Below are 59,908 nucleotides of genomic sequence, written 5' to 3' on the forward strand. Positions count from 1 at the left end.
TTGCAAAATGCACTTTCTCAGGGATGCCACCAGCCAAGACGCCAACATCAAACTGGCATCAGTCACTGCACGGGGCCTCCATAACATTTTGGATTTCATTTACTCTAACAAGCTTGAGCTGACCCTCCAGAATGTCGAGGAGACCTTCAAGGCTGCAGAAGCGCTGCTGGTCCGGGAGGTGATCCTGCTGTGCTTTCGGTTTTTGGAGGAAGGCTTGAATCAACACACCTGCCTGGAGATCCTCAACATTGCAAAAAGGCTTGGCCCAGAAGGCCTGAAGCAGAAAGCCAGAAGCTGCGTGGGCCAGCACTGCTGTCAGATCCTGACAGATCCACTGCAGCTGAAAAAGCTCGATGGGGATACTCTACGGGAGATCTTGGAGGGAGCAGACACCGAGGCCCTCAGTGAACTGGAACTCTTCCATGCAGCTGTGTGCTGGATACACCATAGCAGTACGCACCTGAGAGATGCAGCCGACATAATAAGGCACATACGCCTTCCCCTTATCCCTCTGCACGATCTGCAGAAAGTCATCTGGGAAACGCCCATCATGAAGACTGACCCTACATGCCGCCGGTACCTTCAGGAAGCCCTGGCCTATCACTCCCGGCCATACGCACAGCCTGCCCTCCAGACAGAGCATACAAAGGTCCGAGCTAGCACAGATACGCTGCTTGTCCTTGGAGGCAGAACGGCAGACAATGCAGTCTGTGGAGACGTATGGGCTGCCAATCAGAGTTGTCATTTGTGGGGAAAGGTAGCGGACCTCCGGAGCCCTGTCTACAACCACTGTGTTGCAGTGATCCAAAACTTTGTCTTTGTGATGGGGGGACAGAGGACATTTGACCCTACAGGACAACGTCCATCAAATGAGGTAAGTGCAGAGCTTTATTGAAAAGGAATTCTGCACCAGCTAATTCCTGCGTAGCATAGCCTGAATGTACAAACAGGCCACAATTTCATCCCACAACCAGCCTCAGCATTCATGCTTCTGAGTTACTTAATGGTGAAAGTTAGATTCCCCCTAAAGCAGGCAACTTCTCACTGTAGTTTCCTATCTTTATATGGGTGCATATTGTTTAATGATCCTTCAGTCACTGTCCCACGTCTTTTCTTTCATTCTCAAAGCTTCTCAAAGACAATACTTAAGAAAACTATCTATTCACAGTCACCCACTCACCATCACCAATCCCCTGTTCCACTTAACACTCCCACTCGTCTAATTTTATGCTCGTTTGGGATCTCTTTGTACTCCCCAGCTGCTTCACAATCTGACAAGCTAAACAGTCATCACACTGTATGCTTCCAAGGCTTGCAGGAGCGCACAGGTGTTTGCTCAAATGCGCAGCATGATTAAGGGATGGAAAGAGTCCACACAAATGGGAAATGCGTGTGTGACTGTGGGATATGCCCACAGTAGCAGTCCTTGTGTATCAAGACACAGAGGCAGAACGATCCATCCTACAACAATGGGGCACCAGTGCAGACCCCTTGTAACCCAGAGGCACAAGTGACTGAGCAAATGGAGGCCAGCCACATCAGTGAGCCTCATCCAGCTTTTAATTCTGGGTTTCTAAGGCAATGACTCTCAGTCTGCAAAGTGGGCCTCCCCAAAGGAAGGACAGGTGACATCTACGGCACAAGAAGCTCCCTTTCTGTGTGCTGCTCAGGCCAAGAAACTTAGCGCTGCTTTACCTCCTCCCCACCCGTCATGTAAGCAAGCTGCATGAGTTTCGTGATCCACACCTCTGTTGATGTGTCCCAGTCCCCCAGCAGCAGCAGCTGCCACCTCTTCCCTGGGCCACTAGGATTTTTGCAAATGTGTTCTAAAAAAAGCCAACTCTAGAATATTGTTATATGGATATAACATTACTAGGAATAAGGCCCGTTGTGGAAATGAATACAACAACCTCTAGAAAAAGGCTCTGGACGAGTGCCCCAGCCTTGGGCTCTCAGCATCGATTTTCTGTGGCAACCTCAGCAGGGTATAATGACACAGAGTCCACCCTTTTCTCCAGGGGAATTGATCTCTGCCATCTGGTGAACAGTTGTAATTCTGAGTGATCTCCAGTGCTCCCCTGGATATTGGCAACAATGGTTCCCCAGGAGGGGACCAAAGCAGCTTACGTCATTCTCCTCTCCCCCTTTTGGCTTGCACAACAACCCTGTGAGGTAGGTTAGGCTGAAAGTCTGTGACTGGTCCGAAATCACTCAGCTTCCACAGCAAAAACCTGAGTCTGGCAGACCCTGCTCTGAAGCACTAACTGCTATGTCACACTGGCTGTGGTATCGCCTGGTATCACAACTGAACTCCAGACAACAGATCTCTCTCTCCCCCTGGAGGCTGTGGAAGGTCAGTAGTTCAGCAGTTCGAGACCAGAGTTGTCGCATGATGGAGTGAGCTCCTGTCCCTAGTTCCAGCTCCTGCCAACCTAGCAGTTCGAAAGCAAGAAATTGCAAGTAGATAAAAAGGTACCACTTTGGTGGGAAGGTAACAACGTTCTGTGTGCGTTGGTGTTTAGCTATGCCGGCCACATGACCACGGAAACGTCTTTGGGCAGCGCTGGCTCTTCGGCTTTGAAACGGAGATGAGCACCGCAACCCTAGAGTCGAACTCGACTGGCTTTCAAGCAAGGGAACCTTTACCTTTACCTTTTTTAGGCCCCTCCATATGCCTTTTCTTTTATCTTGAGCAACAGAAGGCGTTATAGACTTACTTTTTAAACGGAAAAAAAATGAAACCTGGGAATACAGAGAAACTGCTAAACATATTCTTATAAAGTTATAACATTCTAGTGCTATTTTTTTAAAGAATAAAAATAAAAAGCCCTCCTGCAAATAGCCCAGGGGAAGAAATGGTCACCATGGGGACAGGGAAAATGGCTGCTGTGTGTGTGGGAAAACCCAAATTTTCCCAACTACACAGCAACCATCCAGGCTTTACTGCAATGCTTCCAAAAACTTAACAGCAAAGCTGGCTTGAGAAAGACTGGAGAAAAGCAACAGAAACCCTGAGAGGTGTAAGAATGCACCACAATACTGTGGGGAAGCAGGGGGGGGAAATACTTCCTGAAGTATTGAACCGGGGGCAGAGAACAAGTGTGGAATGCACCTCTGACTCTGTTTCACATACGTACTGGAATTCACCACCACCCCTGAGTTGTGCAGTCTTGGAGAGGGTTGCAAACGTCCAAGCATTTCATTCCTTCTTCCCTTCTTCCACTATCCTTATGTCAATAATGGTTTGGAACATGTTTCATTCAGCTGCTGCCTAAAAACAGCCTGTTGCTGAGTGCTGTAGTCTTCTTTTCCTAAGTTTAGGGGGCAGGGTCTGGAGGCATAACAACCAACAGAGTGGTCTACAGCTGAACTCAAGGCAGGTATTTCAGACCCATGTAGCATGATAATCATAATGGAACTGTCTGTAAACAAGGCTGTTGGGTTTCACAGAGACTGTCAGAAATGGAATGTACTATCCCGAAATTACTAGGGTGGAAGTTTTTTACTCTCTCCCAAGCCACTATAGTGCAGTCCCCCAAAACTGTCCCTGCCAGTTTGTAGCTCAGAATGGGATGAGCTCAGTATTAACGGTTGCAGAGTGACATAATATCAGAACATGGGAAAACAGTAGTCATTGCTTTGAAGAGACTCCTCTGCTTCCAACCCAGCTAACGTTCAGCAGTTGTTGGGGTGGGGTGTATCTGATGCAATCCTACAAAAGCACTCCTCTTCTGGTTCTAGGTGTTCAGGTTTGACCCCCGTCATAATTCCTGGCTCCAAGTGGCAAGCATGTTGGATCGACGGACTCGCTTCCACGCAGATGTGCTGAATGACCGTCTTGTGGTCATCGGGGGAGGAGCATTGCTGGGGACGCTCACCAATGCGACAGAGGAGTACTGGCCTGCTGAGAATGAGTGGCGGCCCATCACACCCTTCCCAATGCCTGTGGCTGACCACGCGGGAACAACCCACAAGGGGATCCTCTACATTTCAGGTGAGAGGCAGCAGCTGCTTTGACAAGGGATTGTGTTGTTATCAGCAGTCACATCTCATGAAAAGGCTAGGTACAGGCAATTCCAGAATGGGAAGAGCTCAGCTGCCAGGAAGTATCCCTCCTTCCCTTCTAGGATAATACTCTTACCCAGCCAACAGATCTTGAGAGACCTTAGCCTAACTACAGAGCACATGTTCTGCACGGATGCTTGAGTCCTGATCATCTTGGGGAGCAGGGCATGAAAAGATTCAAAGGAATGCAGGTGGTTCCACCTACACCCCACAAAAGCAGCTATGGAAGGGTCACTTTCACCCTTTTCCACTAGGTGGCTTCTCTGCTGGCAAAACCTCCCGTGACACATACAGCTACCTTTCCCGCCTGCGTCGCTGGATTAGGAACCGACCGATGACGTTTGCCCGGTGTGACCATGGAATGGCAACAGTTGAAAACAGAATCTTTTGTATTGGAGGAAGGACACTGAACAATGTAGGTTGACTCTTCAGTCAGTGCAAAGGCCGAAATGTGACAGTCTCCATTCTTGTTGCCAGCCATGCTCTTGGTTCCATGCCTACTGGCTCACTGTCATGATTCCTTTATTTGTAAGGGGAAGGGGACCTCTTTTCAGTGTAATTTCATTCATTTTTAATGGCTCTAGAGGAAGAAGGAGTTATCTCCACTCTAGCACTTGGCCAGACCTTAATATTAAAGAGCCAGCCCCACTCAGTCAGAACAGAGAGTATGGGGGTTGTCTGGAGGACCTACAGGTCAAAGGAAAACTTGCAGATAAACCAAAACTCACCATGCTCAAACTAGCAGCCATTCACACAATAATCTAATCTTCTTAAGACAACTAGCACAGAAGCATTCCAGACCCTAAAATATGACAATCCTCCAGAATTCACAAGTTCTTTAGAAACTCTGCCACCATTTGACTACAGGTTAGGATATTCTGGTGCTTGTGATCAATGAAACACCTAAATGGTGCACCATCATCCACTCACTAGCATGGGCTAATTAGGAGAGAAGAACACTCTCCTGTAGAAGCTCCCTGCAAAAAAAAGTTATGCCAAGGCTCAGGCAGTATGCCCAGAGGGGGGAGATACACTGTGAACCCTAAAAGGACTTTGGGGTCAAGCTGGGTCACCATTCAGAGCAACTAGAATATTGCCCTTTATGGGCTAGAGATGGCCTGTGCCTCCTCCCACCTTTCTGCATCACAGAGCCTGACACACAGTGAAATTCAATGGCCTTTTGGTCCTTTACAGGAGGAGGACTGGATTCCCATCAACGAGGCGGAGTCTTACTGCCCAGTCACTGATCAGTGGACCCTACTCAATCTCTCACCCTTTGATCGTTGCCAGTTTGGCCTGGCGGTGCAGCAGTCTCAACTCTACATCACAGGTGGTGGGTCCCTGCGGCACAGGAAAAAAGATGATGGTGTCTTTGTCTGCAGCCCTGGCAGAAAAGTGTGGGAGAAGGCCGGTTCCTTGCCCCAGGCACTGGTGGATCACGCCTGTTGCTTTGTTCAGTTGCCTCATCAGCCCGAGGCCAAGCAGCAGCAGAAGGCAGTGGAGCCTGCAGCCACCAGCAAGAAGAAATCCACCCTCAGCCTTTTCCTCGCCAACAAGTATGTTCCTTAGGGAGGAAGACTTTTTAGGGAAAATCCAGCAGGAAGTTCTCCTCCTGAAATGAGCAGTAGCAGCAACATTCATTCCAAATATGGGCCGCCACCTCTATTTTTCTGGATCTGGCACAACCTGGGGAAAATTCAGCATTCACATAGGCTTTGGAAGGGATGTCTGACTGAAACTCACCAATAAGAGCTGCCAAGCCTCTGAGCCGGTCCTGGCTTGCCAGAATCAGTTCACAGCCAACCTGGTTTGACACATACAGACACTATGTTAGGTTTTATCTTGCCTCTCCTCTAAGGAATTGAGGACAGCATACACAACCCAGCCCCTACACAGACTCTCTATCCTCACATAGCAGACCACCCAAGCTTTTTCAATAGCAGGACACAAAATCTATGCGACTCTGCGTTGTGTATCCATCCCCCCTGTTAGCTGCTCAAGAACTCTGATGTGGCAACATCGTCACTGAATGTCGAAGTCAAGAGGGGCTACACTTGGCATACAGGTATTGGATATGACTTAAATGTGAGTTAAGTGGATCTGAGGCTTTAATTATTATTTGCCTTGTGTCAGTAATACTTCATAAAGCTCCATTTCATGACGTAATTGTAGTGGAATTAAATATGCACTGTTCAGAAACTTCCTTGCTAACCATCTCAGGCAGGCCACACTTGCCCTGTAGGCTACAGACTGGATACCCATGTAACAGGTACATACCAAAGGTCACTGGGGAGCTCTGTGCCTGAGTTGGGATATGAACCTGAGTTTCCACAGTCCTAGTCTGACATTCCAACCACTACACTAAACTATCTTTCAAGCAGCTAAACTGAAACCAACAGACAGCTTCTACTGCCTTAGCTTCAACAAAGTGGTGCGGTGGCACAGGGGATTTATCCTCTGGTTAAACATCTGAGCTGAACAGGACTGCTGTCAGTTCCAGCCCCACGCTGGTGTGAGCAACCAGCCTTGTCCACAGCTCGCCGTCCACCCAGCGGTTCGAAAGCTTCAGCGAGTAGATAAAATGGGTACCACTCCTTAGAGAGAGTGGGCACACTAAACCCCTGGTGGCGGTGGTGTTAGCCGACGAGCGGAAGGTTCGCGCGTAAGATCGAAAGCCGAGAGAGATCTACGCAGCATCAAAAAAGTAGCATGTAATGGGCCATTCTGGCCAGACGGTGGCAGTGCTGCGCTGCGACTGAGAAAAAACGCTGACGACATCAAGCAACGCCGAGTGAGAATGCTGCCGGAACACGTCTGAAGCTTACAGATGACCAAACTCCTCGTCGGCTACAAAAATGTGTGTGAATTAAAAAGATATATGTTGTCCTCCCTTACCCCTATCATTGTTAGTCCCGTGTGAATTCATGAGTAACTGTAAATCGCTCAGAGCCGGCAGCTCTGCAAGGATTGAGCGATCAATAAATTGAAAGATTATTATTATTATTATTTCCAAAAACGGAAGGAAAACGGGGACTAGCAGAGGCTGCAGGGTAGAGCCAAGAAGATGGAAGAGTGACTTTAAAAACAAAACAAAATAATTATACCTAGAGCCAACAAAGGGCAGTTTTGATGTAACATTTTAGGGTTTCACCCCAGCAGAAAGCTCCAAGTGATGCTGTAATTCCCTATAGTGTACACCCTAGAGGGAAAAGCCAATTCTCACATCACCAGCAAAAAAAATACTTCACTCCTAACCTTTACCCTCTGCTTCTATATTATCTGGTCCAGAATTGAGGTACTTCACTGCTAGTAAAGTGAATTAGTTGTGTTTGAAAGTGTAGCTGCAAAATGTGTTCCATCTCTCCTAGGGTTTCCAGGGAAAATGGACCAGCTGTTAAGCCCAGGTTAGCTCACCCGCAGAAATTGTGAATTGCATTCTGAGCAGGAAAGCAGCCTTTACACAAACAGAATATGTGGGGGGGGGGGTTTTGCATACAAAGCATAGAAATGATTAATGTTGATATATGTTAGTTAATCCTGTGTTTTTGCAGGCTACTAATTTTTGCGGATTTACACAGCTGGTTAATCCAGTTGAAGTCTGTAGTGCTGATACTCCCTAAAAAGGGTTTAGCACAGCCCAGTGGAGGTCTGGTAGTGGAGGTGAAGCCACAGTAATGCTGGGACAGCAGCTTTCTGAAGCAAGCAAAACACGCCTGAGCCATACATCCTAGAGGCGCTCACCTTGACTGGATTTGCTGGCAAGTGGCCCATGAAGTCAGTCTTGTAAGGGTAGTCCATCATAGCCATCATGGTGAAGGCATTCCGGGCAAATTCAAACAACTGGTAGACATCTTCCTTAGAAGAAAGCTTCTCACAAATGGACATCTTACTGCTGATTGTATCATACGCTGTAGGCAGCAGGGTAATAATAACAGTAATCGCATGGCAGCATGCGTTTTATAGCCAGGAGATCCGAGGATTGTCTGGCAGCCAAAGTTCTAACTCTTTAGCGTTAGGCATCACTAGATGGCAATCGAGACTTGTTGGTGGGCTGAAAGAGCTCTGAGAGCTGTGACTGACCCAAAGTCACCCAGCTGGCTTCATGTAGAGGAGTGGGAAATCAAAGCTGGTTCTCTGGATTAGAGTCCTGCCGCTCTTGACCACGCCACCAAACTGAATCTCATGTGTAATGCAGTAAGTGCAGAAAACTGATGTATCGCTTAGATGTCTAAGATTTCTTCTGTCTCTTAACAGCAAAATGAAGTTTAAACATATTTAAGGAAACATTCACCCTGACCTGAATAGCCTCGGCTAGCCTGATCTCTTCAGATCTCAAAAGCAAAGCAGGGTTGGCCTCGGCTAGTATATGTACGGGAGACCTCCAAGGAATACCAGGGTCATGACGCAGAGGCAGGCAATGGCAAACTACCTCTGAACATCTCCAGGGCTATTTGGGGAGCCCAAGTCAGCTGGAGGGCCCTTGAAGTCAGCGTCATGCTGCATTCAGCCAAACATCTTTCCATTATTTTTTTAATGAGGTTCTGGCTGCAGCTACTAGGAACGCAGGGAAGTCTGAGCACAGTAAAAGGCATTCTAACTATTGGCCAGATTTCCCTTTCTCCGAGACTGAAGCAAACTTGCCTAACAGAACACAATAAGCCCATCAACCAAGCCAGCACTGTCATGGCTGCTACAGTAACTGCCAGTTCCTGCTATATTCATGAGCTCCTGCTATATTCCTGTCCCTATACATACTCTCTGTATATAACCAAACCATTTTTGCCAACTTAAACAGGACAATTTTACATTTTTGCAAAAATAAAACATGCAAACCAGCTGAGCAGCTCTGTCTAAGGAGAAAGCAAATTTGAGGAAATGTTAACTGATTTGAGCTGCAGTTGAGGAAATAGCTTGCCCAGTCTGGGAAGGAACTGTTTGCACCTTGCAAAATAGTCTTTCCTCATTCTTTGAAATCCAGTGTGATGGTGATTCTGAGCAGTAGGGCTTCTTTATGGTGATAACCACCATACACTCAGGGAAACAGCTTTCCCAAACCTCTCTGAAAACTTCACTTTGTCTGTATGCTCCTGGAGTTCACAGTACTGAAAAATTATCAAGAAAGAAACTGCTCACTGCTCAACAGGTTATCTTATCTTACCTCCAGCTAGATAGGAGTCTTTGATTTGCCAGAATGCTTCTTGCACAGTCTTGACGCAATATGGACTGTAGTTCTGAAAATCCTATCAGAATGAAAGAGACAATGCGTAGTTCGATGTTAGCAGTTTAGTTTGAAACTGACATTACTTATTCCATTCATTTTTATGGAGAAATTAGATGGCATCATTGGCAACTTATCACATACTAGTGATTTCTGAGTTTTCTGGGGGTTATTTAGCCCTGATATGTGCTGATTTCATTTATAACTTAAAATGACATTACAGATCTAGGTTGTCTTACCAGTCAAATCACAATAGTAGGTTTTCCAAGGCTACTACCCCCTTAAATTATACTCCTTTCTACATCCAGCTCTGGCTCTCCCTGGCAATTTAATCACCTGTGAATTTTCAGATTCAGAAGGTTGGGGCGAGGGGCTTTAGTACTGCTTTTCAATTGGTAGCTGGCAAAATTACCTCTTTTTCAGTTATGAATATTATTTTGTAATTATGTTATTGTAATCGTATTTTTTTAAGTATGAGCAATCACTTATGCTGACCACAAAAAGAAAAGTGGTGCTTACGGCCTGACTTCTTCAGGAGAACAGGAACCAGTAATTAACAACTGATTCATGAGTGCTGCAACAGAATAGGAAGCAACTTGGTAGGCTGAAAATGGATGGATGAAAGGAAAACTGGGGGCACAGATGGAATTCTTGTTGAATGGAACCTACCAGTTGGGACATATATTTGCAGAGAATATAATGCTATGTTAAGTGATGTGCCTCTATTTCAATGTTGATTTTGGCTGACAGTAGGAGAGTCAGACTTCAGCAACACAAAACAACCCTTGTCTGGACAGTCTCAGTATCTCAGACTCACGAACGTGGCACAAGGCAGGTTCATCAAAATAACTGGATATTTTTTCACTCCTCCTTGCACATTCATACAAATCAATTTCTAATGGAGAGAAGACTGGCAAGGCCCGGTTTACGGGGATGAAGTTAAACCTAATCAAATCTCCTGCCATTTACCGCTGTGACATCCCTGAAGAACTGGTTGGCATCTCCAAGCCCAGCCACAGACAGCACGGGGGCACTGGCAGCAAGCGCCCCGGCCACTACGTGAGGATATTTCATTCTCATGTATGCACTGAGCATCCCTCCGTAACTGCAGAAATGAAAAGAGAGAGAGAGAAAAGCTACAAGGTCAAGAGTACAGCACAACTGCCTTCTCTGTGATGGTTCTGAACCAAGGGATCCCCAAGGGGAGGCAAAATATTACTGCTAATGGAAAAATCAGAATAGGTGGATGATGCAGGGGTCATCTCTCAATGGGAACTAGTCTGATGGCATAACTGGTTCGGCTCTTCCTGAAATGATTTCAGAAGCTGAGTCAAACTTTATTGCTCAATGTGTTGTCAAAGGCTTATTGCTCAAGCCTATGGCCATTATTATGCAACAGGCTGTCAGGCCTAAGGAAGGTATTCCCCCAGACAAATGTACTGCAGCAACAGTAGAAAAGAGAAAGGAAGAGCACTCACCTGCCTCCAAAAGCAATGACAGGAGAGTCCCTTGCTCCACACTGCTTCTTCAGCTCCATTATGAGCACTGCGTAGTCGGCAAGGGCTTGCTCCATGCTCAACAGACCAATTTGCTCCTTCTGTAGAGACGCTGCCCCAAATGGAAGTGACTTCCCATAATATCTCTGAAAGACGGTTACAGAGGCTGATGAAAACCGGCAATAAACACGTTAGCCTTTAGAGTGCCACAAGACTCTGTGTTTTGGGTGCCGCAGTCTGAAGCAGCTCCACCTCTGAGATGTTTCTAAACATTAAGAAGACTCATCTGACGCCATGATCTCTCCACCAGGTAGGAAGTTGTTGACTTCACTGGCAAATTAAACACACAACAACAGCGTTTGGCTCAGACACTGGCGCAGCAATCACTTGGGCACATTTTCCTGCTCCTACCTGCAAAATGTTGGCAAGACACTCACATGCTCCGCAAAGACCACCAAGGCGTTCTGCTGCTCTGCCAGCTCCAGGATGAAGCCACTATTCTGAGCAAAGTCCCAGATGTCTCCTTCATTCCCCGTGTAGAAAAAGATGGGGCCCACTCCCCTTTTCCAGAATTTATCTGTGTGAGATCAGCAACAGAAATACAATAGAGGAAATGGTAAAGACTTTTCACGACTCACAACCCAACTTTTCTGCTGACAAAGCTCCTGGGCTGTAGCAGCTGCCTTGCAAGCAGAAACCTACTGCATAATAATGACCATGGTTTTTAGCAACAAGTTTGACTCAGCTTCCAGAGAAGGTGTTACTAGCATACTAGTTGAATTCTCGCTTCTCAGGAAAAATTATCCAGCAACCAAACTGCAATTCCACATTGTACAGGGAGAAGGGTAATTACCCTATGTGCCTAAGGTCTGGACTTTTAACTTGGCCCTGAAGACCAGCATACATGAATATATGAAGCTGCATCATACCAAGTCAAACCATGACTCCCTCTTGCTCAGGATTGTCTACTCTGGTTCTCTAAGACCTAGAAAAGGTCTTTCACAGCATCTGCTCTATGAGTTTCTTTAACTGGAGAGTGTAAAGTAAAGACGATGACAACAACAACTGGAGAAAGACCTGGAGAATTCAAAACAGATGCTCTCCCCAGTGTCTCACAGATATTCCCCTTTCTTTCAATGGTGTTTCTGGAGCAATTTACTCTGATGTGCCAGGGAGAGACAAGTGCTCTCCAGAAAAATTGGAGGAGAAGCTCTATATGAATTGCTTTTTTGACAAATTATAAATCCTTTATTATACAGTTCTTATTATTCCCAAGTAGCATATGCATGTAATGAAATATAGCCAGCAAACTCCCCCCCCCCTTCCAACAGCCATGGTACATACCTGTGATGAGGTATCTCTGTGCAAAGGTTCTGTTGCCATATGATTCAAAATTGAAGTGATCCAGCCACTGCTCAAAATATTTCTCTTCAAAGTCAGGCTGGGGTGTTCTGTAAACTACAATGAAGTGCTGCTGTTAAGAGTTTGACTTCAAACAGCAGTTAGTCCACACACAAAGACAAGAAGCATATACCAAATCTTCCCAGTGATTGACAGGGACCAGGAAAGGGGGGCAGCTGGAGGGTCTACTGTACAGAACAGGCTGTGCACTAGAAACTGGAGGGGGGGGGGGAACGAGGCAGGTTTGAGAACTGAGGAACTGAGAAGGGCTAAACATTTGACCACAGCTCCCCCATCCGGTAATTTGCTGGGTTCAAAAGTAAACAGCCCACAAGTGTCCTGGTTAATCTTGTCTGAATTTACATCTGTTTGTTTCACACACAGTGCCACGTTAACTGCTGAGTACATATTACATATACTGCTTGAAATTGCCTATTTCTTGTTACTGATTAAACAGTACAAACATCAAAGAACAACTGCTGACAAATATAATTTTATATATTTAGTCTAGAGTTAGGAGGTCAAATTAGGACCAGCCAAGAAAATGTAAATTATACTGCATGCATCAAGGCCAGATTTCATCAATACATATCATCCATTGATGCTAATCCAGCCCTTCTTTCAAGCAGTTCAGGGCAGGCATCAGAATACATAACTTTCACTTCCCCATTTTACCCTTAAGAAGAGAAGAGATTGGATTCATACCTTGCCCCTCACTTGGAGTCTCAGAGCGGCTTGCAGTCTCCTTTCCCCTCCCCTCCCCACAACAGACACCCTGTGAGGTAGGTGGGGCTGAGCGACCTCTTTCGAGAACTGCTCTTGAGAAAACAGCTGAGAGAGAACTTGAGAGTGACCCAAGGTCACACCAGCAGCTGCTTGTGGAGGAGTGGGAAATCAAACCCAGCTCTCCCATCTTAGAGTCCGCACTCCTAACTACTGCACCAAACAACAGCTTCCTGTAGATTAGGCTGAGAAAGACAAATTGGGCCAAGGCCTGGCAGGAAAATTCATGACTGAAGTTTCTGTACCGGGGTCTCCCCCGTTCTCGCGCGGCACACCAACCACTGCACCATGCTGACCTTCAGGCTTCCAGAGCCAAGGCTTAGCCTTGGCCCGTGTGACTTAAGCTAGAACCTCGAAGCCCGTGCAGAGCGCCCATCCGTCCGACACGCAAAGTGACCGCTACCACCTATGATGTTAGTTGCAAGGGTGCCCCCGAGCATGTGCAGAATAGCCGTACCCCCGCCCGCTCTCACCGGTTCGCGCCTTCCCAGCCAGGCTCAGCAGCAGCAGAGCAAACCAGACTGCGAGCCGCGTCTCCATGGCAACCGCCGGCGGAGTACGAGGGGCTCCTTTTCGGGGGACTGGTCATGCGCGCCGCACCGGCTGAGAAAGGAGAGTCACATGCATGACAGCTGACGGAGACGTCACCGCGTAATTCCGTTCCGGGGAGGGGCTAATGAGGGCGCCGTAGTTACCGAGGCGCTGCCATCTTGAATTATGCGGGAAAGGTCGTGTAGCCAGATTGGCGGATGCGCTCGTCTCCCAGCCTCCCCATGAAAAGAACCGTGCCGCCGGGGTTCAAGCCTTTTGGCCTGCTTTCAAAGCACGCCGTGTGACCCCTGGCCAGTAGCACTTTGCTCGTGCTCAGAAACAACCATTCGCAAATCTCAGATGCGTGCCGTAGTTCAGGGGGAGAGAAAGTACGGAAGTGGCCCTTTATTGTTTACTCACACATTTCTGAGCGGGTGCAAATGTGTGTGTGTGTGTGTTTTTTAAACACAAACAGGTTCCCGCTCAAACTGAAGAAGAATTCACGTGAGATAGCCTCTTAATCCCTTCCCCTCCTGCAACTAAGCCTGAACGCCTATAATGGCGACAAATAGGGTTTCTCGCTGTTTATCCTGCCCTCCCCTCCTTTCGTTGTCTCTCTTGCGCTAAATTTTAGCCTGTAAACTCGTCAGGGGAAAGACCTTGTAAAGCACCATGCCCATTGATGGTACTTAATAATAACAGTGAAAAGCCTTGGAAAAGTCCAAGTCCGGTGCTTCCCTTTCTTCTCTTTTCCCCCTCTGCTGCTAAGGTTTTGAGGTTAGAACACCAAAACAAAGTTATGCTGTGCAGGCTGTGGTGCTTGTGTTCACAGGCATCTTCTTGCTTAGTTGAGCAAATATTTCAGGGATCACTGCTGGAGTTCAGAAAGGGCTCTGGGATTGGCCATGGTCTGGGCAAATCCCTTTCAAAGAGGGCTTTAGGAGGGATGATGTTGGTGTAAAACAGACTTCAGAATTCTTCCCAAATCTTTCTCTTTTTTACCAGCCACTCCAGTGCCATCTAATCCCTCCTCTATCACTATTTTCTGTTCTGTCTTTGTCTCTCCTCTTCCCCCCCCCCCTCTTTTCTGGGGTTTATTGTTACCAGTCTCTTCTCTCAGTGGACAGCACCTTGCACAGGATTAAACAGCTGAAACTGAACCAAGGGCTGGTGGGTAGTCAGTCCCCCTGTATTGCTAACCACACAATCCTAAAAACACTCTCCTGGGAGTACACCCTGTTGAATATTGATTTCATTTATATACTGCCTTTCTCCCCAGTGGGGGACAAAAAGCAGCTTACTGTACAGTTCTGTTCATTCCACCTCAAAATCTATATTGTAGAGCTAGAAAAGGTACAGAAAAGAGCAAGGGTCAAGTGGGTGGAGGTGCAGCATCTTCAGTATGAAGCAAGGCTTAGCAGTCGGAGGACTTTTTAGTTTGAAGAAAAGACAACTATGGCTGCGGTCACACGGAGCATTCGCTGCGCTGACGATACGGATGGTAGGCGGATTTTCCGGGCGCGATCACTCACACCGCAACATCTGGGAAGCGTAGAGCTCCCGTGGCTAACCCGAGGCTTCCCGCCAAAGATGCGGAGTTAAAAACCGCGGGGCAAGGGCGGGCGCCTGATCGCGTTTCCGCTGGAATCCTGTGGCATCCGGCGCCCGCCGATGTTCGTTGCAAACAAGGGTGTTTTTTTCTCTCCCAAGTCTCCAAAAGCGCCCAACAGCACATGCGCACAAAGAGCGGTCGCTAGTGTGATCGCACCGCGCGGCTTCTTTGAGTTCGAGAGAGGGCCACGGGAGGCTGCGATGGGGGTGAGCGGCAGAGGCCAGGCTGAGAGCGGGCCACGTGTCCCAGGGAGGGAGGGCTGCTGGCAGGGAGGGGGGGATCTGGCGGGTTAATCTCCCCCTCCCCTCCTTGCAAGCAGAACACGGACTCCACCCGGAGTGGGCCGCGCGAGACCCTCCCAGAGGCCGCGGCTCTTTCCTTTCCCTTTCTCATCAGCCTGGCTGCTCTCAGTGGAGGTGCAGGATACTCGTGTGATCGGCATCTCCCCCCTGACCACAGGACCTCGACCGGGACGTGTGATCGGGCGGCCGCGCGTTATTTTCCTCTGGGGCAAACAGTTACACTTCCCCCTGCATTTTCCAGCCCGTGTGACCACCGCCTATAGCCATTTGCTATATTAGATTTATTTGTTTATATGCTGCTTTTCTTCCCAATGGGGACTGAAAGTGGCTTACAAATTCCCCCTTTCTCCATTTTATCCTCATAACCATGCTGTGAGGCAAGTTAGGCTGAAAGTGTGTGACTGGCCCTAGGTCATCCAGCAAGCTTCCATGGCAGAATGGGGATTCAGACTTGGGTCTCCCAGATCCTATTCTAACACTTTAAGCAGTACACCTAAGTAGGATTATGAGTAATCCTTCTTAGGGCTGCTCTCTAAGGAGGCAATCCTAAATAGGTCTTCTTGGAAGTAAGCCCCATTTTTTTCAATGGGGCTTACTTCCCGGAAAATGTTCTTAGAACTGCATCCTAAATGGTCTTTCTGCACCCTTTATAGGGTTCTGCCGAAGGTGTTTTGTATGCCAATAATTTTAAAGGGAACCTCATGATCCAACAGTTATACACAGCATTTTCTGATTGTAGGATGTTCCCCTTCGAATCATATGCTGCTGCTGCACATGTCTCAAATGAGTTGCTCACTAAATAAACATAAATGTGCAGTGAGGCGAGTGGTTAATGTCTCTCCAAACACCCTCCAGTAATTATTTTAAGGAGATGGCTTGATTTCTGTAATGCACTTGGAAAGTCAATATTTTTTCCCATGTGTTCTTGAAAACACGGATAACCAGGGGCTATTCCATTAAACTGAGTTGAGTCTCCACTTTGAGGTCTAAAAATAGCTCTTTGTAATCAGTTCAGGGGCAAGTTCTGTCTGTAAATCATATTCTTGTGCAAAGAATAAAGGGCCAGTTTCATGGTCATGGTGGGTAATATTCAGTGATCAAGAGCCCCTCCCTTAAGGGATAACATTAGGAGACCTGTCCTGAACACCAGCAATATGGAACAAGTTGGAAGCCACCACAGAGATTTTTGGGTTTGTTTCTTTATTTTGCCGTCAAGTCACAGCTGACTTATGGTGCCCCCATTGGGGTTTCAAGGCAAGAGATGTCCAGAGGTGGTTTGCCATTGCCTGCCTCTGTTGCATGACCCTGCATTTCTTGGTGGTCTTCCATCCAAATATTCACCAGGGCTGAACCTGCTTAGCTTCCGAGATCTGATGAGATTGAGCTAGCCTGTGCTATCCAGGTGAGGGCACCTCACAGTTATCAGCATTTAAAGTTATCAACATTTAAAAACTCTGTGTCTGGAGAGATGGACACTGTTCTGCTGCCTTTCATAAGGAATAGCAACAAACACACAGGGAACACGGCAAAGTTAGACAAACATAAAGAAACACCGTGTTAGAACAAAACACACTCCACTAATATGCACTTGTGTCTTCATATATTGATTTACATACAATAGAGACCCTAGTATATCTTATACACATTCATTATAGTACAAAAACCTAAAGTACATTAGTTGATATATAATGTTTTGTTCTAACACGGTGTTTCTTTATGTTTGCCTTTCATAAGGAGGCAACCACCATGTTAGGTGTAAGCAGAGTCCTTTTTCTTCTGTTTTGGGTTCGAAGGGTTTCAGAACAAAATGAAGCTGTGACTTTCGGGCATGGTGAGTCTTTGCATCTCAGTTTAGGAATTAAACACCTTATCCATTCCTCCGTATTCCAGAGGCTGAGGCTTTTAGAGGTAGTAGGGCTGCCAACTGCAAAGCTTCTGTGCCTTTAGCGTGACAGCAGGGAAGAAAAAAAGCAACGAAGCAAACAGTAGGACCAACATGACTATTATAGTTTCAGGTGGGTTGCAATAGTAGAACAAAATTCCAGTCCAGTAGCTCTAGTAAAGGTAAAGGTTCCCTTGCTCGAAAGCCAGTCGAGTCCGACTCTAGGGTTGCGGTGCTCATCTCCGTTTCAAAGCCGAAGAGCCAGCGAAATTTTAAAGACTTGCAAAATCTTTGTGGGTCAAAGCTCACTTTTTCAGATAACCAGCTGTCACAGTGTTATGCTACTAGTGTTTTTTTATTTGTTCTTCTGGATTAACGTGATTGTCTACAATTTTTAGCATGAGAAATTGTCCCCGTCATTAAGAAGAACTGCTTAAGAACATGAGCCTTGCTGGATCAGACCCATGGTCCCTCTAGTCCAGCACCCTGTCTCACATAGTGGCCAATTAGTTATTCTGGAGGGCCAAGAACGGGGCATACAGCCCAAGGCATTTACCCCAATGTTGCCTCTTAGCACTGGTATTCAGAGGTTTACGTCCTCTGAATGTGGAAGTTCCCTTTAGTCACAGTAGCTAGTAGCCACTGGTAGATGTAAGCTCCATGAATTTGTTTTATCCCCTTTAAAAGCCATCTGTGCCAATGCCTGTGGTCTGTGCGTACTCTAACCTGGGAGAACCGGGTTTGATTCCCCACTCCTCCACTTGCAGCTGCTGGATGACCTCAGGCAAGCCATAGTTCTGACAAGAGCTGTCCTTGAAAGGGCAGTTCTTGAAAGAGCTCTCTCAGCCCCACCTACCTCACAGGGTGTCTGTTGTGGGGAGGGAAAGGAGTTCGTAAGCTGCTCTGAGACTCCAAGTGAAGGGCGGGGTATAAATCCAATCTCCTCTCTTCTTCTTCTTTGGCAGTGAATTCCACATTTTAATCTTTTGCAGAGTAAAAAAAAGTACTTTGTCCATTTTGAATCTATGGCCCATCAACTTCTTTGGGTGCTCCCAAGTTCAAGTATTTTGGGAGAGGAAGCAATGGTTCTTTGTATCCACTATTTTATCCCATGCATGATTTTATAAACCTCTATCATAATTGCTCCATCAGTCATCTAAACTGAACGCATGGAATGCGAAACCCCTGACATGGCTCGACAGAATAGCAATAGTGAGATCCTTCATACTCCCGAAGTACCTCTATCTGTTTAGAACAATGCCAATAGGCATTCCGGCACAAATGGTGAAAACGTGGCAAAAAGATCTCAACTCCTTTGTATGGAGCAAGAAACCAGCAAGGATAACCTATCGCACCATGATAACGCCAAGACGGGATGGAGGTCTGGCGACTCCAGACCTAGAAAGTTATAGAAAGGCAGCAATTTTGGCATCCACTGTGCGCCATTACCACGATACTGACACCCTAGATTGGAGAAGCATCGAAGAATCCAGCTTCTCAGGAGAGTCCTTACAGGAACTAATGTGGCACAAGAACTACAAAGTAATCGAGAGCAAATTGAAGAACATTTTTTCAAAAGCAGCCCTCAGAACGTGGTATGAGGTCAAACCTAAATTAATCTCTAAAAACTCCGTACTTAGTACCTTCACGAGACAATCCTGGTTTAAACCTGCGGAGCAACCACTCACCTTTGAAACTTGGAGAGCTAATAAAATAAACAAAATACATGATGTGGTCTATAACGGGGTAATGAGACTGAAATGTGAGCTAGAGGCAAAGCATCGAACGTCGCTCAACTGGTTTGAATATCTACAGGTGCAGAATTTGATTTTCTCAACAGAGTTCTATGCGAAGAGTAAAGGGCAACTCACGGGCTTAGAAAAGCTTCTGGAATCACCACCTCCAAAAAAAGGACTTCTAGCAAAACTATACAAAATTGTCGTGTCCACTCAAACCCACAAGCAACATAATTACCAAAGAGCTTGGAATGCGGATCTGAGGAACCCATTATCGGAGGATCAGTGGGAGGAAATTTGGCGAACCCAGAGAACCATGTCAAGTTCTCTCGGATTACAAGAATCGAATTTGAAAATCCTTACTAGGTGGCACTTAACTCCAGCAAAACTAACTCACATCTACTCATCGACATCACCATACTGCTGGAAGAAATGCGGTCAGAAGGCGGACTTCTATCATAATTGGTGGTCCTGCAAAGTAATACAGAAGTTTTGGTCGCAAGTATGTAACAGTATCAACAAATTACTAAATACAGACTTACCTTTATCACCGGAGTTGATGCTTCTCCATCTCTGGCCTCAAGTTCGCCCACCTGAAGACACAAATAAATTAGTCAACCTGTTGATAGTAGCAGCAAAAATAACTATAGCTAAAAACTGGAAAAGCAAAAACGCACCGACTTTAGCTCAATGGATTAATAAAATTTGGGATATGTTTATGTTAGAAAACATTTCAATATACGACACGGAAATAAAAACTGAGTGTGAGTTCTATAACCCTTTAAATATTTGGTATCCTATTTTAGGGAAGATTGTCCTAGACAACTTCGACTGGGAAAGTTTAGTCGAAGCGAAATATAAGATAATGATTTACAACTGATATGGCTGAAGTTATTACAACTGGCTCCTATAAGAAGGGGAAGGTTAATAGGTATTCATTGTTTAACCACTGTTTGTTACATGTGTTGAATGAATATTGGATATAGTGTATTGTCCTCTGAATTGGACGCTTGTTAATGTTACGTATTGTATTTTATGGTTTTGAAAAGTTTTAAATAAAAATATTCAAAATAAAAAAAATAAATCTAAACTGAAAAGTCCCAGTCTCTTCAGCCTTTTCTCAAAGGAAAGGTGCTTCTATCCCCTAATCATCTTTGGTTGCTCTGTTCTGTACTTTTACCAGCTCTGCAATATCCTTTTTAGATAAGGTAACCTAGGATAGTCTAGGTTGCAGTGTAGGATAGGATAGGCATAGTGGTGGTACATAAACACCTAGTTTCTTTAAATGAAATTAAGTCTTCAGGGCCAGATGGATTGCATCTGAGGTCACCAAAGGAACTTGCTGTTCCTGTTAGATAGATTTGTAACTGTTTGACAGATCACACCCAAAGGGTGCTTGTTAATGGTTCCTCATCCTCTTGGAGAAGAGTGACAAGTTGAGTGCCTCAGGGATCTGTCCTTGGCCCTATGTTGTTCAACATCTTTATAAATGACTTGGACGATGAAATAGAGGGGATGCTCAAATCTGCAGATAATACTAAATTGGGAGGAGCAAAATACAGTAGAAGATAGAATTGATACAGGATGATCTTGACAGGCTGGAAAACTGGGCAAAAACAGACAAAATGTTCAACAGAAATAAATGTAAAGTTCTGCATCTAGGCAGGAAAAATCAAATGCATAATTATAGGATGAGGGAGGCTTGTCTTGGCAGTAGGACATGCTAAAAGGATCTAGGAGTCTTACTAGACCATACACTGAAGATGAGTCAGCAGTGTGCTGCGGTAGCTAAAAAGGCACATGTGATTTGGGGCTGCCCCATTTCTCATGTCAAGGAACACCCCACTGCCCCACCTCAGAATGTTCTACTCCACCTTTGGCATATGCAGTTATTTACACTGACACTGCATACTTTCCTTTCCCCAATTTAAAAGCAAGCAGAGAATTTATGATTTGGATTTCAGGTAAACAGGCAAAATAGAATTGTCCTGTGAATGTTATCAGCAGTTTGGAATGGGCAACTGTGGTATGTAAAAAGGCAGAGTGAACACTGCTGCTGCCTTAGTATTCTTGCATGCACGCTGACACCAGTGCTGATGTATCCACTCCCCACTTGGAGACAATTTCTAGAGCTCCCAGGGAGGGAGATGAACTCTGATAACGGACAAAACATCCCCCCTTTCCCTAACCAACAGAAACAGTGATTTGCCAGGGACTAGAATAAGACAAGAAAGCATGTGGGAAGCAGAGGAAGTTGGATCACTGGAAGCAGGCCTTCTTGGTTGTGGCTCCAGAGTTTTGGAATTTCCTCTTCAGAAAGGTTCATCTGGAGCCAGATTTGTTTGCTTTTAGGTGCAAGGCTAAGGCACACTCTTATTCTCTCTAGGATTTGGTTAATCTCCCCTGGGTACAGATATTTTAATCTCTGCTCCAAGTGAGGGTTTTTAACAGATGTTTAGTCCAGGCTTTTTGATTTTTATCAGTTTGGTGATGATTCGGAGTTTTCAATGGCTTGTTTGGAGGATTTTGGTTTGTCCGCTTGTCTTTTATCTTGCTTAAAGGCTTTTCTTGTACTCCTTTCAAAAGGCCCCTCCCCCACATCGCTGCTTCTGTTGTGACTTTTAAACGGTTGTTGTTGTGAGCCAGGGATGTTGCACTGATGGAGCGTTGTATCAATATTTTTAAACAAAACCTATAATAACTGTATTAAACTGCTTCTGACTATGGAGTGTCTCTGTGGCATTCCCACGGCCAGTGGCCGCAGAGGAAATCTACCAAGGGTCGCTGAACCGGCCTCTCACGTCACGCTTCGGCGGGCTTTCCAGCCCTGGGGAGGCGCCAGCTGGCATCACTGCCCCGTCTCCCCGCAGGGGGGCGCTGAGCTTCGGCCGGGCAAGCTTCGTCGCCTGCTTCTCCGGCTAGCCCTCCAGCCCTGGCATGCCCAAAGGGGACTCGCTGGCTGCAGACAACCGCCCGTAGCGTAGAGCGCAGCGCGGCGCGCCTCGGCGAACCCTCCGGTGCCGGCAGCGGCTCCTCTTGCGCCTTTACGCACGGCTCGGCTTAGCCAGAAAGAGTTCGGCGGGAGGAAGAGAAGACGGCGGGCGAGAGTCGCTCCATCCTCCTCCGGGACTCCCGCAGGTGAGTGAGGGCGGCCGGGGCCTCTGTGCACGGGGCTCTCCGAGGGGGCTGGGAGAAGGGGGAGTAGCGGGGTATAAGCTACACCACCGCCAAGTCCCGGGACCCGTTTTCAGCGTCAGGTCTCTGCCCTGCCGCAACAGGTGAAGAAGTAACCCAAGTGGAATGCCTCTGAGCGTTTATGAAGACGCTCGGAGAGGATGTGGCGATGAGCAAAGTGGTCAGATGCAAAAGGTGGAAGAGCACACCTGTGCCTTTAAGTGGGGAATAGGAGCAGGTGGTGTGCCAATGACAACCAGCGTCTGCGAAAATTGCCTCTTCTTGCACTTACAGGTTTTCCGCTGGCCTCTGGCTGTCCTCCCAGTCCCAGTGATGGACTGCTATGTGTTTTCATATTATTTGCCCAGAGGCTTCTCCTTGGGATATTTGGAGCAGGAAAAAGTCCTGGCTTTCTCCCAAATGAAAGTAAACAAACAGCCTTCTCTGCACCCATTACTTAATACAAGGTGATGGGTGATAGTAGCTAATGCTCCAGCCTTGTAGCAGTATTTCTGGCAAATAGCCATTGAGATGGGTGCTCATTGTGTTTTCCTTTTTTAGAACTAGACTTTTTAAAGGATTCCTCTCCCCCATAGACAGACACACACATACACAAACATCTAGTACAAATGAAACGTGGGCTTTGCCCCTGATCTGTTTTCAGCTCCAAGACTCAGCTGTGGAATGTCATAGTAAAATGTCTCTGGCAATGTGCAGAGTGGTATTTACAGTGACTTTAGCTGCCCAGGTCCTGTGTTCAGGGGATGTATCCTTTATGACAGGAGGTGTGATGTCCACAAAAGGTGGAACGTGCACCTCTCATTTTAGAAATTAAGAATGGCTGTTGGTGGTGATAGGGAAATCCTGTCTTGGGTTGTGTCAACAGGTTGGTGTTTTTGTCTGCGCCTCTCCAGAGTCTCAAGTTTGGGGTCTTTTCCAAAGATACTTTTAAAAGGAAATGCTGGAGGTTGAATCAGGGGTGTTCTCTGCAAAGCAGCAGGTGCTCCACTGCTGAGTTGTCCATCTGCCTTGAGCCAAAGAATACACAGATTAAAATGTTGAGTCCTCAGGCATCTCCAGCACTTGATTATATATATAGGAGGTGAAAACAAAGCCATCTGGTAAAAAAAGAAGACTGAAATCAAGGTAACCTTTGGAAGTCACTGTCTTTCAGCCTAACCTACCTGACAGGATTGGTGTGAGGACAGAAATGAGGAAGGGGGAACCTGGTACCCCACAATGTGCTCCTTGTAGCAAGAGGGATAGATAGATTTGTATTGAATGGAAGAGGACTGTCTTCATCATGGACCCAACAGAGCTGTGCAGATTGCCCTCAATGCAGCCTCCAAGGTCATGATGAGCCCTGCCATTCTCTTTCAGCCCAGATCAGATGTTCGTAACTGTGAGAGTCTGGAACATGGGGGGTTCCCAGGGGAAGGGACTTCTGGAACTGTGCAGAAGGAAGTCTGTTCACACGGGCAGAGAGGAAAACATAGCTGGGTAACTATGCCCCCTCCCATCTGAGCATCTATGGCTGCGGTCACACGAAGCATTAGCCAAGCTACAGAGACAGAAGATAGTCGGATTTTCCAGGCGCGATCAAACCACAACATCTGGGAAGCGTAGAGCTCCCGTGGCTAACCTGAGGCTTCCTGCCGAAGATGCGGGGTAAAAAACTAGTACCTCTGAGGTACTAGTTTCCGGAAACCACGGGGCAAGGGCGGGCGTCTGATCACATTTCCGGTGGCAGCTCGGGGCATCCGGCGCCCGCCCATGTCCTGTTGCAAAAAGGTTTTCCCCCCAAGTCTCCACGGGATGCGCACAAGCACCCAACGGCACATGCGCACACTTCGGTTAAAAAACAACAACACAACCCCCACCGCACCGCTTCTTTGCCGCGCTGCAGAATTGATGTATGATTGGCATCTCCTCCCGAACCACGGGACGTCGGCGGGACGTTTGATCTGGCGGCCACGCGGTAGTTCACTCCGGGCAAACAGCCACGCCTCCCCCCCCGCGATATCCGGCCCGTGTGACCGGGGCCTGTCTTAAGGAAGTGTTGTGTTGGAATGATCGGAAAGCTTGCCCCCAGCATCTGGGACCATGACTGGTCCTGCTGAGCATTGTTCGCCTTGCTCTCCCTGCATTTCTCCTGTCTGTCCTCCAGAAACATGGCCTTAGCAGTTTTTATTTATTTATTTACATCTTAGATTTCTAGCCTGCCCTCCTCTGTACAACAGGGCTCAGAGTGGCTGACAATAGTAGTCATATAAATAATATTCATAATTTGAAAATTATGAAAACAACTCTTACAGTACTACAGGCAACTGGTAAATTGGTATATAAAAAGGGAACCCCGACATGGTGCCCCTCATCCAGGGGAGAATAAATATCACACAGAATGGTAAATAGAGAATAACCAACAGGGGAGTGGGGAAGGGATACGGGGGAGGGAGGGAGGGAGGCCAGCCTTGATGGAAACAAATTGCTGTCCTCAGCCATAGGCCTGGCGGAACATCTCTGTCTTACATGCCCTATGGAACTGCATTAGATCCCACAGGGCATGGATCTCACTTGGCAGAGAGTTCCACCAGGCCTGGGCCAGGGCCAAAAAAGGGCCGGCTCTCGTCGAGAATAGCCGGATACTGTTCAGGCCAGGGATCACCAGCTTGCGGGGTAGGGCGGGGTGTAAATTTAATAAATAAATAAAATAAATGCATAAAATAAGTTGTTGTCCATTGAGCATAATGCTCTTTGGGTTTTGCGGCTCACCTACATTTATGGGTGCAAATGCTAAAAATGCCCTAACCTAGTTTAACTTGGGGCCAGGATCACAGGGGTGGGGCCTGGGTTTGGCCGGGAAGCTTCCAGGCTGGTGCAGGATTCCGTCTTTTTGTGCTCGTTGCACAGTGCTGCAGCTTGCCAAGGGCATGTTGAGCTCAGACGCGGTGAGCAAAGGGGAGCTTGGCTGGTGTCTGCAAAGCTGGGAGGATGGGGGTTATGTGTATGTCCATCCAGCACATTTTCCTTGGGCCAAGGAGGTACTTGGGATTTGTTTGTGTTTGTGGTTGAGGCATGCACAGGCAACCCCATGGCCAGTGGATGAAGCATGAGCCGCTGAGGATGGGTGGCCAGGTCTTGGAGGCCTCTGCGCCAGGGATGCACGGTCAGCCTATGTGATTGGCAGGCAGTCCAAAGTCTGGCCTGATCAGTATAGCAGAACCTGTTGCAGCCTTCAGGGATCCTGGGACACCCAAGAGGTTTTTGCCTGGTATGGCTGCCTAAGCCCAGCTTTAGCTCCGTGTGGGTACGTGTGCCTTTACGTATGTTTCACTTTCCCCCAAGACATGTGACTCAGCTCACTTCTGTGAGTCAGCTGCAGCCAGATATCTGCTCTGCAGGCACCTCTTTGATGTGGCTGTTTGCTGTTCCTTTCTCCCTTTTCACAAGAGACAGGCAAGGCCTCCCATTTCTCTCTTGGTTTCTGTTTCTTGGGCAGGTTCTGCTTCTTCAGCTGGCTTCTGCTCTTCAGAGCAGAACCCAAGCAAAAGGAGGAACCCTTCCGTATATAAAAGGAGCTGCAGATACCCCTGAAAGACAGCTGCAAGGATGCTGGGTAAACTTTAAAAAGGCAAAAAATTAGAGGAGGCTGAAGTTGGTTCCTTATTCGCACTTCCTTATTCATTCCTTATTCGTTACTTATTCGTGCAGTCATTCAGAAGCACTAAGGAGAGTTGGAAAGCTCTGAACCCCAAAATAAGGTCTGGACCGCCACATATCATATACCCCCCACATTCACAGGACTCTCCCCTTCCAGGGGACACATTCTGTGTGCTTGTCCAAAGCACGGTTCTGGTGCCAGCTGCTCCAAAGTGCGTGCCCCTAGGACAATCACACAAGCAGACACTGGGGCCAGGCTGCACACCCCCCCCCCCAAAAAAAAAATCTTTAAGCACACAGAATGTGTCCCCTGGAACTCTCCTTAGTGCTTCTGAATGACTGCACGAATAAGTAATGAATAAGGAATGAATAAGGAAGTGCGAATAAGGAACCAACTTCAGCCTCCTAAAAATAAGCCAGGTTTTGGTGGCACCTCTGGATGTTATTTTTCTGTTCCTATCTGTGCACTGGAACTGCTCTCTTGTTTCAGAATATCTTTGCAACATTTGTTCTGTCTACTCTGGTTTCTGGATTGCATTAGGTGACCTGGGCTTTGCAGCCTTGCCTGACATTCCAGGCTGGACTAGATGGTCTTGGAGCACCTTTCTTCATTTATGCTTCAAGAGCAGCAGTCAGCCCTGGTGTGAACATGGCGTTTCCTAGCAACCAGCTACAGTGTTACAGTTTCCAAAAACCAGTGGAAACAATTGTTGTTCTTGTAGTTGCTTTTCTTCTCCCTCCCCCCCCCCCAGGTAATTCTATGCACTTTCTTATGGGTGGAGGGAGACTGGAGCGTAAGGAATCTCCTGTCAGCTGCTTTGCAAAGTGATGTGGGCTCACATTTCAGCCTGCCAGCTCTGTGCTCATGGAACAGGCGTGGAACTGCTGCTGTGGATGTTTTTCAGGGTGCCTCCCACCCTCAGAGCTCTCCAGTGTCCTAGGCATGACCCTTCTCTCTTGGATGTGATCTGCAGTTGAGGAGAAAGGCGGGGGAGTGCTTGTGCAGATGTTGCATCCAGACAATCTAAAGTCTGTAAGCTGCACTAATTGATCGAATGTGCATGCATGCGCTTATTTTAAGAACAAAAGAATTACTGTGATCGTCTGAAGGGTCCATATAGTTCAGCATCCTGTTTCCACCCTCACCATCTCTGTGTCTTTGGGAAGCCTCTAAGCAAGACAAGTAGGCAACAACTGCCCCCTGCTGTTGCTCCCTCCCTGTACCAGCCAGCTGGCATTCAGAGTTTCACTGCCTTTGAGGTCCCATTTGGTCCATCACGGCTCCTCCCTGAATTTGTCTCATTCCTCTTTAAAGCCAACTGAAGCTAGTGCCTGTCACCCCATCTTGTGGCAGTGAGTTCCACAAGTTAATTGTATGTCGATTATAGAAAGAGTTAAAGGAATTATGCGGTGAATGGGAGGAGCAAGAAAGCCCTGAGCAAGTGCTCAGGCCTCACCATTTGGCCAATAGAAATCTGGCCTGGTCCTCTTCTCACTTCTGCAAGTAACCGACCCGTTCTGAGCTTTGACTGCAGTGCTCACTTATCTTTTCTTGCATCTCTTACAGTGTCTCCCCCTGTTGTCCAGAGATGAGCTTTACTTCAAAATAGATGTATATGTTCTCAAGCTGCTGGGTTCTGCAGTGGCCATCTGTCTGGTTCCTGCCAGGCAGGCCCTTTTTCTCCTGCAAGGGAGAGGGCCTTTTCTGCAGAGAAGCCTCATGTCTGGAACAACCTCTCAGGAGAGATTCACCCTGTGCCTCCCCTGGCAAGTTTCAGGCACCAGGCAGAAACGTTCCTTTTTACTCATGTTTTGCGATTTCTTACTGTTGTGGTTTTAGGTTTAGATTTTTTTGGGTATGTTGTATTTTTCTCTTTTTCTATGGCCGTGCGCTGTCTTGTGAGCTTGAAAGGGTCGAAAATGTGGGGTACATGTTTTTAAAATTAACTTCATGTTTTTTAAATCTCACTGTTTTCCCAAGGGACTCAGGGTAGTGCATCTGATTTCTCCTGACTCCATTTTGTCTCGCCCTATAAGCTAGGCTGCAGCAGCCCCAATAGCCCAAACTAGCCTATTCTCACCAAAGCTTGGAAGTTACGCAAGGTCAGTACTTGGATGGGAGATGACCACCAAGGAAGATGGAGGCTGCTGTGCTGAGGAAGGCCATGGCACCCCACCTCTGCTCATCTCTTGCCTTGAAAACCCCATCAGGTGGAACTTCATGGGGCCACCATAAATCAATTGGAACTCAGTCACACCCTTAATTCATGAGCTAATCTAGGCTGAAAGAGGTGGCCTGACCTAAGGTCACCGAGCGAGCTTCATGGCTGAATGGGGTTTCGAACCCGTCTCTTCAGTTCTCATTTGGCACCTCTAACCACTACCCCACACTGACTCCCCAGTAAATTGCATACTGGTGTGGGAGACTGGTAGAAGGAACACAAACTGCCTGGTTCCACTGCAGCAGTCAGCTTTTGTGTGTCTTGAAAAAACAGCATCCCAGATATTAACTCAGTCTGTGAGGCAGAAATGGAAAATACGCTAATGGCCTGTCTGTATAAAACTGGTGTTTGGCCCGCTGTCGGGATCTTTTCCCTTTCTTCTCTTTGGCTCTCTGGATGAGGTAGTAAATTCTTGCTGTGTAGGGCTGTATGGCCTGGGAGACTCTGGAGGGGCCCCCCTGAACCCTTTAGGGTTGACGTACAAAGACTATTTTATAGGCAGTAAATGTTTCAAAAAGTGAAGCCAGCGAGTAGATTTTCCTCCCAGGGCCCTGGAATAAAGCTTGCCCTTTTCCAGACGCTTCCCCGTCCTAGTCTGGGTGGCGGTGCTTAGCAGAACACAAAGAGCCTCACTTCTTAGAAAGAAGAGTTCCTACGCCTTGCACTGATCTTAATGGGTTGTCTCTGGTGCCGGGTAGGGGGGTGGGGTGGAGGAATTCTCCAATATACAAAAGGCCCATTGAGGGATTACGTCAGGCAAGCAGGAGACCAAACGTGGGAAAGACTCGTAGGTTCCCCACGGAACAGAGAGCACCAAGGCAGTGTGGGCAGTGAGGCAGTGCGTTCCAAACGGTCCTGGGATCCCTTGGGGTTTCTCGGACACTTCTGAGGCATTCCTAAAAGAGAGGATCTCTAATGGCAGAAGAGGAGTTCCCTGAAGAGTAGCTTGTCCACCAAGCGTAATCTTCCTTTTCAGTAGACATCCAGAGGTGCAGGAGCCAATGTTCCCTCTAAGCCGTGGAGTCTTGTGAGCAAATATTCTACTTTGTGAGCTACTGGCATTAACGTTGTGAGCGAGCAATTTGGCTACTGCATAAATTAGTTTGCTCTGGAGCCATCCTTCCTGAGCTAAGACAAAAAGGTGTGAGCCGGAGTCTAAAAAACTGTGAGCTAGCTCACACTAACTCAGCTTAGAGGGAACAGTGGCAGGAGCTGTGGCTTAGTAGCGGAGCACCTGCTTCGCATGCAGGACGTCTCAGGCTCTTTCCTTGGCATCTGGGATTAAGGAGCTCAGCCAGCAGGCACTGGGAAAGACTTTCCTCTGCCTCCATAAGAGAGATGGTGCCGGTCCAAGTAGATGATTGGTCTAGATAGACCTGTGGTATAAGCCAGCTTCATACGTTCTGAGAAGAGAGTTGGGTATGTTTTAATCTAGGGCATCCTGTAGGGAACTGAGTGCGACCCCCGAGAATGCTTTGCAATGCACAGCAGATGGTGCGGGGGTGGGGGGGCGCTTCATGCTTGAGACAGAATGGAAAAAGGGCTCCCTGAGTGTCTTGCTGCCTCTGCTGCAGGCTTAATGTCTGGCCTTGGGGAAAGCAGCTGTCTCTCAGTTCTCTGCCTGTAAAGGGGGACCAACGTGGTTCTGCCTCACAGGACTTTCCCCTCAGCAGCCGGTGCTAAAACCCCATTTCTCTTTTCTCTCTCCACAGTGCCCGTCTCTACAATGTGTGAGATGGGGCTGGCCTCCCTGGAGCTGTCCAGTCTCTCACCGTACTGCGGGGAGACCCCTGACGCTTACTGCCACGATGACCGCTGGCAGAGGCTGCGCACAGCTGTCAGGAGACTGGAATTCTGGGAAAACTTTGATGTCGAATTGATAGGCAGTGGCTTTTTTTCCAAGGTGTACAAGGTATGACGATTATGTTGTCTGAAAGCAAACTGCAGCTTGTAAAACCCATTCCCTGCGATTTTCCAGAATAACTTTCTTTGCCGGCAGTCCATTCTGTACTTTCAGGTGGTTGAGGAGATTGTGACATCATGAGCAAAGAACGGGGGTAGTGTCTTGCCTGGCACATCTTGACTACACATTTTAAATTGGTGAACAATCACCACATTCCTCCAGGGCTCTAAGATCTGTGTTTTGTGAGGTTGTTGGCTGTTCTTTGTTAGAGATCCGTCACCCCATATAGAACTACACTCGCTTGAGTTTCTAAACTGGGAGACACCTTGACAGGTCAGCCACTGGTTTCCGCTTGTAACGCAGGCACACCCTTCAATGACACAGCCCTAGCAATGATTCTCCTCTTTACTGCAAACTCAGCACACATCGGAAAGTAGAAGGAATGGTGCTTTAATTCAGAATTATCCAAGACTCATTGGGAGGTCATCAAGTAAGAAAATATGGTCACTGAGACAGTGGTCCAAGGCTGAAGAATCATTCACTTAAGAAAGCTGGGGTTCTTGACTGAACAAAAGAAAAAGGAAGATTGGCCATAAAATTGTGTCTTCCCTGCCTGCTGATTTTCCTTTCCGGATGCCTCCCTGGGCAATTGTGAGCTGGCTCCTGATCTGTCATTCCCACCTACTCATTTCTGCCTCTCTCTTGCCCCCACTTGTTAGCAAATTGCTGTGGTGACGATTGCTGTATTTTTGTTCTCAGTGATCTTTTTACAGGCCCTGCCACTGCATGGGATTTTTTGACATGCATCGTTTCAGAGAAAAAGAGCTTTGCACAAAAAGAAGTAGTGTTTAAGGACAGGCATGACCCCCCCCCCTTTTATTTGAGGAAGAAGAGGGAAACTCTGGGCTTTTGTACATTTTTTCGGGTATGAGTGGTAGTGTATCATGTCAGAGAAACCTGTACTGTCTCCTTATAATTTTGTACTATAGAAAAATATCCAGTGTTTGAATTTGCCTAGTACCCTGGAGGTAGCTCACACAGGATCCTGGATCTTTCAGCAGCCCATGGGTTCTTGGCCACGAGGCTAGTGCCTTGGAGGCCTGGGTTCAAATCCTGTCTTATTCAGCTCTAAAGCCTGCTAATTGGCCTTGGTCAAGTCACTGACTGTCAGGCTGATCTGCCTCACAGGTATGGTGTGAGGCTAAAAATGCCACTCTGAGTTCTTTGGAAGGATGGGATGCTAACAGAGCAAGCAAAGTGGGGTGGCCAGCTGTCTAATTGCCTGCCTTTTAACCAAGTCAATTAGACTTAAATGTATTTGCACAGCTGCACTATGTGTGCCTGCTTTGAGATGCTGAAGGACGTGGCAGGTGGCTTGCTATTTAGGAGACTTATTTATTTATTTATCATATGGCAGAGTTACACACAGGAAACATATAATAATATAAAATACATAACTAAATCAATACAATGGGTATGCAGACCAATTGGATAATCCCCCTAAATACTAATATTCACATTTTCAGTCCACTCAATTGCAGCTGGGGAGAGTTCAAAGAGCTCTGTTACATCTCCCTGGAAAGCATGATGCTCACATTCCTGTGACAGATGGAAAATAATTTGGCTGGTTGCATTTAGGAGACTCAGGTCTTTTCAATGGGGCTTACTCCCAGGAAGTGTTCTTAGGATTGTACTGCAAGAGTTTTATTACTTGGTCCATGACTGGGTTCTCCACTCTGACCATAACTTCCCCTGCAAAAGGCCTGTTTCGGTCAGGAGGTCCACATTGCATGAGACGAGGCATCAACACACACACCCGCACTGTGTTTCTTTTCTGGAATGGGGAGAGTCTTTAACTAGGCGCTAGATGGATGAGGAAGGTACAAGAGATTATAATCCCCCGATGAAGCTAACATTAAATGCTCAGGGATCGGACTATAAAATATTTCCTTTTATTGTGACCGGAATATAAAAATATTTTAAACCTAGTATTATCCAAGAAATATTCTTTTTCTTTCACCATTGGCTTTTTTGCCCACATTTGTTGGTTCCTGATATGGCCCTTTTCCTCACTAGGGTCGCACATATACAGGCAAGGTACATGCAGTTTCTTTCTCCCTATGTGACATGGCCCTGAATCCTTCCATCCACTCGTCCACTGTCAGGCTGTCTGGAACATTCTTTGTAACAGGAGCATACCTGGGTCAGAACAGCCTTGAAAAACAGGCAGGCAGGCAGGCTCTTCCCTGACAGTCCTGCTGTTCTAAAACTATCTCTGCTGCCAGATCAGTGGGCAGCCTGATCTGATGCAAGATTAGGGATGCTTCAGCACATTGAAAGCATTGGGATTGTGCAGATGGCTAGGCTGTTCAACTTCAACCTTGTTTACTGTACCATTTGCAGGAAAGGGTTTGGATCATACCCAAGGCCTTTGTCACACCTGAATGTGTTGCATTCAGGGGTCATTTCATAGAAAAAGAGGTGCAGGAGCTCATTAGCATAACTCATTAGCATAACTTATTTACATATGGCACACCCCCTGACATCACCAGAAGTGTGTCAGAAGGCAACACCCACCGCTCAGGCTCCACTGGACTGTTTTGGATTGCTAGCTTCTGGTGGGGGCAGATCTGTCCTCGCAGAGGAGGGAGAGCTTGTACCTGAATAAAACTTGGTCTTAAAGGTGCCACTGGACTGTTTTGGGCCGGGGGGGGGGAGGGAGCTCTGCAATTTACCTGGCTGCTTCTTGCTCTGACTGAGGGCTGCTGGGAGCAGGGGGTGGGGCTTGTTGCATGTGCCCGCCCCCTGGGCTCTTTACTGCCGGAACTCCGCTCCTGTGCGCTCCTGCAGGAAATGACCCCTGGTTGGATTAGAACCTCAAAGATGTTCAATTGCTTATTGATTATCACATTTATATCCCATCATTTCTTCAAGGAAATCAGAGTTGTGTACATGGATGGGATGATCCTCTTTTTAACTCCCAACAGCACTGTGGGGTAGGCTGGGCTGGGAGAGAATGACTGGCTGAAGGTCTCCCAATGATTTACACCATGTTGGCTATCAACATACAACACGAGGACTTGCAGGAGATCCTTGGCTTCCTTAAAGTTTGCGAAACGATTAGCAGACCTGCTGTTTGCTTTCTTCACTTTTTAAACAAATAGCTGACTGGCTGCTTTTTAAGACTTTGGCTGCCAACAGAAAAGGGTTTTGTGCTTGAAGCACTCAGTGCTGGGCCCAACATGGCCCTTAGATCCTTTAATCTAGCCCTGACTTCAGCCACCAGTTTTGCTCCTGCCCCATATTTAGAGCAGATTGTCCATTATCTGGTCATTCCATCTCTTTGTTGCCTTACTGAAAATAAAACCTAAAAGGCTAAAACTTCTCCAGGGACAATGGGAAGGAAAGGTTTCATGGTGACACAGGCACCAGCCAATAAGGACTGTGTATGGCAGCCTTCTGCTGCAAGCTTGAATAATTGTATCCCTAACCCAAACTTGATCCTGTGGATGAATACATATCTTTGGATTAATGGCACTTCCATCCAGATTGGTCTTGTTCTTCCAACGATATTACATGTGTCTTCACTCTGATCTGATGTTCTGTTGGCTCTGCATAGGGGTCTACCTAGCTTGAGCTGGGCTGGATCAGTGGCCATGTTGTCTGGGCTGTAGGATGAAGCTGCATAGTGTCTGTCATTCAAAGGTTGCCTAAATAAGCAGCTAATCCAAAATGAGAATTTCAGCCATCCTTTAGGCCAGGTGGGTGGCTGTCTGCCAAGCCTTCTCTGTTGTGGCATCTAGATTATGGAACTCCCTGGCTGCAGCTGTTTGGCCAGTGCCAAGTCTGTCAAATTTTAAGCGTTGTGTGATAATGTTTTTATTTCCCAGACTTCAATCCACTTCTGATGCCTTAGTCCATGTGATCTACCATGCTTGTTTCACTGCTTGCTTCTGCTACTGCTATTGATTTTTAAATGGTTTACTCTGCTTTTTATCATTTTCCTGGTTTTATCATTTTTATTGCTTCCGTTTTTCTATGGTTGTTTGCTCTGTGAACTATGAAGTTGATCTTCTTTTGTGGCAGTGCTCTTTCATTCCTATTTAAATGGTTCATTATTGTTTATGTGACGTGAGCCGCCTCATGAGCTTTTAGCCAATAAACAGAATCAGCCAAGAGAGTTAGCGGCGGATTGTCACATTTTTGGAGTGGAGCTGCCCCCTTGAGGCTGGCATCCAGGAAGCTGTCCTCTCCAGAGCTCTTCCTCCCCCAGACTGGCTGTTTCTCAACACTGGATGATTCCTGGTTTGTTCTCCCCCTTTGCTAGGGTTTGACATTTTGCAGAGGGAACTGAGCGTGACCGTTCCTAAGTTCTTGATGACCCGCTGTCTCTGATGCGCTTGGCCTTTCACCACCACCAAGTCCCTTCTGTTTCTGGCTTGCCAACAAACCTTGGAGAGGTTTTTGTGTTGTTTTTTGCTGTAGAAGCAGTCTTCCCTCAAAGAGGGATGCATTTCTTTCCTTTTAAAAAAGGGCTTACAGCGCAATCTGAAAGCAAGGCCAAGTAGCAGACTAAAATCTTGCCTGAAGCTTTGATGCTGCAGAGGCCTGCTTGCACCAGGGTCCAATGCTCTGAGCCCTTTTGCCAGGCATCCTTTTCTTTCTTATGCTCTCTGCTGATTTGTGTGTGTGTGTGTGTGTGTGTGTGAAACTGTTGTGCTGGAAGAAGGAAGAACTTTGTTGTTTAAAAAGATCCAACATCTCAGTTTGGTGTAGTGGTTAGGAGCGCAGACTGTAATCTGGAAGAACTGGGTTTGATTCCCCACTCTTCCACATGCAGCTGCTGGTGTGACCTTGGGTCAGTTATAAGTTCTTTCAGAGCTGTTCTCTCAAGAGCAGTCCTTGAAAGAGCTCTCTCAGCCCCACCGAACTCACAAGGTGTCATTTGTGGGGAGGGGAAGGGAAAGGAGATCATAAGCCACTCTGAGACTCCCCAAGTGAAGGGCAGGGTATAAATCCATGCTCTTCTTCATCTTCAGTTGACATTTGCTAGAGGAGATGTGGAAGTCTGTTGGGGGGGCTGGCATCAACTGTGAAATCCCTCCTTAAGAAGAGCTCTGCTGGATTAGACCAAAGGCCATGATGCCAACAGAGGACAACCAGACCTTATTCCCACACCAACCATCCAGAGAGGGAGAGAGAGAAAATCAATGCATCAATAGTTTCCACATTAGCCATTATGGTTACATGAAGTCTCCAAGTTCAGAGGTTATACCTCTCTGAACATCAGTTCCAGGAGAGCAACAGCGGCAGGATGCTGTTGCCCTAATTTCTTGTTCCTTGCAGTATTTGGGTGGCCACTGTGGGAACAGGATGCTGGGGTAGACAGACCTTTTGAATTGATTCAGACGTGGGTTTATTATTTCTCCAAAGTGGTTTACTTGTGTGTGTGCATGTTTGTTAAACGTCGTCAAGTCGCATCCAACTTATGGTGACCCTATGAATTAATGACCTCCAAAACATCCTATCGTTAGCAGCCTTGCTTAGGTCTTGCAAACGGAGGGCTACGGCTTCCTTGATCAAGTCAATCCATCTCCAAACAGTCATTTGGCCAAACCCTCACAAAGCTATACTCAGCGTATACTGCCAAGAAAGAATCAGCCTTGACACCCACAGCAAAATTCATCAGATGCTGCTAAATACCTTGAAGAGAAGCCAGATTTTAAGTTGCAGCATTAATAACATCAGCATCTGGCAAATAAACCTGTAGAGGGAGTCCCCATCAAGGGTGCCACCATGGGAAAGACTGTGTCCCTGCTTCACCTCTGGAGGGTGGAGTGGCCAAAGCTGAGTCTTCAACAAAATTCTTATGGTCCATACAGGTATAGCGAGTGGATTATAAGAACATAAAAGAAGCTGTGTTGGATCAGGCCAATGGCCCATCCAATCCAACACTGTGTCACACAGTGACCAAAACCCAGGTGCTACCAGGAGGTCCACCAGCAGGGCCAGAACTCCAGAAGCCCTCCCATTGTTGCCCCCCAAGGACCAAGAATACAGAGCATCACTGCTCCAGCGTGTTTCAGCTATATGTTGTGGCTAATAGTCACTTATAGACCTTTGTTCCATATGTTTATCCAATCCCCTCTTGAAGCTGTCTATGGTTGTAGCCACCACCTCTTGTGGCTGTGAATTCCACGAGTTAATTACTCTTTGGGTGAAGAAGTACTTCCTTTTATCTGTTCTAAGCCTACTGCTCATTAATTTTATCGAGTGCCCACGAGTTCTTGTATTGTGAGAAAGGGAGAAAAGTACTTTCTCTACCTTCTCTATCCCATGCTTAATTTTGTAATCCTCTATCATGTCACTCCTTTAGTTATCTGGGACTAGAGCCACAGTGAGAAAGAAAGCCTAAGGGTATATTTTCAGGATCTAACATTCTCATCTGCCAGTCCTGTGTGGGCTTGGCTGGGAAAGGATGAGTGGCACTAGAAGACAGCGATGCCATCCTAAGCCAAATCTGCTTTGTTGGAAAGAGCCCACGATCCCTTGCCGGAACCCAGTTCCTGGCAATCCATCTTGTATGGCCGCTTGGAAAGGTTGCTTTGCAAATTTACATCCAGTGGAAGTGGCATAAATGGGTGTTTTATGGTGCCTGAGCTGCTATGCTGCCACAATTGATCTTGCTCCGGAGTGGGGAGGAACGGGGGCGGTAGCCAGGGTGATGCACGCAAGAGTGATGAGGAAGAGATGAAGGTCAGGATCTGATACAGGAGTGCTGCTAAACAGGACTATTACTCAGTCGAAAGGCGGATGACTAATCAACCAGAAACCCTTCAAACAGTGGCTCTTAAATCAAAGCAAACAGGAAAAGCAAATGTTACCCTTTTCCGCTAAGATAGAAGAAGCAGTCTGTAATGTTTTATTTATTTCTTACACTTTTCTCCTGCTGGTGTAAACAGTCTCTGTTCCCTTTGTAACAGCCCTGCAAGGTAGCTGGGCCAATAACCCTCCCGCAGCTGAAGGTTATAGTGAGCTTTGTAGCTGAGCAGGGAGTTGAACTCTCAGCATGGTAGCTGCTGCACTGCAGTGCCTTTTGGCGGATGGGGGAGGGGACATACTCCGTGTGTGTATGTGTGTGTGTGTGTGTGTGTGTGTGTGTGTGTGTGTGTGTGAGAGAGAGAGAGAGAGAGAGAGAGAGAGAGAGAGAAGGAGAGAGGATGATATCTTGGCTAAGACTGTGGCAGGAGTAGGAGTCCACCCAGGGCTCCCCAGGTCCAAGCCTATCATCACTGAATCATCCGGGGCATCAGCATGACAGCAGCTTGGGCAAGGCCGGAGGTCCACTGATATCATCCGGGGGGTGGGGTGGTGGTGGAGGAGATACTGGGTGGTGTATTCATTGTCCAGAGTTTTTATTTTGAATGTCTGTTAGAATTTACCCCTTTTGGAATCTTTGCATTCTGCAAAAATTACACATGCATCTCCCCCCCCCCCAAAAAAAAAGTCACTCACCTGCTCACTGTTGCCTAAGGTATGGTCCACCTGATAAACCGTACCATGTTATATGAGGTAACACAATGTCTGTCAAAAAATACTTACCATGCATGTTGATCATTGCAGATATTATCTGCATTGCATGGTGTAAAGGATTTTTTTTTAAATCCATTGCCTTACGTTTCTCATCTTACCCTATCAAAGATTCCATATTCTTGAAGTCATTACAGACTTCATAAAGGAAAGTGTAACAGCCGTTACTTTGAGAGGAGAACCATAGGCCTATTACACACAGGTGTTTCCCCTTGTTTTCTCTGTGCACGTCCATCGGGTTTTCTTTTTTGTTCTGCATTGATTTTCCTCTCTTCAGTGCTCAGTTCACTTTCCGGTCACTGTTTCCCCAAGTTTTCTGTGCCAAAATTGTCCTTGTTTCGATTCCGAGCCAAAGGTAATTCAAAAGCGCAGAGATTCCCTTGGACTCCCCCCCCCCCACTTTTCGCCACCCCTCAAAGCCGACTTCCCTGCTCACATTGAGGTTGTTGCGCCCTCTCTGCACCTTCTGCCATCCTCCCCCCTTCATTGGCGTACGAGTTCCATTGATAAACTTTTCCCTCCTTGTTTTAATTTTTTTTTGAGAAGTGGTATGAGTCTAGCAATATGAGACTATTGCTATTCTTGTATTGCTGAATAAAAAGAAATTAAAATGACGGGGGAAATAAAAAAATTGTGCGAGATTTGGGCTTTTGTCTACAGTGCTGGAGATAGTTAGATGGGTAGGAATGACTAATCTTAGACTGCTGAATTTAAAACAATAGGGGAAAGTTTAAAAGTTTAGTTCCCTGTTGTGCAAAGTTTAGTTCCCTGCTGGCATTGACTTGAAAGGGGGATCAGAGAGGAGACAAATGGCAGCATCCACAGTACAAAAAAAATAATTGGTTTTCTGTGCTGCATGCAAACAAAATAAAGGGGGGGTGTCAGCTCAGAATGACATTGACATGAGATATAAAGAGAAGCCTAAAGCTTTGAAAACATTTTCCCCTTTAATGCTTTAGTGAACAAAGTTTGAGGCAGGGGAACCATTTTGGCAGTCTCCAGAAGCTTAACATTAAAAATGGCAGCTAAGCCACATGAACCTTCTGCAACCCGCCAAACTTAAGAATTGCTTGGAATTGATCCATTTGGAGGACACAGGAGAGGCTTTTAAAAACTGCCAAGATTGCAAAAGTGTGTAGGATCAAATTAGAGAATCATAAATAAAAAACCATACATGTCTGCAAGGGAGGGCAGGAAATTGGCATTACTGTGCAGCTGCGCTAAGTCATCAGTGAAAATACTTTTTTTTTCAGTTTAGTGGCACGAGACGAAACAGAGCTTCTGCCAAAGGACTCCCCCCCATACAAATTGCAGACCTGTGCAAATAGTGGTGGAATTGCAGCCAATTTTGCACAGGCGTGTGCACACACACACATTGCCAATGATCAAAGCTTGCAGTTCCAGTGCCATTGAGTTCTGCATTCTGTACAATCATCATGTTCCCCATTAGTATGAGATCATGTGACTCCCATTTTTCACAGTGGCCAGTAACACAGCAGAGAATCCCCTAGTGCTTGGCAGTATGGAAAATGGGGTTTCCCAGATGTTTTTGTCAGTTTCAAAAATAGTCTTGTCAGTTTCAACATCATTTTTCCCCTTTGCTTTCCTTTCTTTGTTTTCCCTTTCATTCAATGAATTAACACTAAAATGCACCCGTAAAAACTGAACCACAAGGATTTAAATGGAAGGTTCTTGCTGGATGCTACTGTACAGCTGCGATAGGGCAACTGCATAAATTTAAAAAAAATTGGACCCCCCCCCCCAATGTCACAAGCAATGCTCCCTCTAAGCTGTGGAGTCCTGTGAGCAAAAATTCTACTTTGTGAGCTACTGGCATAAAAGTTGGGAGCAGGTGATTTGGCCACTGCATAAATTAGTTTGCTCTGAAGCCATCCTTCCTGAGCTAAGATAAAATTGTGTGAGCCAAGGCCCCCTCCCCCCAAAATCCCTAGCTACGGGGCTGGTTGTAATAGTGGGAGATCTCCAACTACCATCTTGAGGTTGGGAATCATACACAGATGACTAGATAGCCTCCATTTTCCCCCCAGGGTTTAGAATGAGAATCCGATGACCAGCAGAGCCAGTTTGGTGTAGTGGTTAGAAGTGTCTGTTGTGGGGAGGGGAAGGGAAAGGGATTGTAAGCCACTCTGAGACGTCTTCAGGTAGTGAAGGGTGGGGTATAAATCCAATCTCCTCCTCCTCTTCTTCCTTTCCTGAGAGTGTAATGCAAACGTTCTTATTGCTACAAGCAGAAAAGATCGCATGAAGTCCTCATAGTTGTTAAAGTGCATTTCTGAGGTGCAAGTTATCAACTCAACCCACCTAATGCTTAGGCTTACCAACCTCAAGGTCTGGCCTGGAGTTCTTCTGGAATTACTGCAGTTCCCCAGACTACAGAGACCAGTTTCCCTGGAGGAAGTGGCAGTTGTATGGCATCATGTCCCCACTGAACTCCCTCTCCTCCCCAAACTCTGCCCTCCCCAGGCACCACCACCAAATCTTCAGGGGTTTCCTGAGCCAGAATAGGCAGCCCTAAAAATGCCTGTGGCAATTCTTATAAAGTCACAAATACATCATGCACAAACAGACATGTCCCTATGATGACTGTGTCATCTAGACCAGACCTAAGTTAGAATTTGTGGAATGCCAATAGTTCGAGATCTGTCTATGTCCCATTTGTATCCCAGTCTTTTTCCAAGGAGTGCAGGGCAGCACACCTAGTTCTCCTCTCCTTTTATCCTTATAGCAATCCTGTGACGTGAGCAAGAGAGGGTGAGACTGACCTTCATGATAGATCAGACCAGGGCCTCCCTCTTCTAACACTCTAGCCTCTACCCCATGCTGATTCTGTTATATGGAAATAATCAACTCTTCCAGTTAGAAAAGTTCCTGGATTCTGGGCAATTCTTACTTACCTAGGAGAATGCCTTTTTATATGCTGGGGTGGGGCCACTGATATTAAACCACACTTAGGTCCTTTCTGCACTAGACCTTAAATCCTGGTTCAATCCTGCCCCCGAACTTACGTTCATCCTTGTAATTATCTCGGGGTATTTTTTGTTTCCATATTACATTGAGGTCACCTCGGTTTCACCCCACACTTGTCCTGGGATAAACGGATGCTGTTATAACCAGGGATAAATACAAGGTAGTGTTGCAAGTTGAACTCTGATAAAACCAGGGATGAGATCCAAGTGCAGAAAGGACCTTAATGTCAGTTTCTTCCAGGAGAGCACACTTTTATATTAGTGTCCTTCACCTCCAGTGTTGCAGGTTAAATTTTCTAAGATCAGAACTTTCTTGCAGCCCCTTTGACTCAGGTAAAGAGAGACTGCAGCTCTGATCTTCATTTGCATTAATGCGTCACTGATCTTGTATTACATCCCCCCCCCTTTCATGTGCTCTGGGTCCATTGGTGTATCTTGCCTACCTGTGAGATGCAGTTGCGTTGTTAGGGTGGCCCTTGGTTTGTTTAAATGGTTTTTATCATTTCAGGCAAACATCTTGGCGTAGGAGGCAGCAGTGCTGGTGGTTACAGAAACATTAAACAATTAGCCTCTATTCTTCCTAGTAGCTTGACAGTAACGTCAGGAGGACAACCCAACTTGTACCAGTCAATTTTTAATTTAAGTAGAACTGCTAGGCTGAGAACCAGACTTCAAGGAGACTGTATCCTTTGAATGGTGTTGGGGTCAAGAGATCCTTCTACTGTTGTAATATTTATTTAGCTCCAGTGCAGGGCAAAGTGTTGTGCAGTGAGCAGCCCTTCCCACTGATTAGAGTGCTTGCAGTCAGCGTTGCAGAGACAAAATTGGGGAGGGGAAGCAAGAAGTAGCAGCAATTAGCACCCTAAACCCTCCTGCTTTCCCTTTCAGCCTTACATAAATAGAAAACAGGATACTGCCCTCACTTCAGTCCCAAGAAATGACCCCAAGGGGATGGTATCTTTTAGGCCTCTCTTTTGAGCTGCGGTGGCTCAAGTGGTTAAGATGCTGAACAGCAGGCTGTGGAAGGTCGGTAGTTCAGCAGTTCGAGACCCGAGTGTACTGCATGACAGAGTGAGCTCCCGTCTCTAGTTCCAGCTCCTGCCAACCTAGCAGTTCGAAAGCAAGAAATTGCAAGTAGATAAGTAGGTACCACTTCAGTGGGAAGGTAACAGCGTTCCGTGCACCTTGGTGTTTAGTCATGCCGGCCACATGACCACGGAAACGTCTTCGGACAGCGCTGGCTCTTCGGCTTTGAAACGGAGATGAGCACCGCAACCCTAGAGTCGGATTCGACTGGCTTTCGAGCAAGGGAACCTTTACCTTTACCTTTGACATCATCCCTCTGCTGCTGCCATCCCTAGAAATGGAAAACAGGGCCCGGTAGTACTTGATGCTGTTGTTCCTTGGAGGCAAGTCTTCCCCTCACTTAAGCAGCTGCTCGGTCTGTGGTTCCAGGTCTTCCTGTCAGCCATGGTGGCTGACAAAGACACACTGAGTAGTGTGGATGACAGAAAGTTCTCTCCCTGGTGTTTGGTGCTGCTACAGCTTCTCTAGAAGAATAATGCAGCCTCCAGAGGTGAAATATCCTTTCCCGGCACACCGCGTGTGCTGCCTAATACAATCCACAGAGTTACGGTTCTGTCAAAATAGTGGCTTAACAAATTTTCCAGACTACTTTGACATTTGTGAAAGACTCAGTTTACAACCATGTTTCTTGCCTGGTTACCTAAAAGCACTTGTTATGCACCGGAGGTGACCTGTGAGGGACAGTTCATATGCTTCGCTGTGCAAATGTAAAAGTGGAGAGAGTTTTGAATTGTTTCAGTGTGTCTTTAACTTAGTCAGACTGGGCCGTCACCTGTGCTCACGCCACTGTCTTGTGGTGCCCTCAGGTCACCCACAGTGCCGGTGGCAAAGCGATGGTGGTGAAGATCTACAAGAATGATGTGGACCAGGAGGTGATTGTGCGTGAGATTAGCTTGCTGCAGAAGCTCTCCCATCCCAACATTGTCAGGTGAGTCTTTAGGTGGGAGATGACCTGAAAGAGCATATCAGTGCTCAGTTCAATGCCCAGCATGGTGCAGTCATTGGAGTGTCGGACTGGGATCTAGGAGACCCAGGCTGAAATCCCCACTCTGCTATCAGATGCATTGGATAAGCCTGCGCCAGCCCGACTCTCAGCATAACTTTCTTCACAGGGTAAGGATAAAATAGAGGAGGGGGAAAGCCCTGAGCTCATTGGGGGAAGGGCAAAGATACAAATGTACTGAATAAATAAATAGAGGCTGAGCTTTCAAGTGTAGATCTATATCACCTGACTTCCAAGCAGGTGATACTGATACTTCCTGCGTCTTGTACCACTGGTGATCCTACCTACCTCTGGGTTCCTCATTGAACAAACCTTAGCATTCTCTTCCCCTGGCCATTTTTTCCTTTCTGTCCCACATCAATGTTTCTTTTGTTTCCTTTACTTAAATAATCTCAGTATGTGCATGGCTACCTATTCACCATTCCTTGCAAGTGGATTCTTCTCACTGTCCTCGGACCTATACCAGGAAACAACCCAACAACCATCCGTGCTTAAGGCAGAAATCCAAATGGGCCTCCCTTTGCAGTGCCTGTGAAAAAATATATATACAGTGAACTAAATAATTGATAACTTCCCTTGTAATTGTATGCCAAAATCTGCTGTTGATTCCTCCTGCTTAATGGTAACGCTGGCCCGGTTTCTTCTCTCTCTGCCCCACCACCTTGTTTTTGATGGTCTAGCCATATAAGCAGCATTTGTAGGAGCACGGGCATCTTTGGTCCCCCCCCTTTTTAAAAAACCTCAGTCCAGGGAACACAATGGACATGCCAAGAACTGCAGCAGGGAGGTGTCAGTGCAGAAGTTGTCTTGAGGCTGGGAGTGGGTGTGGTCATCTGGGTTTGGTTTTTGAGCCTTGTGCTAACATTGGGCTGCAGAGAGCGTCCTTGAATTGTTCTCTCTCTTTCTGCAGGTATCTTGGCATCTGTGTGAAGGATGATAAGTTGTATCCAATTCTGGAGGTAAGGAATGACTTTACACAATTGCTCTTCAGATCGTTGAAAACTGATCATGTGAGTGTAAAGACATAAGCGTTCTTCCCTGCCCTCCTCCCCTGATTCCAGGATGGATACTGCAGCTGCAGTTTTTTAGGCCATCTGCAATTTTCTGAGTAAGCATTGGCTGAAGGGTTTATTTCTGATAGTACTTGGATTTCCACTAATGTTGAATGGTTGTCTTGGTTCTCAGGGGGCAGGGAGCAGATGTGTCCGTACCTGTAGTCCAGACACGGGATGACCAACATCCACACAAGACCTGGAGTTCTCTAGGAACCCCAACTGCAGTCTATAGAAATCAGTTTCCCTGAAGGGAATGGCAGATTCAGAGGGTAGACTCTATAGCATCACATCCCTGCTGATCACTCTGCTGTCTCCAGGCACAGCCCCCACGTCTTCAGGAATTCCCCAAGGTGGAGCTGGCAACCCTCATCTGGACCGTACCCCTACAGTCTTCAGTTGGGGGGGGGTTCGCATGTTGGAATGCTCCTCCAGACGTAAAAAGCTATCATGTTGGAGAGAAACCTAGGCTAGAACTCTTCTCTTGATGTGCTGGTGCTCCTTTTGCAGGGAGATTGGGGGCACAGAGGATAGGAAAGCAATCAGTCATACAAGGTCTCACCTGCTGTTTGTGAGAACTAGGGCTCTAGTCTGCTCTTTAGTCCACTCTTTGCTGTTCATGGGAGGCCATAGCCCAACAAACCCCTTCCTTCCCTCACGTCTTATGGATTGGCAATAGGTACCATCTTGCCTCCTTTCTGTGCAGTATGTGAATGGAGGAGTCCTGGAAGAGCTTTTGGCTTGCAAGGATGTCTCTCTCAGCTGGAAAGAGAAAGTGGACCTGGCTTCAGACATCACACGTGGGATGGTTTACTTACACTCCAAGAACATATACCACAGGGACCTCAACTCCAAGGTAAGCTAAGTGTAGCCTCCATGTACGGAGGCAGGATACATTTGAGTACCAGATGCTAGGGACAAGCAGCCTTGCTTGTGTGGCTATCTGAAGGCATCTGGGTTGACCTCTGAGATAAAATGCTGGACTGGATAGGCCCTGGCAACTTTTTAAATGCTCTTAGGTAATCGACCCAAAGGGATGACTTTCCATCCAGGTATTTATTCAGAATTAGGAGAGATGTTCTGGTATGTGGTTTTTCAAGAGAGGATCTGCAAGCTAAATAACTGGACCATCTCCAAGTCACTTACGGGCAGTGTTCCCTCTAAGCTGAGTTAGGGTGAGCTAGCTCACAGTTTTATAGCCTCCGGCTCACACATTTTTGTCTTAGCTCGGGAAGGAGGGCTCCAGAGCAAACTAATTTATGCAGTAGCCAAATTGCTCGCTCACAACTTTAATGCTAGTAGCTCACAAAGTAGAATTTTTGCTCACAAGACTCCAAAGCTTAGAGGGAACATTGCTTACGGGAGAGTCAGATGCTCGATAATGCCATTAACACTAATGGGATTTTGGCCTCTGCATGCCTCATGCCTTTTGGGAAGTCTCGAATCTGTTGCTTCAGGGGTGTTTACACCTGCAGCTTTGCAAACCTAATGGGTAACTCAACTTTGCAAGGCATCAACAAGGATTTGTGCCTGTTTGCTGTTAGGGGACCAGAGAAATGAGGCAAAAGCATGGAGTTTGCTGTTAGGTCAAAGGGTGTAATAGGTTTGGCAAGTGTTGGATAAATGAAATGGTAACCTAAGAGATGTACCACTGTTGGTGATAGTGATTAGCTTGTTTGAAAGGACTTCTGGATGGAGGGGGGCAGTGGCAGTGGGTATGTGAGAAAACCAGAGAAGAAGCACTTCACGACTGCACCCTCCATTTTGGTTCTCTGTTTTTGGAACACAACATGGTGGGATGCAAGTATTAACAGTGTAAGCTGTGATCCAGCAGTTGCCCAGTTTAGATCTTGGCACTTAGGGGAGCTGCTGTCACTCACCACCTCCAGCTTCCTCTTGTGGGGGACCATCCGTGGGAGGGCAGGAGGCACCCCTGCACCCCTCTGTCCTGGCTGGATACAGCACTGCTGAGATTTCCCACATAGTGTATTGATCTGCAATTGTCATTTATGTTAGACTTTAACTCCTCTGTATTCTTCCTACAAAATAGCTCTGGGGAGGACAGAGACACGCCCCTCCCACATGCACCACTGAAATCTGTTTAAACTTCGTTTCAGAACTGCCTCATCCGTGTGACCCAAAGGGGTCGGGAGGCCTTGGTGGCGGATTTTGGCCTAGCCAAAGAAGTGGTGGAGCTCTCTGCCAAGGGCCCCGAAAGGAAGCTTTCTCTTGTGGGTTCGGCTTTCTGGATGGCCCCTGAGATGTTGCGCGGGGAGCCTTATGACAGGAAGGTACAGTATTTCTCTCCCAATTCATGTATCATCTCAGGAAAGACCCTTTGGGCGAAATTTGGAGCATGCAGGTGGGCTTCAGTGTGTAAACTGATGAATCAGTTGTAAACTACGGAAGCTGATCAGTTTAAAGTTAGATGGAGAATGATCTAAACATTCTTTAGATGAATGATAGCCTTGCTTTTATCAATTGATTGAGGAAATTTATATCTTGCCTTTCAGCCTCTGGACTTCAAGATGGCTGTAGTGTGTTTAAGTAATCAAATCAAGTATATAGTCTCTGTGGATTTTTCTTCTTCTGACCTTCTTAGGCAATACTGTAGTTTGACCTACTTATCTGAGTCCTTGTTGGGAGGAAAGAGTACTTAATACCTCCTTGCCGCATTTCCCCCTTATCTGAGTTTGTTTGTGGTTTTGGAGCCTGGTGGGGGCCTTCCCTGCAATGAGAATGGCCCGAGGGAGGGGTAGATTTGTAGAGGAGAACCAGTGGGGGAAATGATGTTGCCAACTTCCTCATGGGGCCTGACGTTCATCCAGGATTACAGCTGTTCTCCGAACATGAGGCCAAGGCACCTCCCAGCACTGACTCGTCCCCTCCTCCATTCCTCACTACGACTTCATAGGTCAGCAGAGGGGCAGGGGAGGGACTCCCCAACTTTTAAGTGTAGACTTTTGAGTGAACCCTAGAGCATCACCATCACTTGCATTTTAGCACTGGAAGTGACGTTGCATGTTGGTGCAATTCTGCTGAGCCTGTCCCGGTTTTCCCCGGGGGGTCTCCAGACCACAGAGATCAGTCCCCCAACTGTGGAAGGCAGACTATAGGGGATCATATCCCTGCTGAGCTCCTGCCTCTTCCCAAACTCCACCCTCCTCCACCTCCAGATTTCCAGGAATTTCCCAATCCAGAGATGGAGAAAGGGCTAACATGCACCTTGCTTGCTGAATCCTCCTCACATTTCCCCCACTGTTACTCTTTTGAGGGGTGGCCAAACTACATACATAAAATTTATAATGTGTATGTTACAATTTGTAGTTGCGATTTGTGATGTATTGGTCATGCCCCAACCAGTTTATGAATCTAACAGTCAGTCAAAGGCTTTTCCACTCAGGTTATCTGCCCAACGTTTGATGCTGTTAGGAAGCAAGGGTTCTCTTTTTTCTTCACAGCAACATTTCTTCGTGCACGTCCTGGGTTTTCCCCAGCTATTTCCTCATCTTTCTGAAACTTGCTTTGCTGCAAAGCCTGGATTTTCCCTGTCCCGCCCATACAGCAGCTATTTTCTCTGGCCCTGTTTCTGTGGTGGCCATTTCCATCCCTGCCACTAGGATTCTGTTGTGTATTTACTCGGCACTTGAGTGTCATTATAACTTTCTAACAACTTGTGCATCAAGTTTTCCGAATCCCCAGATTTCACTGTTTTTAAGAAGTCTCTAGCTTCTCTTGTAATGGAAATATAAAAGGAAAAGGCATAGCCCTTCAACGAAAAGGGCTAGAGATTTACTTAAAAAAAAAAAAGCTGATAGTTCAGCAGATTTGATACACAGATTTTAGAGTGTTATAATGATAATAATATTCATTTGTCAGTTGAAGGGGAGAAAACTTGGAAAAGCCCTGGTGATGAAGCAGGGAAGGATGGCCTTATTCAGGGAACCAAGGCTGGGAAACTCTATGGAACCTTACCTGCCATGCAGAAGCCTCATTGCCGCTGCACAGTATCAGCAGCAGCAGCAGCAGCAGCCACAGGGAAGCTACATATGCCTGTTCCCATGTGGAAAACACCCTTGTCTATGTTTTCAGCCAAGACTTTGTGTTTCCCCCTCTTTTGATTCTCTTACCAGCAGGCAGGTGCAGGCGGAACACAAAACAAAGTGGAGGCAAGGGGTGTAGAGTTACAGGTTTCCTGGCTGCCGGTCCTTTTGTCTCTGCTGGATTTCTCCTGACTTTCTGTCCAGGTTCCAAAGCCTGCCTCGCCTCCCACCCCACACTAGCTAACTTTCACTCTCTCCAACAGGTGGACGTCTTCTCCTTTGGTATTGTCCTGTGTGAGATCCTGGGCAGGATCCCTGCAGATCCAGAGGTGCTGCCTCGGACCCAGGTCATTGTAACACACCATTCAGGCCAGCAAAAGAGGGATTTGCACCACCAGGGCTGTGGCTGATACACGCTGCCTTGTTTTAAGCACCAGGAGGGTGTCAGGTGCTGTACAGAAAGCTGTGCCAAGCACTTTGGCTCCAGATTATGTGGGGAGGGGGGGATTAGAGGAGCTGGTGCTCAGCACGCTGGAGGGCAATCAATTACGTGGCCTTAACATTGGAGGAATATGTCTGAATCCTTCTTTTTCACTGTTGCTTCCCACCAGGATTATGGCCTGGATGTAGCTGCCTTCCAGGAAATGATCGGTGGATGCCCCAAGCAAGTTTTAGACTTGGCTGCCAGCTGTTGTAGAGTAAGGAGTGTTTTTTAAAGGGATTGGATGGGGTTGTTTGTCTTGGGTCCCCTCTCCCCCTCCCCTTTTGCAAATTTCTTTTTCAGTCATGAAAATGGGAAATTCTGGTGCGGGTTGATGGCTCTGCTCTGCTTGCTTTACTTAAACAGGCTGGCAGAATGGGGGCCAATGAGGAATTGTAGGCTGGGGGTTGGGGGAAATAGAAGAAGAAGAGGAGAAGAGATTGAATTTATACCCCGCCCTTCACTACCCAAAGGAGTCTCAGAGCGTTTACAGTCTCCTCTCTCTTCCCCTCCCCACAACAGAGACACTCTTTGAGGTAGGTGGGGCTGAGAGAACTCTGAGAGAACTGCCCTTGAGAGAACAGCTCTGAAAGAACTTGTGACTGACCCAAGGTCACACCAGCCACTGCATGTGGAGGAGTGGGGAATCAAACCCGGTTCTCCCAGATTAGAGTCCGCACTCCTCACCACTAGCCCACGGTCACTTACACGTGTGCCATTTGGCCCTGATGGAATACTATTGGGAAGCAGTTTTTCTTCCCACTTTCCCACAGCATCACGGTGCCTTTGTGCACCACCCAGGTTTTCCTCATCTTTTCTGCAGACTTCCCCAAGCCTGCTTTGCTGTGATGTTTTGGAAAAGACCGCAGTAAAGCCAGGATGGCTGGATTTTTTCTGATCCTGCCCACATGATTGCCACTGCCCTTGTCTTAAACTTCATCGCACCTGTCCCCTTCCATTCTTTTTTTTTTTTAGTTTTTGAAAAACATGGGAATTGGTATAGGAATATACTCATATAACAGTATGTTGCTACATCAGTTATGGAGTATTTTAAGAGCCTTGGAAAAAGCCCCCTGTGTACTGGGGCAGGGGAATGGCTGCCCCAGGGAAATGTACGGAAACCCACTGTGAGGAAGTACCGTTGCCACTGTGCTGCATCGACAGCAATGGTGACAGCATGACTTCAGACGGAAGTGTTGCCTTGTGGAAAAGGCCCAAATCTCCCCCCTTCAACATTAGTTTAAGTTCTTAGGGGCTTGAAAGGGCTTCAGCAAGCCAATCTACCTTGCTCTCCACTCTTCTCATCATTAGATCATGAATCCTATTTTTCAGCACGCCTGGGGAGTCCCCTGAGAATGCAGGAACCCATCCCTTCTGTGGGTGGCCTGGTGGTTCTGCCATCATGATTGGCATCAGCCACCCACTTTACAGTCAGAGACAGTTAACAAGGAGGAGGATCTATTTCAAACCTTCAAGGTGCCTGACAAACTAGGAGAAACAAAATGCAACAACGCCTCCAAAAAGGGGGATGCTAAAAGGAATGGCAGAGAATAACTATAGGAATGCCTTGATTTTTCCAAAGAACCCATGCATGAAATCAAAAAGAGACTGTAGAACAGTTTAAAACACAGATATCCTGAAGAAGAGCAGGATAAAAATGGGATCAACAAAGGTGGAATGTGAGCAGGAAGCCCTGGTTGTAGTGGTGCAGTTGTCGGCGGGCAGAGCACGAGATGGGTCAACTGAGGCTGACTTGTGCTAGGATTTAGCGTTGTGGTTGCCATCCCCATGTATACACATGAAGCTGTCTTATACTGAACGCGGCCATTGGGTCTCTCTGGGTCACTGTTATCCACTCAGACTTGCAGCAGTTCTCCAGGGTCTCAAAGCAGAAGTCATTCACATCACCTACAATCTGATCCTTTAAGCTGGAGATGCTGAGTGGGGACTGAAACCGAGACCTTCTCAAGCAGATGTTCTCCCACTGAACCACAGCCTCTCTCCTATTTATAAATCTCCTAAACTGAGCGTCTGCTTACAGTTTCCTTTCTTTTCCCTACTGCTTTCCATCAGCTGGAAGCATTCAAGCGGCCATCATTCACTGAGCTCCTGGAGGAACTGGAAGATGCTGCAGAGAGGCTGGAATCCGTGATGGACCATCAGTCCCCAGGGTGAAGCTTCTCTGTGGAACCTAGACTGTAAATCACATGTAAATCTGAAAAAAAAAACAAGGGGGTGTGATGAGGGGGAATGTCCTCCATACAAAACATTTGCCCTGCTCCCCCTCTCAGGCAGATCTACGGTTTGTACAGCAGAAGAGGAAGCTTCTGCACCCCACCATTGGGCCCACAGCCTGACCAGCCTCCCCCATTGTGATATGTTTTAGAAGCCCAAAGGTCATCCAGTCTGGGCCCCCGCAGATCAAGCCCAGACCACAACGTCTGCCACGAGCAGAGAGTAAGTGAAACCGGGACGACCATTTCTTCACTTAGTGTTTAATTAACAGTTGATAGTCCATGCCATAGTGGGGAACAGCTGCCTTTAGGCCCATTCATGGAAGAGGACAGCTCTGCAGTTGGATTCTAGCCTCCATATTCAGAGGAACAACGTCTCTGAATACTAGATGCTGAAGACAAACAGCTGAAGGGAAATGTCACCTTCCCACCCTGCTTCCAAGGCTCCCAGAGGCTTCTGATTGGCCACTGTTGGAAACAGGGTGTTGTGTTAGAAGAGTATTCGAGTCCAACCGAGGAGGGCAATTTCTATGTTTATACATAAGCCTTGGGACCCAAGGGCTCTCCTTAACAACCCGAACCCTGTGCAGTTCCTCTTTTGTTGCTTTGGCTCTTCCGTGGCTGAATCTAGACCTTATGAGAGATGGGTGACTGTCATCAAAAACAAGCAGCTCTGTGTCTCCATTCTCCTTTGAATAACTAATAATAGGAAACACTCGACATAGCATCACCACCAGGCTGCAACTTAACTCCACTTCCCAGTTCCCTCGTTGGCAGGGTTAGGGACCGTGCAGCATGGTATTATGAGGTGTTACCAGAGGAAAGGCATGTTCGCTGCTGTTTTTCGTTAGTTAGCCATGCATCTGTTATAAATTCAATTGTTCCATAAGCCGTCCCCGGGATTTGAACATCCATCTTTCTCTTCTCTCACTCCCTGAGAAGAAGCGTGTAGGGCCGGGATCCCTGCCATAGCACTCCCGGGCTTCAGGGCATCTGCCAGTGGGTTTCTTGGCACCCATTTGATTCCTGCCCAAAGCAAAGAGCCAGTTCTGGTTTTCTTCCACTTCACTGGAGCAGGAGGCACTGGAGCAGGAGAAAGACCTGGGAGGCATCACCTTGTGACTGCAGAAAGCTCCCATTTAGAAACAGCAGCCTCTGTGGCAGGATCATGCCTGGCTTGGAACCTCCCAGTGCTTGGGTGCCTAGCCGCAGTGCCCCGGGACAGCGATTTCATAATGCCTTCCATGGCAACCATATTGTGGCAGCACTCAGTCCCCACCTCAAAATTCCAAACATATCCACAAACTTGAGAAGGCTGGGGATCTAGGTGTAGGGCAGATCATTCCCATCCCCTGCTCACACACCCACCCCCAACACACATGGATACCTCTCTAGATAGCTGCTGAAGTTCACATAAGTCTCAAAACTGCTCTTCAGAGAGAATGAGAAGGTTGAACATTCAAGAGGCGATGTTGCACATCCCTAATGACATCACCTTGGGCGTCAGGCATAAAGGTTTAAATAAAAGTGGGGAAGGGTCCAGGTCAGTGATGGCGAACCTTTTAGAGACGGAGTGCCCAAACTGTGACCCAAAACCCACTTATTTATCGCAAAGTGCCAACACGGCAATTTAACCTGAATACTGAGGTTTTACTTTAGAAAAAACAACTTAAGATGATCCAAACAAAGTAAGGAAAGCAATCCCAAATGCTTTCATTTCCTTAAAATTATTTGGCAGAGAATTCGACACTTTAATGATGCTCTAGGCCTGGCTGGGGCGATGGCACACGTGCCCACAGAGAGGGCTCTGAGTGCCACCTCTGGCACCCGTGCCATAGGTTCGCCACCACTGGTCTAGGTTTTGGGGGGTGCCTGTCTTTGTGCAAGTGTTGACTTCCATTATCTTTCAAGATCCATCCACAGAGCTGCACCCCCACTCGGCAGTGATAGCCATGACCTGCAGTGGTTTCCACCCCCACCCCCAAAGACTTGAACCTGCTCAGGTCTCTCTCTGTGTAAATCAATAAATGGTTGGTTAACTTTTCCCAGGCTGCCCTTAAGCAGCAACTGACTCTCTTCTTTTTCTGAACATGGAGTATTCCTTGCAGTGGGTAGGGAGGGAAAGGGAGGGGAGCCCCTGGAAAACTTTTGAGGCAGAAAAGCAACACAGAAATCAGAGCTGCAATGTATTTGGGCAAGTCAAGTTATTGCTTAAGACTGCGTGCAGCTAGCCCTGTGTACAAATTAAAAATGTAGACTGTTTTAAAAGAGCTTTTGTAAGAGCTGGAAGGTTGGGAGCACGTCCAAGCAGATCGCTTTGCCATAGATGGGTTCAGTTTTTCAGTTTCCTGCTGGAACAACTGTGGTATTCGGTTTGACCAGAAGTAGTCGGGTGTTAAATTCCCACTGGAAGCTCCAGCACTGGTTTCCCCCTTGGATACTGGGCCTTGGGGATCATTTGGAGACGTAATTTTTGTCGCTGCATGGATAGAAATGGCTGGCTTGCCCAACACATAAGTAACTGATGAGTTTCAGTGCCCCAAAATGGGATGATGGTTGGTAGTTTGGATATGTTTGAAAAGGACTGGACAGGTTCATGGAGGATGGATGCAGAGATGGCTCTTTGCATTGATCGGTAAGTGGAACGTGCAGGTTCAAAGACTGAATGCCAGATGCTGAGGGCAGAGCTATGCCGGGCTTGTGGGTTTCCAGAGGCATTTGCTTGGCTGCCCATGGAAACAGAATGTGGGACCTTTCTGTGGGTCTTCTCTAGCCAGGCAGTTCTGAGACTGGAAGCAGCACTCTGCCAAAGGGCGTGTCCCCCATATTCCCTGCAGGGGAATGCAGCGCAGTCATTGCTTTCCTTCTCGAGTCTGGAGTCAAAGCAAAAAAGGGTTGGCAGTAACTTAATCCCCCTGTGGAAAGAGAGCAGAAGCGAAAGATGTAGTACTGACATTACTGTGGAAGGGAACTGTGGCTTTTTTGAGAAGAATGCCACCTGCCTGCACGTATGCAGACAGGTGAGGGAAGCATCCTGCCAACCACACACAGAACTGGTTCCCCTTCTTTGCTGCATCCGCCCTGAGGCTGAGAGGGTGTGCCCTCCTGGCTGGAGACCTCACGGCGCCTTACCAGGGTTCCATATTTGTTGGCTGGCTGCAGTTCCAAAGGGCCCACAAGGAGGGGCTGCTTTACAACACGGGCAGCCTTTCAGAAAAACGCCTCTTTGGCATGAATGTGGTGCTCTGCACACAGTGCTCAGGGAGGCCTAAGAGACTGGCTCTTGATACAGAAAAATCGAACCAGCAGCACCAGCCCCCATACAGTGCCCAATACAATGGGATTCCTGAGCATTCTCATAGTTCTCTGACACAGCTCTTTTTGTAGCAGGAACTCCTTTGCATATTAGGCCACACACCCCTAATGTAGCCAATCCTCCAAGAGCTTACAGAGCTCTTCTTACAGGAGCTACTGTAAGCTCTTGGAGGATTGGCTACATTAGGGGTGTGTCGCTTAATATGCAAATGAGTACCTGCTACAAAAAGAGCCCTGCGGGTTGACCACTGATTCGCTAGACCGTTTTCTGTCACATGCCAAGGATTGGAGGCCATCTGTCAGCACAGAAATCCCTTTTGGCTTAATAACCTTGCCTTGCTCGGGGTCTCCAACCCCAAGGTGGTTAAAAATGTTGCAGCAATTAAAAACATAAAGACCGCTAATAAAGTTTAAAATCTAATTGTTATGTTTTGTAAGTTGCTTTTAAAATGTATTTAGTACAATTTCTGTGCTGACAGATGCCCAAGACTGACCTTCCCTAGAAGCTGTGCTGTTTAAGAAGAAAGAGTAACCCTCTAATCCTTCCCTATTTCCATTTTATCCTGTGAAGTAGGTCAGCCTGGAAGAGAATGGCTGGCCCAAGTTTCTGGTCTTGGTAGGGGTTTGACCGCAGATTTCCCAGGTCTTAGTGCAACACTCTGCCTCGGCATCACACAGGCTCTTCAGTCTTTGGAGAAGTCACATTAAACAGTTCCTAATGGAAAGAAAACGAGAAGAGGTCCTCTTGCTGTCTATGGCAACAGCATGAGTCCCGAACTACAGACAGTAAGTATATATCTACCTGAGCACAGGAATGCTGAAGTTGGGAGCCCCAAACATCTCTGGGTAAGCCAGACTTGCTCAAGGATCTTCTATAAAACCAAGTGGAAATCTCCAGTATTTCCTGCTCTTTCAAGCATCAGTCTGATCAGAGACTTTAATGGTGGCCTGGCCTCCAATAATAGGATGCGCTGTTCCCAAACAGTATGGAAAGAGTGACAGAAGTCACATCAAAGAGGCAATGACGACAGAGCAGAAATCACCTTTGGCTGTCCTCCATCAAAACATGGCTTGAAACCAGAGCCAAGTGAATGAGCAAATAAGACAACCGACATGGTTTTTAAACCTGTTGCAAAAAGCTACAACCTTAAGTAAAGACAAATGAGATGTCAGGACAAGTCAGCTCTGAAGCTGAAGTGGGATAGAAATGTGTTATTTTTTCTTCTTTCAAGTTGAGTGATGCCAAGAATGGAAACCACAGACCAACCTGCATTTTCATGGCTTCTCAGATCAGGTTCCTGGTCAAAATCGTAAGAGCTTTTGCTCACAATGATTTCTGATGCTACTGCCTTGTTTTGCTCTGTTCTCCCAAGTCCTCCCATAAACTGTCGCCCATGCAGCGTTACAATAACACCCAACAAAGTGATTTTGTTGTTTGATTTTTGGCTACTAAGATCCAACTTTTGATTCTCAGACTCCCCTGGGCAGGCCTGTTAAGTCAAACAGTCTTTTGCAAGAGTTTTGCTGAAAGGCTGCTCCACAGAGAAACACTGAAGAGGTTTGCCAACATTCTTAGAACAACAGGAGTGTTCTGTTCTTGGGCATTCCATTTCCCAGCACCAAATCTTCCTTGTCACCATCAAAGAACAGATTCAACTACTAAAAAGATATTCAGCTGTGCCTTGCAGACTTTAGAAACCCAATAATGCCACAGGGCTATTCATCTTCTTTGGAAATTGTAGAAGATGGGTTGAACCTCTGTAGGATGAAGCAGACCTCCAAATCACTGTAGCCCAATTGAACAGCAGTTGAGATTTTTAAATTTTATTTGCCTAAAATATGCTTTTCTGTCTCCACTTGGCAATTACTTGACTAACTGCCGCTACCTAGTGGTCTCAAGCTGTGTTAACATCTCTGGTTCTGTACTATCAACTCTTCACTCTCCCCTTTGGCAGTTACTTGACTAACTGCTGCTACCTAGTGGTTTCAAGCTGTGTTAACATCACTAGTTCTGTATTATCAATATAGATATTAATCTATATGGACAAAGCCTATGCCAGACACAGGATGCCTTGATCTAACACAGTAATCAAAACATCCATCAAGCCAGCATCTGGTTAATGAGCAGAATATTTCAGTGGATGTTCCAACTCCAAAGCACATCATCTGGCCAAAAACAAAGCACAAATGATGCTACCAAACACAACATAAATTTGCAAGGAACTAGTAGAGTATAGCTACAAGGATGAACCCCTTTGCTCAGAGAAATGCTTTGGTGAAAATGCTCAACCACAGTGTTTAGCTCTTTGCCACTGCACTGAAAACAGTAAATGCTAGCCGGTGTCCTTCCACTTCACACAGCAAAGTCTCCCTCCAGCCCAAGAAGTCTTCCTCCAACTTAAGTGGTTCTTCGACCTTCGGAAGACTAAAGTTGGAGGAAGACTCCTTTTGCTGATGGAAAGCTTCAGACTTTGCTGAGCTAAGTGGTAAGATACTGGCTGCTGCACATGATAAGCCTGTGTTTGCCAACAAGAAAAAGTTTTAATTTAAGAACTGGTGGTCTGATGTTTAAACCCCCACCCCCACTTCATAGCACAAGTATGTTGGCCATCTTGAATTGTGATAGAATCTCTTATTCAAGGTTGTTTGAAATCATCATTTATGCAATCTTTTTCTCCAAAACTCATATACTCCAATTATTTCAGCTCAAATATTTGTCAAAGGATAGATATTTGTATGCATGGTGGATGTTTTGAATCTTATCTTGCTTAAATTGTGGGAATGAAGTTGTCTAAATGAGACACCTTCCCCAAATATGTTGGTATATGATGCACAGAGCAATGTTTCAAGCTTTAACTTGATGTTCACCTAAGCCAGTAGAGCATTGACCATGGAACAGAGAAACACCAGTAATTGAAATTTGTTAGTGCCAGAACATAAAAATCTGGATAGATGGTACCTCGAATCTATCTGTTTCACTGCCAGCCAACATGGCTACACTCAGAAACAGTCTTGTGAATGTTTTTCTTAGTAAGTGAAATATTGTTTTATGAAAAAGGTACTTGCTTGGTTATTGCTGGAAAGGGTATGAGAGCCTTGAATGTTGTATCCATATAGGGAAGCCGTGCTCATCTCTCAAGGCTGTTCTGGAGAAAGTATTTGACTCCATGGGCACAATCAGAGCACAAGAAACTGATCCACATGGAGCTGGATATAGCATTGCCAGATATCTTTCCAGAAGAGCAAATGTTCTGCACAAAGAACTCATTTCTAATCTCTCAACTGCTGCCAGAGTAGAAATTGCTGTTAATTAGGAAGAGCAGACATACTGCATGGTTACTTCCTGGTTCCTGAGTATGTGGAACCACTTTGTTATGGGCAAATGGACTTGCTTGATACCTAGCACTTAATCCAACTGGATATCTCTTTTCCTACCTGGCATCTGTTTGCGGCCTGTACAGTTGGACTGTGGTGATGTACTATCCCCCTCAGTAAATGCAAAGCAGTAATTTTGTACTGAATTTATAATTTGCTTTTCCTCACATTATTCTGCCTTTGTCATTGATAATATTTCATTTTATTTATGGCCAAAAAAAAAAAAAAACGGGAAAAAATCCACTGCAGCAGAACTTAAAACCAATTAAATCTTGGAGTGTTTGTGGAGGAGTTTCTTCCTGACTCCTAGCATGCACCTTTCTAATATCATAATTCTTGCTGTTGTGTATAATAATATATCTTAGTATTTATGTAGCATTCAAAACACTTCACACCTAGTATCTTGTATCACACCAGTGGTCTGCCTTGTCCAGCATTCTGTTTCAGTGACCGCAGTATTGCCTCTCCAGGGCAACCAAACAGGGCATACAGACCAAGGTTTTCCCCGAAGCTGCCTTCCATGACTGGTATTCAGGAATTTGCTGCCTCTGTATATGGAGGCTCCCTTTATCACCACTCCTAGTAGCCATTGGACCTGTCCTCCATGAATCTGTCTAATCCCCTTTTAAAGCTGTCTGTGCCTGTGGCCATCACTACACCCTCTGGCAGCAAATTCCACATTTTAATCACCTACTGTGTAAAGTAGTATTTATTTTTGTCCTGAGCCCAATGATCATTAGCTTCATTGGATACACCTGAGTTCTAGAATTATGGGAGGAGAAGACAAAGTTGTCTCTATCCACCCTGTGCATAATTTTATATGCCTGTATCATGTCTTGGTCCTCTTTTTTCCTAAACTGAAAAGTGCCAGACTCGTCAGCCTTTTCTCAAAGGAAAGGTGCTCCAATAATCCCTTATTCATCTTTAACCTCTTCTGTGCTTTTTGCAGTTCTGGAACATACTTTTTGCGATACAGTGACCAGAAATGCACACAGTGTTCTGAAATGAGGCTTCACCATAGATCTATACAGGAGCATTACAGCACTGGCCTTTGGAGTTTGCCTTTTTCAGTGCTGTCATGCACTGAGTTGACATTTTCATTGAGCTATCCCATACAACCCTAAGGTCTCCTTCCCTCTCAGTTTCAGCAAGTTCTCATCCCATCAGCATATACTTAAAAGTTGGGATTTTTTGTTCCAGTGTGCATCACCTCACACACACAATGAACTTCATTTGTCTCATTGTTGCCCACATCCAGTTTAAAGACATTCTCCCAGAGATCTCCCCAATCCACTTTGGCTTTCACCATCCTGAATAATTTGGTATCCTATGCAAACCTGGCCAGTATACTTCTCACCCCCTGTTCCACAAACTAATGAACAAATTAAATAGCACCGGGCCCAATGCCGATCCTTGTGGGACCCCACTGCTTACTTCCCTCCATTATGAGAACTGTCTGTTTATTCTTACCTACTACCTTTTGTTGCTTAATCCCTAATGGACCCACCCTCTTATTCCATTAGTATTATTTATTAGATTTTAACTGCCCTCCCCTGCCAAAGCAGGGCTCAGGGTTGTTTACAACATAATGATACATAACACAGAATTAAAATTTAAAACCAATAAAATACAATAAATGACCTAAAAAGATGGCGTTAAAATTTTTCTACAGTGCCACTGACTCACAGATGGGGTGGGAGTGCCAGAAGAATGCAGCCGTCACTGTCCTGAATAAATGCCTGGTGGAACTTCTCTGCCTTACAGGCCCTGTGGAATTGTAACAGGTCCCGCAGGGCACGGATGTTATTTGGCAGAGAGTTCCACCAGGTTGGAGCGGGCGGAAGACACCCCGGCTCTGGTCGAGGACAGTCGAACATCCCTCTAAGCTTGCTTACTAAGTCTACTCAGGAGTTTTTGTGAGGTACATTCTTAAAAGTCTTTTGAAGTCCAATATATGATCACCCTTATCCACGTGACTGTTAACCGGGTCCAAAGAACTCTAAAAGGTGGGTGAGACAGGACTTCCCTTTCCCTCAGCAGGCTTTGTTTTTCTATGTGTTTAGCAATTGTGCCTTTCATAGCAGTTTCTACTAATTTACCTGAAATAGATGTTAGGATAATTGGCCTGTAATGTTCTGGATTCCCTGTAGACACCTTTTTAAAAATCGGTGTGACTTAGTGCTGTTTTCCAGTCCTCCTGTACGGAGGCTGATTTTAGCAACAAGTGACATACAAGTTAGCAGAGCAACAATCTGACATTTGAGTTCCATAAGAACCCTTGGGTTTGTGCCCCATTTGGACCTGCAGACTTGTTAGTTTTCCATAGGCATTCAAGATCAAAACTGGTTCAGAGGCCAAGAGTAGGTTCATGTTCACGTACAGCTTTGCATTGGGTTATATCAGGTCAGGCCAACTTGTGATATACAGGGCTGGGAGTGGAGAGACTTGTTCTATGGTTCCCAGTAACCAGTCCCTTGAATGAATCCAATAAATTACTGGCAATGGCCAGCAAATGTGCCAGAGAAGACAGAGAAAGCAGCCCTTTGAGCCAGCCATTTATTAAGTCAATGGAAGAGGCTGGAGATTTCCTCTTCATTTCCCTCATCCATTATTTATCGCTCCTTCTCCTTCACAGTCTGGCTGTCGCTGTCAGGTTTCAAAGGGCTTCTCTTGTTCCTGCTTGCCTGCCCTTTTCCAGTAAAGAGATCTGCAAAACTATTTGGCACAAAGGCATCCATTCTAGTGGAAACATAGCAG

The 59,908-nt window shown here is 46.6% G+C and overlaps 2 protein-coding genes across 2 annotated transcripts in view; one reads left to right on the top strand and one right to left on the bottom strand.

Moving 5' to 3' along the window:
• Positions 1-13,572, bottom strand: part of DPP7 (dipeptidyl-peptidase 7) — an 18,642-nt gene extending 5,070 nt beyond the window's left edge. Inside the window, exons 1-8 of the mRNA XM_015426498.1 lie at positions 13,437-13,572; positions 12,124-12,237; positions 11,217-11,356; positions 10,762-10,925; positions 10,253-10,388; positions 9,224-9,305; positions 7,807-7,973; positions 5,809-5,869 (exon numbers count right to left, since the gene is read on the bottom strand). Coding sequence (XP_015281984.1) covers positions 5,809-5,869; positions 7,807-7,973; positions 9,224-9,305; positions 10,253-10,388; positions 10,762-10,925; positions 11,217-11,356; positions 12,124-12,237; positions 13,437-13,503 — 931 coding nt within the window. The 5' untranslated portion in view covers positions 13,504-13,572. The remainder of the gene's footprint in view (positions 1-5,808; positions 5,870-7,806; positions 7,974-9,223; positions 9,306-10,252; positions 10,389-10,761; positions 10,926-11,216; positions 11,357-12,123; positions 12,238-13,436) is intronic.
• An 8,399-nt stretch (positions 13,573-21,971) lies between these two features.
• Positions 21,972-50,807, top strand: LOC107123277 (dual specificity testis-specific protein kinase 2-like). The gene is made up of 9 exons (XM_015426499.1): positions 21,972-22,164; positions 29,795-29,994; positions 42,455-42,576; positions 43,562-43,610; positions 44,410-44,559; positions 45,821-45,994; positions 48,010-48,093; positions 48,358-48,444; positions 50,301-50,807. The coding sequence occupies exons 2-9, from the start codon at positions 29,809-29,811 to the stop codon at positions 50,400-50,402; spliced, it is 954 nt and encodes a 317-aa protein (XP_015281985.1). The 5' UTR covers positions 21,972-22,164; positions 29,795-29,808; the 3' UTR covers positions 50,403-50,807.
• The last annotated feature ends 9,101 nt before the right edge of the window (positions 50,808-59,908 follow it).

This window comes from Gekko japonicus, unplaced genomic scaffold (assembly GCF_001447785.1).
Source record: "Gekko japonicus isolate JY-2015 unplaced genomic scaffold, Gekko_japonicus_V1.1 scaffold1195, whole genome shotgun sequence".
Classification (NCBI taxonomy): Eukaryota; Metazoa; Chordata; class Lepidosauria; order Squamata; family Gekkonidae; genus Gekko; species Gekko japonicus.

Excerpts from the sequence above, each read along its gene's own strand:
- LOC107123277 (XM_015426499.1), top strand. The coding sequence starts at position 29,809 with ATGTGTGAGATGGGGCTGGCCTCCCTGGAGCTGTCCAGTCTCTCACCG. Across the intron at positions 44,560-45,820 it reads ACAGGGACCTCAACTCCAAG|AACTGCCTCATCCGTGTGAC; the intron begins GTAAGCTAAGTG and ends ACTTCGTTTCAG. Across the intron at positions 45,995-48,009 it reads GGGAGCCTTATGACAGGAAG|GTGGACGTCTTCTCCTTTGG; the intron begins GTACAGTATTTC and ends TCTCTCCAACAG.